We start from the raw sequence: 70,793 nt of genomic DNA on the forward strand, positions 1-70,793 counted from the left end.
CAGCTGTATGGGTGTTACCCAGCTGTTATGCCTCAGAGGTGGCTGAATCTGGGCCCTGCACGCGTCCTCCCCATGTACTGCTGCTATGTGGCTGTTCCCCAGCTGCCCCACCCCAGAGGTGGCTGCATCTCAGTGCTAGGTGGGTGCTCCCTGCAGAGTGCTTTAAGATCCTTCTTGCTGAAACACATTGTTCCAAAGCAGATTGGATCTTGAGTCCCAAGCCTGCAAAGGGGCAGAGGTCCCTCAGGAGGGGAGGGAGTGTGGGGGATGGTGGTTATGAGTTACCTATTATTTAAAAGAACAAAAAGATCCTGAGTTAATTCCTTTGCAGCCTCAATTATCATGAGCAAGGGAGCAAGAGAACCTGAGAGGACACAAATGCACCCCCCAGCTCCCCCCCAGCGACCAGATAACAATAGGAGCTGACACCACCCAACCCAGTCCTTGGGACCCAGCGACACCACAACCCGGATGTCCCTGCAGACACCAGCTGGGAGGCGTCGGGAGAGAGGGATGAATTGTCTAAAGACCAAAAAAATTACAAAGCTCTAGGAGGGGAGTAGGGTTTTGTAGTTAGAGCAGAGAGGGCTGGGAGCTGGGACTCCTGGGTTCTCTCCCAGCTCTGGAAGGGGAGTAGGGTCTAGTGGTTAGAGGAAGGGGAGCTGGGACTCCTGGGTTCTAGCTATGGATCTGGTGGTTCTAGTGCAGGGGCTAGGACTCAGAGTCATGATTCCCAGGATCTAGGGTAGGACAGGGAGGGGAGGTATGGTGGTTAAAGCAGGGGGGCTGGGAGCCAGAACTCCTGGGTTCTATCCCAGTGCTGGGAAAGGAGTGGTGGCTGGGGCTGGGACCCAGGACTCCTGGATTTTGGTGTTAGTTTTCTCTCTCTCAGGCCTTTTGCAATTCACTTCCCTTTTCCATGCCTCTGTTTTCCAGTCTATAAAATCACTTTTCTCCTTCACAAGGAAGCACTGATAACTGAGTCCTTATCTGAGTCCATGTCTAAGGGGCTGAATAGGAAGCATGTTGCCCCTGAGAAGCAGCTCTGTCTGGGGCAGAGCACTGCACCCAGCACAATGTAACAGGGCTGGAGAGTGGACAAAAATTGGCCAAGGACACATGGGAAATGCTGGGTCCAAGAAATAGATTGCTTCAGTGTGGAGATTAACTAGGATTTTAACTCCTCACCCCCACTATTCTACTTGGGGCACAGTCTATACTCCGTGGACAGGTCCAGTATTCTTGGGGATCAACGTTTTTGAAGACCAACAGGTGCAATGGTGGATTACTTGGCATTATAGCCTCCAGTCTGGGACCCCGGCTCCTTGAGTCATGAGAATCCAGCAGGCTCCCAGGTGCATTAAAAAATCTGGAGACTCTATTCCAGGTGGTTGTGACAAAAAAATGACTGATGCCTGTGTGAGTGTGCACCCATTTCTGAGAGAGTGGGGAGCTGCCCCATGTGTGACCAATGCAGTGATGCTGCCTGCATCTGCAGAGAGCCTGAGCCTGTTGCTCAGAGAGGGGGGAGCTGCTCTGATGTGGCTGATGCAGCAACGCTGTCTAAGCATGAGCGCATTGTTTTGAGGGGCAAAAGCTCCCTTGTGCATCCCAAAGGGGTGTCAATCTCTCACCCCACTGCCCTTGGGGTCAGGCCAGCCCTACCCCAGCAGGGAGCTGGGAGGGTGTAAAGGGGGTGGCCCAGCCTTGCGCCCAAGCACAAACATCCTAGCTCCAGGAGGACAGCAGTCCCTTGCTATTACTTTGGAGGGGAAGAAGGTGGCCACATGCTGCCAGGGGGAGGCATGGCACAGGGGATGGGACTGCAGGGGTCTCCGATTGATACCAGCCCCATAGGACAGAACTCCCCTGGTTGAGCTACAGGAGTCAGCAGTAGTAGTAGGTTATCTTGTATGGCCTCCAGGGAACGAGAGGACACACACACACAAAGCTAGGGATTCCAGTGCCCCTCCCCCTCCAGGACGGCACCCATGTCTTTGATTCCCAAATAAGGAGGAACTCTGGGAAAGGGAGAAGGTCCCGGGATATGAGCCTGGGTCTACCCTCATCAGCTACTGCCCTCGGATTGTATCCACCGGGGAAACTGAGCCTGGCGAGAAGCAGCAGCTTGGGTACAAGGTCACACACCGAGCTCAAAACAGAACCCAGGAGTCATAATGCCTAGCTCCACCACGAGACCCCCCTCCCCTCCCAGAGCTGGGGAGAGACCCCAGGAGTCCTGGCTCTCAGCCCCCCTGCTCTAACCATAGACCCCACTCCCTTCCCAGAGCTGGGGAGAGACCCCAGGCGTCCTGGCTCTCAGCCCCCCTGCTCTAACCACTAGACCCCACTCCCTTCCCAGAGCTGGGGAGAGACCCCAGGCGTCCTGACTCCCAGCCCCACCCCGCCCCCAGCACTGGACCCCCGCCCCCTCCGCACCAGAGGAGGAGCTGGGAGCAGTGGGGAGCTGGGGTGTGTGTGAGCGCTTCCCCCTGCACGACGGACCATGGGCCCAGGAGCGCAGTTCCAGGAGCGCCCAGCAGGGGGAGCCCTCCCGCCGGGGACCGCGGGCGAGAGGGCCCGGGGCTGGAGGCGGGGCCGCCCGGGGGGACTCGGGAGCGGCCCCGGGAAAACTCGCCGCGGAAGCCCGGCGGTCCGTGGGGGAGGGGCTGTAAGGCTCTGAGTCTGCACCCCAACATCTGCGCCATGAAACCAGCGTCGTCTGATCCCCCCCGAGACTGACCCCGCGTGTCTGACCTCTCCAGTGTGTGAACCCCCCAGACTGGCACCCTGTGTTTCACTGACCCCCCCAGACTGACCCTCGCCTGTCTGAACCCCCAGTGTGTGAACCCCCAGACTGACACCCATGTTTCACTGACCCCCCGAGACTGACCTCCGCCTGTTTGACCCCCCAGTATGTGAACCCCCAGACTGACACCCCTGTTTCACTGACCCCCGCCTGTCTGACACCCCAGTGTGTGAACCCCCCAGACTGGCACCCTGTGTTTCACTGACCCCCCCCAGACTGACCCTCGCCTGTCTGAACCCCCAGTGTGTGAACCCCCAGACTGACACCCATGTTTCACTGACCCCCCGAGACTGACCTCCATCTGTTTGACCCCCCAGTATGTGAACCCCCAGACTGACACCCCTGTTTCACTGACCCCCGCCTGTCTGACACCCCAGTGTGTGAACCCCCCAGACTGGCACCCTGTGTTTCACTGACCCCCCCAGACTGACCCTCGCCTGTCTGAACCCCCAGTGTGTGAACCCCCAGACTGACACCCATGTTTCACTGACCCCCCGAGACTGACCTCCACCTGTTTGACCCCCCAGTATGTGAACCCCCAGACTGACACCCCCTGTTTCACTGACCCCCGCCTGTCTGACACCCCAGTGTGTGAACCCCCCAGACTGGCACCCCGTGTTTCACTGACCCCCTCCGAGACTGACCCCCGTGTGTCTGACCCCCCAGTGTGTGAACCTCCCAGACTGGCACCCCCTGTTTTACTGACCCCCCTGAGAGTGACTCCGCATGTCTGACCCCCCAGTGTGTGAATCTGCGAGACTGACACCCCGTGTGTTACTGATCCCCCCGAGACTGACCCCCGCGTGTCTGACCCCCCCAGTGTGTGAATCCTCGAGACTGACACCCCGTGTTTCAGTGACCCCCAGAGACTGACCCCGCATGTCTGACCCCATGTGTCTGACCCCCCCTGAGACTGACCCCGCGTGTCTGATCCCCCCCAGTGTCTGAACCCCCGAGATTGATTCCTCCACTGTGTGACCCCCCCTCAGTGTCTGTGCCCCCGAGACTGACCCCGTGTGTCTGAGCCCTCCAGTGTCTGAATCCCTGAGACTTTGCCCAGCCTGGGTAACAGATACATAAAGTCAGGGTAGATACAATCCCCCGGCTCCTCCCTTGCTGCCCCAGCCCTGAGCTCCTGGTCCCACGGCTCTCCCCCTGCTGTCCCACCTCCGGGATCCTGGTCCCCCAGCCTCCGCCCCTGCGGTCCTAGCCCCGGGCTCCTGGTCCCCTGGCTCCTCCCCTGCCATCGCAGCCCCGGGCTCCTGGTCCCGCTGCTCTCCCCCTGCCGTCCCAGCCCTGGGCTCCTGGTCCCGCGGCTCCGCCCAATGAGAGTTCCATTTGTGAGCCAGCTGTAGGATCAGGCCCTCAATTAGCACTGATGAGCTCAGACATTGTAGAGCTAATCAAATCTCGGCTTGTGTTTTATTGGAGAGAGTTTGCATGTATTAAAATGATACATTTTTTCTCTGCTATTGCAGTTGGAAAGACCTTGAACCATACCATAATTCTGGCTCAGCTCTACACCCAGGGCCAATGCAAAGGGCTGCATGCCTTGATTGTACTCACACAGAAGCTGGGCACCCATGAGCCCTTGCCAGGTAAGAGTCTACATTTGGGTTTAGCACTGTTGGGAAACAAAGGGTCAACACATTGTCAGGCCATATAGCTTTGCAAGTATTGTTAACATACATGGCTTATCTTTCAGACTGAACTAGAGAGCAAGTGCAGTGCATACTTCAACACACGTGTGTGGATACGTCTTGTGTGGCTCTAGAACAGAGGTGGGAAAACTACGGCCGCAGGCCACTTCCTGCCCATGGGACCGTCCTGCCTGGCCCCTGAGCTCCTGGCCCAAGATGCTGTTCCCCCCCCCCCCAGCTATGCCGCCGCTCGACGCAATGCTCTAGGCGGCGGGGCTGCAGAGCCTGGCCTGACCCTGTGCTCTGTGCTGCGCGGCGTGGCTGCCTGTCCTGGTGCAGTCACACTGCCAGCCAATGGTGCTCCAGGCAGCGCAGTAAGGGGGCAGGGAACTGGGGGGGGGGTCGGATAGAGGGCTGGGGAGTTTGGGGGGTTGTCAGGGGCATGGATGGGGTCAGGGCAGTCAGAGGGTGGGGAATGGGGGGGTTGGATGGGGCGGCAGGGAGCAGTTAGGGGCGGGGGGGTCCGGGAGTGGTCAGGGGACCGAGAGCGGGCGGGGGGGTGGATGGGGCAGGAGTCCCGGGAGGGGCCATCAGGGGGCAAGAAGTGGGGAGGTCGGATAGGGGGCGGGGGCCGGGCCATGCCCTGGCTGTTTGGGGAGGCACAGCCCGCCCTAACCGGCCCTCCATACAATTTCAGAAACCCGATGCGGCTCTCAGGTCAAAAAGTTTGCCCACCCCTGCTCTAGGACCCTGAGGGCTCTTACCTTGAGACTTAAAATGACGTGGCCAATCTAGTGGTTTAGTGGGAACCCGACGTGGAGGTTAATTTGGGGTATGAACGTGTTGCTGGGAGTGCTGTGGAGGCAGCATGCTCCTCTCCCCAAGAGGGAAGGAATTCCTTGCACCGTTCTCTAGCCAGGAGTGGCACTGACACATTTGGAGAGCGTTCCCCTAGTCCCTGTATTATAGGGCTGGATGTGGAATATGAAGATCCTTGTGGGTTTCAATCCACACCCTTGCAGTAAGAGGACAGGATAATGTTAAGTCTGCTTATCAGCTGCCATTCAGTACAGAATGCCAAGAGCTCCCAGAAATCTAGACTGTCTGCTTATTGAAGGTGTGACATACTAGTACCTTGGGGGAGCGTCTTGTAACCCCCATATTCCTCAGCTGTATATAACTGTGATCTTGCATATAAAGCAGGCTTGGTAAGGTATCAGGGGAAAGGTTATGATCTGCTGAAAGTCATTTCTCTATCCATCCTATGAAGTTATGAGAATTGTGTTGTATGGTGGTCACTAAAACATCCTGTAAATTGGGGAATCAGCCAGATAGTAACTCCCCAGGGGCAACAGCAAGGAAAGTAACCAATCCCCTGGGCGGGGTGTCAATCAACCCATCAGCAACCATTTTCCAGCAAGGGACTCACCTGCAAGAGGCCACACGAGGGAAATTGCTCAGCCTTGCCTGGGGACTGAGCTATGTCCCCCAGACATGCTTGGACTTGTGCTCCCCAAGCACATGGGACTGACGGTGTAAAACTGAACACAGGGGGCCCATGCTGGGCCTTTCTCCTTCTTCACCCACCTACGTTTTAAGCTACAAGGGCACTCTGAAGACTCCAACTGAGGGGACTGGCCCAGATTTCAAGGGTGAAATCTGTGTACTATGAACTGCAATATCCAGTGGTGTGAGAAAAACTGCTTAATCTAGATGTTGCACAGTCTAATATGGTTGAGAGTTCAGACTGTGGGCTTATATTTTCTTTTCTTTTGGTAACTAACTCTGACTTTTTGCCTATCACTTAATATCACTTAAAATCTATCATTTGTAGTCAATAAACTTCTTTAACTGTTTATCTTTACCAGTGAGTTTGTATAAAGCGTGGGGCAAATCTGCTCAGGTTTTGCAAAGGCTGGTGTATGTGCACTTTCCATTGATGAAGTGGTGAACCAATTAATAAATCTGCATTGCTCGTCTTGAACTGAGCAAGAGGGTATATTCCTGAGGTACAAGGCTGGGAGCTGGGGGGATTTGGCAGATGCCTTTCTCTGTGTGATTCATGAGTGGCTCTGGGAGCATTCAGGCAAGCCAGCTGGTTGTGGGGTCTCCACGTGCAGTTGTGCTGAGTGATCACAGCACCTGGCAGGGTTTGCTGCTGGTCACTAGCAGGGCATTGTGAGAGACAGCCCGGGCTGGAGAGAGTTCAGGGGGCACAGCGGTCCCACAGTCCCAGGCTGCACCCCAGGGATCCCGTCACAGAAGGGTTAGGTCTTTCACCTGTCGTTAATCCTCCTTCCCATTGTTTGTTCTATGGCAGGTATTACTGTGGGTGACATTGGACCAAAATTTGGTTATGATGAAATGGATAATGGCTACTTAAAAATGGACAAGTTCCGCATTCCCCGGGAGAACATGCTGATGAAGTTTGCCAAGGTAAAGGAGTAAGCTCTGAAGCCAGTCATTAACGGCTCTTTTGTCGTGAGCTGGCACAGTGTTTTCAGCACACTTTAACTCTTCCCTCACTGGGTTAAGTCCGTCCCCATTTCTTACCAATGGTTCTCTGTGGGATCCTCTGACCATGAGGATCCCCTTATTTTTCATTCTCCACCCTGAAAATCCTACATCACAGCTATCGTCTTTGCTGTTTAGAGAAGCAAACTTGCCTCCTTTAGGAGCCTGTCAAATTCAACCCTGAACTGGCCAAAGGGGTTGCTACTGAGCTATGCGTGGAAGAAATGACACTTGTTACAAGAAAAAGAGCAGGTTGACCTAGAGGCAGATTGAGTAGATGGGATTCTTTATTGCGATACTTATTCCCTTCGAGCCAATTGTCAAGTAAGCACTGGAATAGTTACAGCACTCTTTTTATTTAAGTTAGTATGTAAATGCCTACATCCGTTGCAACACCCCAAAACCCCTTATGAAGTAATAGAAACACACATACTGTTAGTAGACCCACCCCTATCTATTGGTCACAGTATTACATATGTCATACAGGCATTTCTACCTTGAAAATACAGTTCTTTGCAACGAGTTGTTGCTACAAATTTCCCTAATCAGCAGTTCTCAGGGGAGGGAGGAAGGGGCCATAAGCCAGGGCTTGTTTATGTAGTTGGGAAAGGAAGGGAGCAGAGATAACCTTTCTTTTACCTTCTTTCACACCAAGGGCATTCATTCGACAACTACATTTCTCATGCAGCTGCATCCTTATCAATTCTTACAAGCAACAGGGAAGGGAAAAATATGGCAACTATTCGTTAAGCAAAGAACTGCTGCCTGCTTATGCCTTTTCCCCTAATGTCATGTCAGCGCATTAGCAGCTTCCCAGGTCTTTGACAGGGTTCACCCTGTCATATCCCAACAATACTATTGTCTTGTCCTAGAATCTCCACAGGCCTTGTATTATAAAGCTAGGAGCAAGAAGGGTTTGTTTCTTAATCTCCAGAACTTCCTCTAACTCTGACTGAATGGATCTTATTACTGACGTGTAACTGACAGTTGGTCCCTGTGCAACCCTGTCTGTTTCGAATAACCCCCTTCACTTCCCATCCCATGAGCAAGTTCAGTATATTTCGTTTCTGTAGTTGCTCTTAATCCTAAATCACTCTGTGAACTATACACAGTCACTCTGAACAACAGGAGTGGAAGTGGCAGCTGTTTAACACATACAACACCACCATATGATAAGCTCGGTTAGGAAGAATACTGCATCCATCAGGAACTATAGCACGAATGTAGAGACAGAATGGAATTACCCACATTGGAACATGACCAGCCATAGACGTTAACAGATCTACTGTTGGGAAGAGTGCCAAGAGATCTTTAATGACCATTTTAGGACTCATCCAAAAGGCAACACCTCAAGCAAATACCCTGTGACTGTAATTAATTACTGACTCAGAGGGAAGAGTGCCATCCTCTGAATTATTAGCACTTCCTGTGTCACCCTGGGTTTATCTTTAGGAGTTTCTCATGCAAGTACTGCTAAGGACTAGATGACCTCTTTAGGTCCCTTCAGCTCCACTTTTCTATGAGTCTAAGACCTGAGCCTCATTAAAGTGACTTAATGTGGTTAGAGTCCAAGCTGATATAGCTGAAGACCATAAAATTATTGCCTATATGGTCCTCTCTGGAACGCTAACTCTGCTCTCTACAGTGCACCTAGAAAAATGTCAAACCATTTAGAACAGTAGATGTAAGTTTTATCACTTTTACAAGGACGTCTGTTGATTTGCCTTTTTCTTGAATGTGCAAGGAACTTGAGCTAAATATGTCAAACTTTCTCTGGAGCCCTCATCCTTTTGCTTGCAGCTCCTACAGTGAGAGCCACTTCTAAAACTCTTCAGGTGAGGTAGCGGACATTAAGCTTTGACATGGTGTTCTTTGAGAGAGGCTTGTGAAGTCTAGATGCCACTTGGTAGGTGGGCTCTCACACATTCTGTTCCACAGCAAGGTGGCAGCTGCTGCTGGAACTTAGATGGCAGGAAAGCTCTTGGGTCTCCATCCTGTCTTTCTGTTAGGTTGAACCAGATGGCACATATGTGAAACTACTCAGTGACAAGCTGTCTTATGGGACCATGGTGTTCATCCAACCCCTCATTGTGGGGGATTCTGCTCACTTGACCTCATTTCCCCGGAAGGAGCGCAGGGGATGGGGTGGGGGGAGAAACTGCAGGTGGAATGGGTGGGGAGAGGCCCCCACTTGCTCTGGCCCAGAGCCCCACAAAACTGTAATCCGCCTCTGCTCGTAGGTCAGGTTTTCTAAACCTCTGGTTATTTTTGTTGCTTTCCCCTGATCTCTCTCCAATGAGTCCCCATCTTTCCTATAGTGCTGCACCCAGAACTGGACCCAGGACTCCAGCCAAGGCCTCCCCAATGATCTCCTGCCTCTTACCTATGACCTGAAGAAGAGCTCTGTGGTGATGGAAAGCTTCTTCCCCCAAGAGAAGTTGTTGGATAAAAGAGATCTTGTCTGTCTAGTATGACACTCCTGTTTCTACAGCTCTCACAGATACACCGCCCCAGCATGGAACCAGGACCTTGGGGGTAACCCCTTTAGTTTGCTGCCACATAGCTCCACAGGGGCAGCCTGTGGACTACATGACTCTGAGATGGGACCAGACACCTTTCCCCTTCTTTCTCCAGTTCACCCTATCTCTCTACATGGCTTCCAGCAGCGAATCCAGTGCAGCTAGACCCTGGAGCCATGCTGTGGTCATCTTTGCTTCCCCTCTCTGAGTCTTCTCCATCTTCCAGGTGAGAGGCCGTATATATCTGCCAGCTCAGCTCTTTCCGCAGGCGCCAGACACCTTTCCCCTTCTTTCTCCAGCTCAGGGCCTCTGGTCTGCTTCTCTGATGAGCAGTGCGTGTGTGGGGGAAATTTCCTGCCTCTTGGTTGTTACACATTTGGTGGGAATGTCCTGGCCACTGGCTTTCCACTGTCTCTTCCAGATCCTCCATTCCAAGGAGTAACGGTCTCAAGTTGCAGTGGGGGAGGTTTAGGTTGGATATATGGAAAAACTTTTTCACTAGGAGGGTGGTGAAACACTGGAATGCGTTACCTAGGGAGGTGGTGGAATCTCCTTCCTTAGATATTTTTAAGGTCAGGCTTGACAAAGCCCTGGCTGGGATGATTTAGTTGGGGATTGGTCCTGCTTTGAGCAGGGGGTTGGACTAGATGACCTCCTGAGGTCCCTTCCGACCCTGATATTCTATGTGTCTATGATTCATTCACAGGTGCTGGCTGTGTCCCATTTGTTGACTTTGGTTTCATGAGGCCAACGCCTCGGTCCTCTCCCTTCCCATTCAGTAAACAGCAGTACGAAGCACCGAGGGAAAGTGAGACACTCAGCAGCATGATAAAAACTTTACCCAAATTCCCATTTTCGTCAGATCTCTTCCTCCGTCAAGACTGCATTGAGCAGGGTCACTTGAACCAGGGTGAGCTCCAACCCTCTAGCTTGGCACTTATGAGTTCAGGTGCAACCATGGCTGTTATCCATAGATCTTAAAGCATCTTTCCCATCCCCTTTGCTGCTGTGGTACCTGGCACATTCAAGATCCTTACAGTCCTGTTTCAAGGCCAGGATAGCACCCAGATGCTGTGAATCCATGACACTGTGCTGGTGGATTACCAGGGATATTTTACTGGTGTGAATGGCGGTTGGTCTGGGAAGGTGCGTGGCACTCACATCTTTGGGCACACATAGCTTTCCCTAAAGATACAAGTAGGGACATGGCATAATCACATCAGGGTTCATAGATTCCAAGGCCAGAAGGGACCACTGTGATCATACAATCCCAGGTTGGAAGGGACCTCAGGAGGTCATCTAGTCCAATCCCCTGCTCAAAGCAGGGCCAATCCCCAATTTTTGCCCCAGATCCCTAAATGGCCCCCTCAAGGATTGAACTCACAACCCTGGGTTTAGCAGGCCAATGCTCAAACCACTGAGCTATCCCTGCCCCCCATCTAGTAGATCATCTAGTCTGATCTACATAGCATAGGCCAGAGAACTGCCCCAAATAATTCCTAGCGTAGATCCTGGAATTGAAATGCCAGTGGTGATTCTGGGGCACCTGGCCTACCCTTTGTTCCCTGGTTTATGGAACCCTTCACTGGACACCTGGAGAGCAGCAAGGAGAGGTTTAGCTGTTGTCTGGGCAGCTTCAGGATGGCTGTAGAATGTGGGTTTGGTAGACTGAAATGGGTGCTTGGTGATGCTTTCTGGGGCACAGCCAGGCAGCTGTTCTTGGTATTGCTGCATGGTGTGTATCACCTCATAGCTGTGAAGCAAAGTGGGGAATCATGGAAAGGTTGGTCTTGAAGGGACCGTGAGAGAACATCTAGTCCAGCCCTCTGCGCTGAGGCAAGACCAAGTAAACCTAGACCTTCCCTGACAGGTGTTTGTCTAACTGTCCTTAAAAACCTTCGATGACCGAGCTTCCACAGCCTCCTTTGGAAGCCTATCCCAGAGCTCAACTACCCTTAGAGTTCGAAAGGTTTTCCTAATATCTAACCTAAATCTCCCTTACTGCAGATTAAGCCCATTCCTGCTTGTCCTGCCTTCAGTGGACATGGAGGACACTTGATGCTCTTTATAATGGCCCATAACATATTCGGAGACTGTCATCAGACCCCCCTCAGCCGTCCCTTCTCTAGACCCTACAGGCCCAGTTCTTTCTACTGTTCCTTGTAGGTCAGGTTTTCTAAACCTCTGATCATTTTTGTTGCTCTCCTTAGGACTCTCTCCAATATGTCCTCCCTAAAGTGCCTCACCCAGAACTGGACCCAGGACTCCAGCCGCAGCCTCCCTAGTGTGAGCAAAGCGAGACAACGGCCCCCCATGCCTGGCCTATGACATGAAGAAGAGCTCTCTGGAGCTGGAAAGCTTGTCTCTTTCGCCAGCAGAAGTTTGTCCAATAGAAGATATTACCTTGCCCACCTTGTCTCTCCAATTCTACATTCCTGTCATGCTCCCGGACGGGTGGATGGGCAAAGTGGAAAGGCAGTCTACTGATTTAGAACAGCCAGATGCGAGGGGAGGAATCAAAGCCCATGGAGGAGTGGCAGGGCTGACGGTGGCCTTGAAAGATCACTTTACCTATGTGCCATAAATATCACTTGACCCACAGAGCACAGCACTGCTGTGTGCTTCTTTGTGTAGTGTACTTCATTGTGGGGTGCACGTGATTTCGTCCAGAGAAGAGAAGGCTGAGGGGGGACGTGATAACAATCTTCCAATGTGTCAATGGCTGTTATACAGAGCGTGGGGATCAATTGTTCTCCATGTCCATCAAGAGTAGGACAAGAAGGAATTGGCATAGCAAGTTAGATATTGGGAAAATCTTTCTAACTCTAAGGCATGGGTAATGGGTAATGGAGACTGGGGGAGGCTAAGGCTCCTCAAACCTCCACTAATACTCCTGGCTACAGCCTCCGGGCCGGGCTGCTGTGGGTGGCCCGGACTTAGGGCTTGGCCCTCCGGACTGCTCCAGGCACCAGAAGGCCGGCCGGGGTTCAGGGCTGCTCCGGGCACTGGCAGGGGTTTGGGGCTGCACCAGTGAGAAGCTGGCAAGAGCAGAGTGGGGGCGGGGGCTTGGGTGGAAGGGGAGGGGCAAGGGGCTAGCTTCCCCAAACCGGGGGTGCATGGGTCGTCCATGCTTTCAGGCTAGGTCAACACTGGGACAGGTGACCTAGGGAGGTTGTGGGATCCCCGTCCCTGGAGTTTTTAAGAACAGGTTAGACAAGCACCTGTCAGGGTGGTTCTGGTTTACTTTGTCTTGTTTTGGCGCTGGGGACTGGACTAGGTGACCTCTCGAGGCCCTTCCGGCTTGACATTTCAGTGATCCTATAAATGTCTGCTGTGAATGTGATAGTTGGCATGGTGGGGAAGGAAGGGCGGGGGACATGGGAGATTTGGTTTGGGACACGTCTGACACCCAATAAAACAAACAGTAATTTTCAAAAGCAAACTTTACTGAGTGCAAAAAAAATAGACTGCTTAAGAACAGCAAACACTGAGGGTATCACCAGCTGGAAAACCTCACATGCAGCCTTATTAAAAGGTAGACCCACTGACCGTGATACTTGGGGTCAGGAAGGAATGTTCCCCCAGGTCAGATTGGCAGAGACCTCGGGGTTTTTTCGCCTTCCCCTGCAGCATTGGGCATGGGTCACTTGCTGATTTAAATGAGTGTAAATGGTAGATTCGCTGGAACTTGAAATCTTTAAATCATGATTTGAGGACGTCAGTAACTCAGCCAGAGGCTAGAGGTCTCTTACAGGAGTGGGTGGGCAAGGTTCTGTGGCCGGCGATGCAGAGGAGGTCAGACTAGATGATCACGATGGTCTCTTCTAGCCGTAAAGTCTATGAGTCTATTACACACATCAGACTGAAACGCACTGGGAGCTCATTGCCTGACCTGGAATGATGCACAGCATGCGTTGTGGTAGTTCTCTACCCACCTCTCTTCCATCTACATGGAATGGGAGGCCAGCCATACAGGCGCCATGTGTGTGTGGCACCAATGGCTCTGTGTACATCGCGTCATCCATGGAGCACGGAGCATTGGGGGCGGTTTGCTCCATGGTGTTCTGCAGCGATTGTGTGTGCTGCCGGAGAAGAGTCATGGGGGACTTTCTGTAGCTCTCCAACCCCTGCCTCTCTCTGCTTTTCTTGGGGCACACACTTCTTTCATTCCTGGTCGTTCCACCTGCTCTGCAGCGTCCAGGTCCTCCAGTCATTGCCGTCCCAATCAGCAGCCTCTGAGGTCTGGGGAAGCGTAGCTAGGCCGGCACAACCCCCTTGTGTAGACTCCCAGAGATGGAACTTTTCTGGGGGGGTAGGAACGCCGTGACACCAATCGCCATTCGCAGTGTTGACAGAAGTGCTCTTCTGTCCATGTAGCTGGGTCCACACTGGGGTTTTTACCGGCACAGCTGTGCTGCAAGGGTTTTCTCACTCCTGACCAATCTAGCTAGGCCTGTATATGGTTTGAGCGAGACTAGGCCATCCTCATGTGTCCTTGTCCCCCAGTCCCAGCTTTCACATTCGCCAGCCCTGTGGACCAGGAATTCCCTCTAATACTTTATTTGCCAGCTTCATGTTGAAACTGCAACTTAACACGAGGAGAGAGCTTAGCAAACAGATGGGCCTTTCTCAGAATCCCAGCTCGGGGGACAGGGTAAATGTGGGCAGCAGCCGTGGGGAAAGGATTTGCAAGAATCGTAGAATATCAGGGTTGGAAGGGACCTCAGGAGGTCATCTAGTCCAATCGCCTGCTCAAAGAAGGACCAATCCCCAACTAAATCATCCCAGCCAGGGCTTTGTCAAGCCTGACCTTAAAAACTTCTAAGGAAGGAGATTCCACCACCTCCCTAGGTAACCCATTCGTGTGGGGCCCAAAACTGCTGCCGAGCCATTCGGTCCCTAGTCTGTAGCGGTGCATGGGATTCTTCTATCCTAAGTGCAGGACTCTGCACTTGTCCTTGTTGAACCTCCTCAGATTTCTTTTGGCCCTATCCTCTAATTTGTCTAGGGCCCTCTGTATCCTATCCCTACCCTCCCGCGTACATACCTCTCCTCCCAGTTTAGTGTCATCTGCAAACTTGCTGAGGGTGCAATCCATGCCATCCTCCAGATCATTAATGAAGATATTGAACGAAACCGGCCGCGGGACCGACCCTTGGGGCACCCCCCCTTGATACTGGCTGCCAGCTAGACATGGAGCCATTGATCACTACCCGTTGAGCCCGACAATCTAGCCAGCTTTCTATCCACCTTATAGTCCATTCATCCAGCCCAACTTCTTGAACTTGCTGGCAAGAATACTGTGGGAGACTGTGTCAAAAGCTTTGCTAAAGTCAAGGAAAAACATGCCCACTGCTTTCCACTCATCCACAGAGCCAGTTATCTCGTCATAGAAGGCAATTAGATTAGTCAGGCATGACTTGCCCTTGGTGAATCCATGCTGACTGTTCCTGATCACTTTCCTCTCCTCTAAGTGCTTCGGAATTGATTCCCTGAGGACCTGCTCCATGATTTTTCCAGGGACTGAGGTGAGGGAGATGTCTGATTTAATTCAGTGGGGCTTTTCCGTATCTGTGATTTTGAGGCATAAGGAAGACCTTGGTTTTAACTTGCGTGTGAGAATAACCTTGTAGCAGAAGGTTCCCAAGCAGCATACTGGGGAATGGTGTTGTAATCCTGGCTCTGGGAGAGGAGTGAGGGTCTAGTGCAAGGGTGGCCAACCTGAGCCTGAGAAGGAGCTAGAATTTGCTAATGTACATTGCCAAAGAGCCACAGTAACACGTCAGCAGCCTCCCATCAGCTCCCCCACCCTGCTCCCAGTGCCTCCCACCCACCGGCAGCCCCGCCGATCAGCACCTCCCTGTCCCTCTCTACGCCTCCCGATCAGCTGTTTCATGGCGTGGGGGAGGCTCTGGGAGGGAGTGGGGAGGAGCAAGGGCATGGCAGGCTCAGGGGAGGGCACGGGAAGGGGTGGAATCATAGAATATCAGGGTTGGAAGGGACCTCAGGAGGTCATCTAGTCCAACCCCCTGCTCAAAGCAGGACCGATCCCCAACTAAATCATCCCAGCCAGGGCTTTGTCAAGCCTGACCTTAAAAACCTCAAAGGAAGGAGATTCCACCACCTCCCTAGGTAACCCATTCCAGTGTTTCATCACCCTCCTAGTGAAAAAGTTTTTCCGAATATCCAACCTAAATCTATAGAATCATAGAATATCAGGAGTAGGAGTGGGGGCAGGGCCTGTGGCAGAGCCGGGGGTGGAGCAGTGAGCGCCCCCCCGGCACATTGGAAAGTTGGTGTCTGTAGCTCCAGGCCCGGAGTCGGTGCCTAGACAAGGAGCCGCATGTTAACGTCCGAAGAGCCGCATGGGGCTCCGGAGCCCCAGGTTGGCCACCCCGATCTAGTGGTTAGATTGGGGCTGGGAACCTGGACTCTTGGGTTCTATCCCAGCTGTGAGAGGGGGGTGGGGTCTAGTGGTTAGATCAGGGGGGCTGGGAGCCAGAGCTCCTGGGTTCTATCCCAGCTCTGGGAGGGGAGTGGGGCTGGTGGTTAGAGCAGGGGGGCTGAGACCCAGGACTCCTGGGTTCTATTCTGAGGTCTGCTTCTCAACCTGTGGCTGCATTACTCCTGTGATGTGTGAACCAGCTGCAGCCCTGGCTCTGTGCCCTGGGGTGTTGTACACTGTAACATGAGTAGGTAAAGTGCTGGGGGATTATCAGATTAGGGACAAAGCTGAGTCGTTCCAGGTCATCAGATAAATGCCTGAAATCTGGCAGCCATACCCCAACCATAGGGATGGAATAAAGCAGTGGGGCCAGATCCCAGCTGGGGTCAACTGGCTGCAGCTCCACTGAAATTAACGAACCCTTTCTGATTTACACCAGCTGGGGATTTGGCCTTGTCGATGGCAAGGTGACTGGTCCCTGAATAAACATTTGTATTGAGAACAAGGAGAAGTCGGACTTGTGGGTTCTGTTCCCATTTCTAGGAGGGGTCTAGTGGGGGTGGGGAGTGGGGGTCTAGTGTGTTTCGTGAGGGGGCTTGGGAGCCTGGGTTCTAGCCCCAACTCTGGGCAGGGAGGGGTGCTCTCTGTTTAGAATTTGCACTAGAGGCAGAGCTAACATCAGTGAGTGTTTTGCGAGTGTTTTGCACATGGAAGTATCATGCCTCTGAAGGTGCCATGAGGGGAAAAGTATCTGCAAACATTTGACTAACACCCTGGGCTAACAGGGGCTTAGTGTGTGCACAGGCCTGTGGGCTGATCACACACATGGAGCAGGAGGCCACACAGAGCCCTGGGGCTGAGTTCCGGAGCACGAGCATGACAACTCTCAGCATGGCTCTTCTATACCCCGCTGAATACAGCCCCTGAGGCGTTACACTGCAGGAAACAGGAATCACTGGCACCAATTCTCCCTCACTCAACCTGGTGTAACTCAGGAGTACTGCCACCGACGCCAATGGGGCTCATTCCCCCCTCACTCACCCTGGGCAAATCAGGAATAACTCCCCTGGGATCAAAGGGGCTCATTCGGATAAATGTAAAGTAATGCACATTGGAAAAAATAACCCCAACTATACATACAATATGTTGGGGGCTAATTTAGCTACAACTAATCAGGAGAAAGATCTTGGAGTCATCATGGATCGTTCTCTAAAGATGTCCACGCAGTGTGCAGTGGCAGTCAAAAAAGCAAACGGGATGTTAGGAATCATTAAAAAGGGAGTAGAGAATAAGACGGAGAATGTCTTATTGTCCTTATGTAAATCCATGGTACGCCCACATCTTGAATACTGTGTACAGATGTGGTCTCCTCATCTCAGAAAAGATATACTGGCATTAGAAAAGGTTCAGAAAAGGGCAATTAAAATGATTAGGGGTTTGGAACGGGTCCCATATGAGGAGAGATTAAAGAGGGTAGGACTTTTCAGCTTGGAAGAGAGGAGACTAAGGGGGGATAGGATAGAGGTCTATAAAATCATGAGTGGTGTGGAGAAAGTGAATAAGGAAAAATTATTTACTTGTTCCCATGATATAAGAACTAGGGGCCACCAAATGAAATTAATGGGCAGCAGGTTTCAAACAAATAAAAGGAAGTTCTTCTTCACACAGCGCACAGTCAACCTGTGGAACTCCTTGCCTGAGGAGGTTGTGAAGGCTAGGACTATAACAGGGTTTAAAAGTGAACTGGATAAATTCATGGCGGTTAAGTCCATTAATGGCTATTAGCCAGGATGGGTAAGGAATGGTGTCCCTAGCCTCTGTTTGTGAAAGGGTGGAGATGGATGGCAGGAGAGAGATCACTTGATCATTACCTGTTAGGTTCACTCCCTCTGGGGCACTTGCCATTGGCCACTGTCAGTAGACAGGATACTGGGCTGGATGGACCTTTGGTCTGACCCTGTATGGCCGTTCTTATGTTCTTATTCCCCTCTCACTCATCCTAGTGTAACTCAGGAGTAATTCCACTGGGATCAATGGGACCAATTCCCCTCTCACTCACCCTGGTGTAAATCAGGAGTAACCCCAATGGTGTCACAGGGGCTCATTGATTTTGGGATTAACTCTCTGGTAATCCCATTCAGTTAGCTAGTTCATCTCTGGACAGAAATCGAGGTCATGGAGATTAGCATCTGGTGCTACTGGTACTGGGGTGAAAGGGATGAGGCCAGATTGACACCAGCATAACAGACATCAGAATCTGGATTAAAATCCGTGGAGTTCCTCTGGGTTTCCTCCAGGCAAAGCAGGACCCCAGCACAGTCAGTGAGCTACACCAGATTTACCCTGTGTGATTGAGAGCAGATTCCGGTGCTGGCTCCATTGCTATCAGTGGGTGAGGGGTGACTCCGGAGTCACGCCAGGGAGCTGAGCCCAGGGCCTATCCGTCCTGTTGGCACACAGCAGCACTAACTGCACTGGGACAGCGATGCCTGGATGGGGTGCAGGCAGGCATCAGAAGTCGATAAACGGTAACTGGGCACTTGCTGCCCTCGCTTTGTGCCTGTGTGTATCTAGCTGGGGGAGAGAAGAGTTACTGGCCTTTATAGGAGGGTAAATAGAGAGTGGAGCAAGATGTAACACCGGCTCAGGAGTAACCCATGGGGGGTCACTGGGGCTCATTCCCCTCTTGCTCATCCTGGTGTAAATCAAGAGTAACTCATGGTGGTCAATGGGGCTGATTTGTCTATTGTCACTCCTGATTTACACTGGGGGGGGGAGCAAGAGGGGATTGGCCTCAGTGATGCCTGTGGAGTCACTCCGGATTTACCCCTGGGTGAGCGAGAGGGGAATCGGCCCCAGTGACCCCTGTAAATCTGGAGTGACTCCACTGGGCATGATTCCAGATTCACCCTGTGTGAGAGAATCCAGCTCCATAGCATCTCCATTACTCACTAAACATACTGAAACAGCTAAAAATAACCCTCAAACCTCCCCTAGCACTGACGGTGTCTGGCCTCCTCTGCCCCTGTGGGCTTTGGGCCCATTCCCCAGCTGCTGGCAGTCGGCCGTAGCGCCTCCGGAGTCACGGAAGCGGGGCCGGTTCACACCTGCAGGGGATCCGGCCTTGAGGCCACGGGAGCCTGGGGCACGCTAGCTGGGCGAGGGGGAACTCCCTGTGGCTGGGCTGTGAGCTGCATGGGAACGGGGGCTCTCCTCCTTCTCAAACACCACACCAGGCAGGGGTTAGCGCTGAGCATACAGCTGCTGGGCCTCGCCCACCTGCGCCTGCAGCCGCCTGCAGACAGGCAGGCGGGAGGTTGTGTAAGGGCAGAGCAGGGCGGGGGCTCAACAGGGGGCACCGTGCTGCAGGAAGGGGGGGGTGGGGGCTCAGCAGGAGGTGCCATGCTGCAGGGTGGGGGCAGGGGGCTCAGTAGAGGGCACTGTGCTGTAGGGAGCAGGGTGGGGGGCTCAGTATGGGGGGGTCGTGTTGAAGGGAGCAGGGTGGAGGACTTGGTAGGGGGCACCCTGCTGCAGGCAGTGGGGTGGAAGCTCCACAGGGGCGCTGTGCTGTGGGGAGCAGGGCAAGGGGCTCAGTAGGGGGGGCTGTGCTGCAGGGTGGGGGCAGGGGGCTCAGTAGGGGGCGCTGTGCTGTGGGGAGCAGGGCAAGGGGCTCAGTAGGGGGGGCTGTGCTGCAGGGTGGGGGCAGGGGGCTCAGTAGGGGGCGCTGTGCTGTGGGGAGCAGGGCAAGGGGCTCAGTGGGGCTCTGTGCTGCAGGGTGGGGGCAGGGAGCTCAGTAGAGGGCACTGTGCTGTAGGGAGCAGGGTGGGGGGCTCAGTATGGGGGGGTCGTGTTGAAGGGAGCAGGGTGGAGGACTTGGTAGGGGGCACCCTGCTGCAGGCAGTGGGGTGGAAGCTCCACAGGGGGCGCTGTGCTGTGGGGAGCAGGGCAAGGGGCTCAGTAGGGGGGGCTGTGCTGCAGGGTGGGGGCAGGGGGCTCAGTAGGGGGCGCTGTGCTGTGGGGAGCAGGGCAAGGGGCTCAGTAGGGGGGGCTGTGCTGCAGGGTGGGGGCAGGGGGCTCAGTAGGGGGTGCTGTGCTGTGGGGAGCAGGGCAAGGGGCTCAGTGGGGGGGGCTGTGCTGCAGGGTGGGGGCAGGGGGCTCAGTAGGGGGCGCTGTGCTGTGGGGAGCAGGGCAAGGGGCTCAGTAGGGGGCGCTGTGCTGTGGGGAGCAGGGCAAGGGGCTCAGTGGGGGGGGCTGTGCTGCAGAGTGGGGGCAGGGGGCTCAGTAGGGGGCGCTGTGCTGTGGGGAGCAGGGCAAGGGGCTCAGTAGGGGGGGCTGTGCTGCAGGGAGGGGGCAGGGGGCTCAGTAGGGGGCGCTGTGCTGTGGGGAGCAGGGCAAGGGGCTCAGTGGGGGGGGCTGTGCTGCAGAGTGGGGGCAGGGGGCTCAGTAGGGGGCGCTGTGCTGTGGGGAGCAGGGCAAGGGGCTCAGTAGGGGGCGCTGTGCTGTGGGGAGCAGGGCAAGGGGCTCAGTGGGGGGGGCTGTGCTGCAGAGTGGGGGCAGGGGGCTCAGTAGGGGGCGCTGTGCTGTGGGGAGCAGGGCAAGGGGCTCAGTAGGGCTCTGTGCTGCAGGCCAGGTGGCAGGAGGGGCTCAGCAGGGGGCGCCATGCTGCAGGCAGCGGGCTGGCGGCTCCACAGGGGGCTGTGCTGTGGGGGCTCCGTGGGGGTGCTCATTCCACCCCTCCTCTCATGGATGCTCACAGCCCTGGCTCCTCATGGCAGCTCCCCCAGGCTGGGGGCTGGGTATGGCCCCTGGCGCGCTCCCTGCAGTCAGGCAGAGAAGTTCCCGAAACAGAGGTGGTTGTGGGATACAGTGTCCATGTGCGGGATCCCCTGAACTGTGATGGGCTACAGTCCGCCTGGCATTCACTCAACCGTGGCCAGTTTTGGGGGAACCGGCCATGCCAGTGATGGACATGTGGAGCCTGCCGCACACACTGTGTGAAAGGGCAGGGTGCTGGGCTCCCAGCCCCACAGTGACACCAGGCAGGGATCCAGGCAGAGGGGAAGGTGGGCGGAGTGGGGAGTGCAGGCTGGGGGGAGGGGAATGGGGGGATCCTGGTCGGGGGGGGGGAGGTAGGTAGCATGGGGAGCACAGGCCGGGGGAGGGATGAGGGGGATCCTGGCAGAGGGGGAGGTGGGCAGTGTGGGAAGTGCATGCTGTTGGGGAGGGGATTGGGGGATCGCGGAAGCAGGGGAGGTGGGTGTCGTGGGGAATGCAGGCTGGGGGGGGAGGGGAATGGGGGGATCCTGGCAGTGGGGGGGACGTGGGCAGTGTGGGAAGTGCATGCTGTTGGGGAGGGGTTTTGGGGGATCGTGGAAGCAGGGGAGGTGGGTGGCGTGGGGAGCGGAGGCTGGGGGGAGGGTTGAGGGGGATCCTGGCAGTGGGGGAGGTGGGCAGTGTGGGAAGTGCATGCTGTTGGGGAGGGGTTTTGGGGGATCGTGGAAGCAGGGGAGGTGGGTGGTGCGGAGAGTGCAGGCTGGGGGGGGAGGGGAATGGGGGGATCCTGGTGGGGGGGACGTGGGCAGTGTGGGAAGTGCATGCTGTTGGGGAGGGGTTTTGGGGGATCATGGAAGCAGGGGAGGTGGGTGGTGCGGAGAGTGCAGGCTGGGGGGGGAGGGGAATGGGGGGATCCTGGCAGTGGGGGAGGTGGGCAGTGCGGGAAGTGCATGCTGTTGGGGAGGGGTTTTGGGGGATCATGGAAGCAGGGGAGGTGGGTGGTGTGGAGAGTGCAGGCTGGGGGGGGAGGGTAATGGGGGGATCCTGGCAGAGGGGGAGGTGGGCAGTGTGGGAAGTGCATGCTGTTGGGGAGGGGTTTTGGGGGATCATGGAAGCAGGGGAGGTGGGTGGTGTGGAGAGTGCAGGCTGGGGGGGGAGGGTAATGGGGGGATCCTGGCAGAGGGGGAGGTGGGCAGTGTGGGAAGTGCATGCTGTTGGGGAGGGGTTTTGGGGGATCATGGAAGTAGGGGAGGTGGGTGGTGTGGAGAGTGCAGGCTGGGGGGGGAGGGGAATGGGGGGATCCTGGTGGGGGGGACGTGGGCAGTGTGGGAAGTGCATGCTGTTGGGGAGGGGTTTTGGGGGATCGCGGAAGCAGGGGAGGTGGGTGGTGCGGAGAGTGCAGGCTGGGGGGGGAGGGGAATGGGGGGATCCTGGCAGTGGGGGAGGTGGGCAGTGTGGGAAGTGCATGCTGTTGGGGAGGGGGATTGGGGGATCGCGGAAGCAGGGGAGGTGGGTGGCGTGGGGAGCGCAGGCCGGGGGGACGGTTGAGGGGGATCTTGGCAGTGGGGGAGGTGGGCAGTGTGGGAAGTGCATGCTGTTGGGGAGGGGTTTTGGGGGATCGCGGAAGCAGGGGAGGTGGGTGGCGTGGGGAGTGCAGGCTGGGAGGGGTTGAGGGGGATCCGGGCAGTGCTGGAGGCGAGCGTCACGGGGCGTGCAGCCGGGGGCGAGAAGAGAAGGATCCTGGCAGAGGCGATGCCCGAGGAGCAGAGGAAGGGGGGAGAGAGGGCTCAGGGAGAGATCCTGACAGTGGAGCAGCCATGACAGTGCCTGCCCCGCCTCCACTGCTGTCAGCGCTGGGATGAGGAAGCTATTCCTGCAGTAGCCCTGACCTGACCGAGCCTGTGTGAAAACAGTCACAACCATTGACACTCATGCGGGAGTGCTGGGTCAAGGGGTGGGGCCACATTGGGGTTGGGGTAGGGAAAGGATGAGGATTCAGGGAGGCAGAGGGATTGTGGGGCTGGGAGCCAGGACTCCTAGGTTCTATCCCTGGATCTGGGAGGGGAATGGGGTCCAGTGGGTTAGAGAAGAGGGGGCTGGGAGTCCGGACTCCCAGGTTCATCCCTGGCTTTGGGAAGTGAGGGGGTCAAGTTGCTGGACAGGGCCCTGCAGCTGTGGTCCCTTTAATCGTGGGTGAATGGAGAGGAAATAAATTGGTGAAACACTTTCTCCCAGGAGAGGCATCCGACTCGCATCCCCCATCTCTGCCATGTCCACCCACTCACAGATGCTGCAGTATGCTGTCTCTGGCGGTCTTAGGGTTAGGGTTTGGCACAAGAAAGTAAAGAAACCAGCTAGTGGCATTTGGGGGTGGCGGGGCATTTCTCTTTAACTCGAGGCATTGTGGGTTTCTATCCCATAATACTTTGAGGCTCCCTCCTCAACTGCAGCAACTGCCTAAGAACCCTGCCCTTTTTGCAAGCCCTGCTGAGTCCTTGACCCCAGGGGCACCCTGTGGCGAGGAGTTCCACAGGCCTCTGTTGCATTGTCCCATCCCCTCATTCTTTGAATTATAGGGCAAGGGGACCTGACTTTGCCTTCTCTACCAGTCCGGAGATTGTAACCTCTGACACAGCCCCTCCTATCTGCCATCTCTCTACACCTCATTCTTTAGCTCCCTTTGCCCTGAGCCGACTCTATGTAGAATTGTCCTCCTCCAGGAAGCTGTGATGGAACCCAGCCCATTTGCCTCACCCATGGGTGTCACCACCCTCCTGGGAGAATCCCTTGCCATATAAGCCCCTCAGGCTCCGCTGCTGAGCTAGCCAGGTGCTCCCAGCAGGTAAGTCCAAATTCTTTCCTTTCTCTCTTGCCCCAGCCACTCACTCTGTACAGGGGTGGGGTGGGGGAACCAGAGGGGACATTTTGGGGGCAGGAGATTTAATGTTGCTTGGATTCAAATTCAGTGGGCGTCATATAGATAGATAGACAGATAGAGGGTGTGTATGGGGATAGAGAGAGGTGGGAGAGAGAGAGAGAGAGAGTTTGCATATCGGGATAGATAGAAGGTGTATATGTAGATAGAAAGATGATGGGTTCACATGGGGCTGGATGGGTGGCTAGCTAGCTAGATGGTGGGTGTGTATGGACATAGATAGATCAATAGACAGCCAGATGTGCATTGAGGCATAGTGAGAGAGACAAGGGGGAGCAGATACTCAGATAATGGAGGGTGACAGAGGAGAGCATGGGGTAGATGGAGAAGGAATAGGAGAAGGGGGTTGCCCTGGAGCAGGACCACAGAGATAAACGACAGACAGGGATGCTTCTGTGGATGCTGTTTTGGGGTGGGGAGCATATTGCAGGGCCCATATAAAGAATCATCTCCCTCTAGACCCAGGGGAACAGATCAGACCAATGGGTCCATCTACCCTGGTATCCCGTCGCCAATAGCGACCAGTTCCAGCTGCATTAGAGTAGGTGCAAGACACCACCTGATGGCCAATGAAGGAATGATGTGCCACAGGGGAAGTTGCTGATTGACCTCATGCCAGGAGGGATGGGTCTCGGGGGGATCTGTCCATATGGGACCACATGCCTAGGGGTCTCCAGCTCCTCCTCCCACCTCCATTACCACTTTGCTAAGGCGATATAGAGGTGGATGGTCCTATTTTAACCCTTTGTGGTTGGGACATTACTGGGGTGTGGGAGAGATTGGGGGAGGGCAAAATTCATCTGCATTAACCTGTAACAGACAGGAGGCCCTCCGAGAGCTGGGAATAGAACCCAGAAGTACTGGCTCCCAGCCCCGCTCTCTAACCCACTAAACCCCTCTCCCCTCCCAGAGCTGGGGGTAGAATCCAGGAGTCCTGGCTCTCTGTTGCCTTGGGAATCCCCATTGCCCATCAGTGCTGCCTTCCCCCATCCCCATACTCAGTGGGTCCCTGGTCTGCCCACTTCTGCTCCCCCCAGGCTCCCCAAATCCTGGGGCAAAGGTAATCCCAAGCCCCCCACTCCATCTCCCCTGACTAACCCCCTGATTAATCCCCTTGTGTTTCAGCCATGGCGACAAGGAGGATGCTGCTGCTCTGGGCCGGGCTGGCGCTGCTGGCAGGTGAGTGGGGATCCAACCCAGGGCTCGGGGAGCTCAGGGGGGAGGGTCCTGGGGGCAGAGCAGGGCATGGGGTTACTAGAGCTGGGAGTGGGGCAGTAAAGAGCATTCAGGGGCTGTGGCCAGCCCTGGGCAGGAAGGGATGGAAAATTCTCCAATCACCCTGGGTAAATCAGAAGTGGCTCCACTGGGATCGCTGATCCCTTTTTCACACACACTGGTGTAAATCAGGAGTGACTTCACTGGGGTAAATGAGGTTGATTCACCTCTTGTTCACCTCAGTGTAAGTCTGGAGTAACCCCACTGGAGTCGATGGGTCAGATTTTTCTCTCTGTGTAAACTCAAGCCAACTGCTGGGCCAACCCCCTGAGTTAACCTCCGCAGTGCCCAGCGTAGTCAGGGTCCAAGGTTGCTGCTCCAGATGGTCACAGTTCACGCAGCCTTGGGGCTGCTGTAATATTTGCAAATTGCTCCTGGTTCAGGGGGTGGGTGGCTGGGACCACGCCCCCTTGCCTTAGCCATGCCCCTATGTTGAATAAGGGGTGTGGCATAACTTCAGCTACTGCCACACTCTACTGGGGCATCAGCCCTCTGCCCACCCCAGCTGGGGCCATGCCAGGTGTGCAGAGCTCAAGTGGCTTCAGTTTGCACACTCAGAGGGCGCATCACACTCACTTTTCACAAACAACAGGGGGAGGGGGAGCTGCACAGAGCTCATCAGTGTGTGTGTGCTCGTGCATGTGTGAGCATGTACGCTATGGTGGATATGTGTGTCAGTGTGTGTAGATCTCCGTGTTTGTTTGCGTCAGCATGCGACTGTGTGTGTTTGTGTATGTCAGCGTGTCTCTGTGTGTGTCAGTGTGTGTGTACATCTGCGGGTTTGTGTGTGTACGTTAGTGTGTGTGTCTGTGTGAGTCAGCGTGTGAGTCAGCGTGTGTCTCTGTATGTCAGTGTGTCCCTGGATGTTTTAGGTATGTCAGTATGTGTCTGCATGTCAGCTTCTCCGTGTGTATGTCAGCATAAGTTTCTCTGTATGCAACAGCGTGTGTGTATGTGTACGTCAGTGTGTGTACATCAGCATGTATGTATGTGTGTCAGCATATGTCTGTGTGTCTCTATGTTTGTGTATGTCAGGGTGCGGGGCTGGTTTAGCTCTTCCCTCTGCCCTGCCCCTCCTGCAGCCCAGTTCCCTCCCAGCTGGGGAAAGGGGCTGCGAATACAGATGAGGATACAGATGAGGATGGGCGCAGAGCAAGAGTCTGCTGGCCACGCCCCACTTCAATTTGACCATACCCCCTTTCCCCTTTGGCCACCCCTTTCCTCTCTGAACTCACCCCTTTGCCTGCTGGTCACTCTTGCATTTCCTCTGACCACACCCCTTCTTCTGCTGATCATGCCGCTTGGCCATCTGACCACACCCCCTTTGTCCCCCCTTTTCCTCTCTGACCTCACCCGTTCTCCTGCTGACCACGCCACTGTCCATCTGATCTGACCACACCCATTTTCCCTTTCCTTCTCTGGCCATGCCTTTCCCTCCTGGACACACCCGCTGTTCGACCATGCCTGTTCCCTTCTGGCCATGCCTTTTCCCCTACGCTCAGCCTCACTTGCCCACAGCAGTGCTAGAGCCAGGGAGGGGCATGGTGGTCCCCGCAAGAGCCAGTTCCCCCAGGTTTAGGGGTGTTTCCTGCCAGGGTTGAGCTGGCCTTTGAGGCTTGCAAGAGTGGCGGGGGGCCTGGGAGCCAGGACTCCTGGGTTCTGTCCCTGACTCTGGGAGTGGGGTCTCGTAGTTAGAGCAAGGGGTTGGGAGCCAAGTCTCCTGGGTTCCATTCCCAGCTCAGGGAGATGTTTAGAGGTTAGAGACAGGAGTATCTGTGTAAGCGGGGGAATGGTCCCACCGTTGTGGGGAACTTTCCTTGCTTATACACGACCCTGGTGAAATGGGCTAGCGAAAGGATCTGGATCCTCGCTCCCACTCCCTTTACCCAGAGGCCTGCCTGACCTCGAGGGCTCCCCTTCCATCTCCTGTGTGGCAGAGTCCTCGTAACCCCAAGAAGGCTGGGCCCAGGATTCCAGGGGGGCTCAACCCCCAACCTTGTCATGGTCACTTAGGGCAGGGGCCAGGGTGTCCCCACTCTGGGTGCTCTCTCTTCACTGGACGCTTCCCTGACCCATTGATTGTTACAATCAGTTCAAAGCAAATACAATTTATTAAACAGCAACCAATTAAAAAAATAAGGAAAAAACGGGAAAGGTGAAAGGAAAACCCGTCGACCCGCTCTGTGGTACGGGGACGTCACAGCCAGCGTCTCTGGGATGTCAGGGCAGTTCAGTCTGTTTCTCACATGTCCCAGGCCCCTGCCCAGGCCCTGGTTGTGCTGCAGGGATGCTGCGGGTTGGACACTGGCTCTGGCGGTGGCCACATAGAATCATAGAATATCAGGGTTGGAAGGGACCTCAGGAGGTCATCTAGTCCAACCGCCTGCTCAAAGCAGGACTAATCCCCAATTTTTGCCCCAGATCCCAAATGGCCCCCTCAAGGATTGAACTCACAACCCTGGGTTTAGCAGGCCAATGCTCAAACCACTGAGCTATCCCTCCCCCCCCAATGACTCCAGGCTCTAGGTGGCAGGACCCTTCATCTCAGCGTCGCCCCTGCCCTGTCGGGGTTATGATCCCCCCCCCAAGTCTGGCCTGCCAGGCGTCTTGGCTGGGGGCGTCTCCCTGCACTGGGCCCACTGCCCAGGGTCCCCCTCACTCTCCCCAGCTGCTCCCTGCACCCTGCTCCAGACAGCTTCGGCCCCAGCTCCAGCCCCAGCTCCACCACTCTGCCTCACCACTGATGCTGCTGCTCTGCCTCCAGCCCCCTGGGCTGCTTCTCTGGCCCTTCTGGCCGGCGCGGCCCTGCTGCCCCGCTCCACTCGGGCACCCTGCTCTCTCCTGAGCTCAGCCCCTCTCTGTCTGACCCAGGCAATTCTAGCTCACCAGGCAGACGGGACCGACCCCCCCCTCCGGCCTCCTGACTCCCTCATTAGCCTGCCTACCCTGTCAATCAGGCTGACCTGGAGCGCTGGCCTCTCCCCATTGCCCCTGGGGACTGTCAGTCTCAGGGTCCTGATTTCCCATCGACCCTTCCCCTTCCTTTTGGTCCTGGGAGCTAGCCAACCAAACCACCCCCACTGAGTTTTAAAGTAAGGGGCCAACAGTCCCCTTACATTTGGAATCTGAAATCTGGTCTCCGGGCTCATTGCGGGTGAATCCACTGGCTTTAGAGATGAGCTGGCTCCAGACAGTAACAGCAGCACCGGCATTCCGCTTTCACACAGCCGACTGTAACGTCCTTGGGGTTACTCCCCATCACACTACCCCGAGTGAGAGGTGAATTGGCCCCACTGAGTGGCAAGCAGAGCTGTGTGAGGGGCTGCCCATGGCTGGGATGGCAGGGGTCTACAGGTCAGGACTGAGGGGCACTGGCAGAGCAGTGTATGGATTATTGAGAGCTTTAGCCATTGCTATTAGCTCTTTTCCATCACTAAGACACATAACAGCAGCGCCAAGACCCCCTAGAGCTGCCGGCTCGGTCACCCCTCTCTGTCCCTCTCCCCACAGGCCCCGGCACGGCCATCCCCATGGGCCGGGAGTTCATCACGGCCTTCCTGCAGAATTACCAGATTGGCTACTCCCAGGCTGACTTCCAGCTCTTCATCTCCGGCTACTCGCCCTCCACCACGGTCACCGTCGAGATGCGTAAGTCTCAGTTCCACCACACCTTCCAGCTTGGCCAGGGCCAGACGGTCTCCGTGAAGATCCCGGCCAATGCTGAGATGTCTGGCACCACCAAGTTCTGCGGCACTGTCCTGGTGCAGGCGGACAAGGATGTCTCAGTGATGTCGCTCAATGCCAAGAAGCTGACGGCCGACACCGGCATGGTGTACCCGGTCCAGAGCCTGGGCGTAGAGTACTATGTCCTCACGCCAGCTGGAGATGTCTCCGGGACCTACAAAGAGTTCTCCATCATGGCATGGCGGGAGCCCACCACTGTGGAAATTCACCTGAAGGGCAGTGTGAGGTTCCAAGAGCGGGTCTACCCGGCCGGCAGCAAGATCACTGTCTCCCTTGAGCCCTACGAGGCTGTCCAATTCCAGAGCAACCAGGACCTTTCTGGCACCCGGGTGGTGTCCCTGAAGCCGGTGGCAGTGCAGAGCGGGCACAGCTGTGCCCAGAAGAACACCAAGTGCAACCACGTGGCCGAGCAGCTGTTGCCCGTCTCCGGGTGGGGCACGGCTTTCTTTGTGCCACCGATGCCCTTCCAGGCCGGCTACGACCTGGTGTACATCGTCGCCTCCCAAGTCACATGGCTCACCTACCTCTCTGGCGGGGCCCGGAGGAGCCAGGGTCTGGTGTCTGGGCAGGTCCTGCAGTTGGAGGTGAGTCTGGCCAAATCACTGTACATCTCCGCCAGTGCCGGCATTCAAGTCTTCTTCTTCTGTACCGGCGGGACCCAGGGCACCATGCGCTACGACCCCTTCTTGGTCAGCATCCCGGACGTCTCCAGCTACTGCACCTCCTACTCCATTACTGGCCAGCAGGGGTTCACAAACTATGCCATTGTTGTGGCCAAGACCGCATCGGCTGCCGGCATCACCATGGATCGGCGACTCCCGAGCAGGGTGCTCTGGAAACCGATCCCCGGCACGGAGTATTCCTGGGGAGTGTTCAACCTGGGCATCAGGGCCAGTGCCCACTCAGTGGAGAATCCCAGTGCTGCCTTTGGGCTGCTGAGCGTTGGCATCGCTCAGCAGAACGGCTACGGCATGGCCACCCTTTGCCAGAGTGGTGAGTGGGGGGTATCTGAGGGAAAGGGGGGCTATGGGATGTATCTGGGTGCTTGTCCTGTTGTAATTGTGAAATCTTAGGGTGCTGAGCAGTGTGAATAGCCCCTACGGGGGACCCTATGCATGGATGAGGGTGGGGATGTCTCTATGGCAGGGGTGTTGCACAGGAAGCCTGGTATGATCCTGCTGTGGTCACCCCAATAGCATTCACAGCAAAATCCATCCATCCATCCATCCATCCATCCATCCATCCATCCATCCATCCATCTCTAATCAATCCCACCAACCATTCTTCCCTTCCATCCATCCCTCCATACTTCACCATGTTATAATGCTCTAAGCCACCAGGTCAACCCACTGGACCCCATGGGTCGACCTCGTGGCCAGTTTGTTTCCTGTTATAATGTCCTGTCTATCTCTCTGCTTGCCCTTTCCTTCCCATCCTGTCCTCAGCATCCCCGGTGCCTTCCTGCAGTTCCATGCAGTGCCAGAAGAAGGAGACCTGCCAGATGACCAGTGGCAGACCCGTGTGCATGGCCACCTCCGTGGCAACTTGCTGGGCGCTGGGTGATCCCCACTACCGTACCTTCGATGGCCGCAACTACGACTTCATGGGCACCTGCACCTACACCCTGGCCAAGACCTTCAGCTCAGATTCAGCTCTCCCAGCTTTCCACGTCACGGCTAAGAACGAGAACCGGGGCAACCAGAGAGTTGCCTACGTGGGCTTTGTGACCGTGCAGGTCTACGGCTACACCGTCTCCGTGGTCAGAAATGAATACGGGCTTGTGAGGGTAAGAGTGTGCCCATCCCCTTTCTAATCTATCCATCATACTTTTCTTTGCTTTTCCTTCTTCATTTCTTTATTTTTCTTCCTTCATTTCTCTTTCTCTCTTCTTTTCTTTCTTCATTTTTCTCTTTTCTTTTTCTTCCTTCATTAGTCCTTCTTTTCTTTGCTTTTCTCCTTTCATTTTTTCTTCTTTCTTCCTTCATATTTGATTTTCTTTTCTTTTCTTTTCTTTTCTAAAATAAAAAAATCATTTCTGGTCAAAACAAAAATAAATTAGAAATTTTTGGCAAATTGAAAAGATGACTTTTTTGTTTTGGGTTAAACAAAAGTTTCATTTTGATTTCAACATATTAAATTTTAAAAAATTAAAGGAACTTTCAAATTGAGAAGTTTTCTTGAATTGAAAGATCGAAACATTTTAATTTTTTCCAGAATTTTTTTTTGAGGATTTTTCTTTTTCACTGAATTGTTTTGGTGTCATCAAATCTGCTTTTTTTTGTCTGAAAAACTATTTGAGTTGAAAATTTCCTCCGGCTCTATTGCCAAGCAGGGCTGGGGGTCCGCCTATCAGGGTCCCACCTCTAGTGGCAGCAGATGTTTCAGGGGAAGGTGAAGGGAACCTGTGGGAGGTGGTGGCAGAGTTACCTGGCCTGGGAAATCTCTCTTGTAAACACCAGGTGGCTCAAGGTGAAGTGGGTTCTCTTGACTTAGCCTGGGTGGGCTTTGGACTTGCCTGGTTTTTAAGGGAGAGGTTGTTGGGAATAGGACATGGGCTGAAAGTGTCGCGTGAAACAATGACCACTGCTTGTGGTTGCCCTCCCAGGTGAATGCCCAGCACTCCCGCCTCCCCATCTCCCTGATGGAGGGGAAACTGAAGCTTTATCAGAGCGGGGGCTCTGTTGTCATCGAGACTGACTTCTCCCTGAGGGTCTCCTATGACTGGGGCAGCTCTCTGGTAGTGAAGATCTCCAGCAGCTTCTGGGAGAGTGTGCAAGGCCTGTGCGGCAACGGGGATGCTATTTACAACGGGGTTGCCATTTACAACGGGGATGCTAGGGACGACTTTGCCACCCCCACGGGGGTGCTGGCTGCCAGCCCCGTGGAGTTCGGGAAGAGCTGGAAGGTGGAGGATGGGGACAGGTTCTGCTGGGACGACTGCCACGGGGAGTGCAAGAACTGCTCCCCAGAGCTGGTTGGCAGGTACAAAGCTGAGCCCTTCTGTGGCTGGATCACCAAAGAGGCGGAGGGCCCCTTCAGCCTCTGCCACTCCATGATCGATCCCAAAATCTACCTGGACAACTGTGTCTATGACCTGTGTATGAATGACGGCCTCAAGGAGATGCTGTGCCAGGCGCTGACGAGCTACGCCGACGCTTGCCGGAGAGAGGGGGTGGCCATCTCCGAGTGGCGAAGTCTCGCAGGCTGCAGTGAGTGGGGTTAACCCCTGGTTTGATCATGGCAGCTGGTGCCAAAGAAATTCAGAGCACTGGCTGGCTCAGGGGTGGGGCATGGAGTCTTTCCCCTCTGGGGGGCACTGGCTCCCATCCGGCCCCGGGGTTGGGGACTGGCTGGCTCCGGGGGGGCTTGGAATGGGGCATGGGGTCTTTTCCCTCCAGGGGGTGTCATTGGGGGACGTGCTGTTTTAGGGAGGTGGGAACATGCTGGCCCATTTCTCGTGAGGAATTCTGGAAGATCCTTGTTACACATTGCCTGTAACGAGGGGCTGGAGAGAACGGATCCGTTTACTAGCGCACCTGGTCTGGGGAGGAGACCTGGAACCCACATCTGTTGCCTCTCAGAGCTGCAACAGTGGTTCTCAACCTATTTACCATTGTGGGCCTCATACCAATGTGTTATGTGGGCTGCATCCAATACGACCTGTATGGCCATGAGGATGTCACATGGGCCGCAGCTGTGTGCTGATTGGCTGCAGATTGAGAACCACTGCACGCGATAGTATCAGGAAGTTGCCCTTAATAAATAAGGCAACCACTCCCCCCCACCTCCTCCCCATTGTTCCAGTGAGACTGAAACCAGGCTGTACTTAAGGGGCTCTGCTTCCAGGCAACGGGGGGTGGGGGGATAGGCTTGGAAGATGGTTAATTTGGGGGGGCAGAGGAGGCAGCAGGGAGGAGACTAGGGAGCAGGCGAATATGGGAGGCAGGAGGGAGAGGGAAAGGGTCTGGGGGACAGAGGAATGTTGGGGGAGCAGTATGGGGGGCAAGGAGAGTTTGGGGGGGCAGAGGGGAGAATTGTGAGAGAGCAGATGAGTGATAAGCTGGATGTTTGGGGTCCAGAAGGGGCTGAGGTTGGGGGGCAGGGAGGAAAAGATGGGGTAGAAAGGGGGGCAGCAGGGACACACACACAGAGCAGTGCCCATCCCCTCCAGCAGGGGGCAGCATACACACACACACACACACACACACACACACAGAAGGACCCATCCCCTCCAACAGAGGACAGTGTTCACACACACTCAGAGGAGGGCCCATCCTCTCCAACAGAGGACAGTGTTCACTCACACACACACTCTCTCACTCTCTCTCTCTCTCTCAACCTGAGACTATCTTGCAATGCACCCTCCCCCTGTTCCCTCAGGACAGGGCTGTTTTCTGTGGACTCTGGCCTCTGCCGTGTTGCAGATGACTCCTAACAACAGTTGTTGGTGTTGGTGGGGAGCTGCAGGTTACAGAAGCTGGAAACGACCAACACCCACTTGGCACAGGATATTTATTTAATTTAACCTACAAAAGTTTCATGAGTTTTGACGAATCTCCCCATTTTTCGGTGGGCTGGCTGTGGGATTATTTTAAGTGTCGTGCTTGGCGAGAGCGCAGGCCTCTGGTGCTTGAGCTTAAGGAGAGCTCCCTCAGTGGGCAGCAGTAGTAGAGCTCTTATCCCGTCTCTGAGGCTGATGCAAGAAGCTGGTGGTTCAAGCTGCAGCATGTGCTGAATGCAGCGATATTCCCAGTGACCCATGTCCCATCCCTTTGACAGCTCTGCCCTGCCCGGAGAACAGCCAGTACCAGCTCTGCAGCTCCACGTGTCCTGCCACCTGCAATGACCGAGCAGCCCCTAACAACTGCTCCTTGCCCTGCGTGGAGACCTGCCAGTGCAATGAGGGCTTCGTGCTGGATGCTGGGAAATGCATCTCCAAGGCTGGCTGTGGGTGCGAATTTGAGGGACTCCTCTATGCCCCTGGAGAGCAATTCTGGGGGAATGGCGCCTGCACGAGACGCTGTGTCTGCAACCCGCAAACCAGGCAGGTGAGCTGCCAGGTCGCAGGGTGCAGGGCTGGGGAGCAGTGCCAGGTGGAGAAAGGCATCCAGAACTGCTACCCCACCAACTATGCCAGCTGCATGACCAGCGGGGGCTCCCACTACCACAGCTTTGACGGGCAGAGGTTCGACTTCCAGGGCACCTGCCAGTATCAGCTCTCTGGGCTGAGCAAGAAGAGCCAGGAGCTGGTGGATTTCCGGGTCCTGGTGCAGAACGCCCGCCGGGGCGGTCAATCGGTGTCCTTCAGGAAAGTAGTGCAGGTCCACGTATATGGAGTGGAGACCACCGTCAGCTGGGCCTATCGGGGCAAGATCATGGTGAGTGAGCCTAGACTGGGGAGACGCCAACCGGTCAAGGGCAAGGACCGTCTTCCTAGCTGGTCTGATTCTACGTCAGCCTGAGTTTCCTCACTTCCTGTCCTAAACTCTGCATCCAGCAGTAGCCTCCCCGCAGGGCCTATCAGAGAAGTCCAAAGCACAGACATTGATACAACCCCTTCTTGAGGCTGGGAAGTGCCCATTTCACAGCTGGGGAAACTGAGGCATTGACAGATTAAGGAATTGTCACACAATCACCCAGCAAGTCTGGACTAGAACCTATCATTACCCCGCAGGTGTAACCAGTAGACCCCACTCACCTCAGAGATGGGAACAGAACCCAGGAGTCCTGGCTCCCAGCCCCCCTCCCCCCCGCTCTAACCCACTAGACTCCGCTCCCCTCCCAGAGTCAGGGAGAGAACCCAGGAGTCTTGGCTCCCAGCTTCCCCTGCTCTAACCCACTTGACCCCACTCCTCTCCCAGAGCTGGGGAGAGAACCCAGAGCTCCCAATACTGTGCCTTAACCTTGAGACCATCTGTTCTCCTCAGTAACTTGTGTTCTGTGAATCAGCTTCCCTACCCCAGATGTAGCTGCATCTCAGAGCTGGGCAAGCCATCCCTATGTGGCATTATGTGTGCCTGTTCCCCAGCTGCCCACACCTTAGACACAGCACTGCGGCTCAGTGATCGCTGCACAGTCTTGTATCAAGGTGTCTGTCTCAATCCCTAGGTGAATGGTATTTTGACCAACCTGCCATACCAAGTGGGCACAGGGAAGATCTCCATGTACCAGAGAGGCTGGGATGCCGTGATCCAGACAGATTTTGGCCTCACTGTCACCTTCGACTGGCACAGCCGGGTCACCGTCACCATGCCCAGCACCTATGCCAGCACCCTGGGTGGTCTGTGCGGCAACTTCAATGGGGACAGGAGTGACAAGCCAGCTGGGAAGGCCGGTGCGGGTGCCGGGCGCAGCTGGAGGGTGGCCGAGCCCCTGGGCTGCGGCGAAGTCGATGTGGGGGCCTGCCCCGACCTGGAAGCCCTCGCCCATCGCCAGCGGGGCATCAACACCGAGTGCGGGATCATCCTGGAGAACACCGGCCCCTTCAGGGAGTGCCACAGCAGAATTGATCCCGAGGGCTTCTTCCTCGACTGCGTGTCCGACTACTGCGTGTCCAAGGGGCAGATGGCTGTGCTAGGGCAGGTGGTTGCCGGCTATGCCTCAGCCTGCCAGGCCGCTGGGGTAATTGTACATCCCTGGAGATACCACGTCTTCTGGAGTGAGTGTGCGCCCGTCACATGGCGCTGTCCGCTGGGCAGGGTTCCTGGGCTGGGCTACCACACAGGGCAGGCTGGGTGGTGTGAGGCGCCCTCCTGGTCTCCGATCCATGACCCTATGGATTGCTTTATCCCTAATGAGGGAGAATAGTTACAAACCTGGATAATCCAACCAGGTCCCAGCTGGGGTCTATCGGCTGTAGCTCCATTGAAGTTAATGTGGCTAGATCCCAGCTCGGGTCAATCAGCCATAGCCCCATTGGAGTCAATGGGGCCACATTTCCCAGCTGGTGAGAATCTGCACGATTGTATTCAAACCAATTGTGTTACACTGACAAACAGCAAGTGAGGGTTTGCTCTGTTTTTATCCCCTGAGCTGGCTGAGAGAATGGGCTTTTCCCCTCTAGGGGGCACTGTCTCCAATCCTGCCCCAGGGTGGGGGGCTGGTTGGCTCAGGGGCGCAGGGAATGGGGCACTGGGCCTTTCTCCTCCAGGAGGTGCTGGCTCCCATCCAGCCCCCGGGCGGGGACTGGCTGGCTCGGGCTCGGGTGGGGTGGGGGTGAGGAATGGGGCCTTTCCCCTCCAGGGGGCGCCAGCTCCGATCCTGCCCCAGGTTGTGGGGCTGGCTGGCTCAGGGGGGCAGGGAATGGGGCAAGGGCCTTTCCCCTCCAGGGAGCGCCAGCTGTGATCAGAAACTGCTGCTCTGACACCTCATTCTGTTCCCGTCGCAGAGCCAGCCTGTCCCCTGAACAGCCACTATGAGGTTTGCGCCCGGGGCTGCCAGCCGACCTGCAGCAGCCTCTATGCCCCAGTTCAGTGCTCGGCCCAGTGCTAGGAGGGCTGCGTCTGTGATGAGGGCTTTGTGCTGAGCGGTGACCGCTGTGTGCCCATGTCCCAGTGTGGCTGCGTCCACCAGGGCTTTTACTACCAGGCCGGGGAGACCTTCCATCCGACATGCCAGGAGCAGTGCGTCTGCCAGGCCGGCGGGGACGTGGCCTGCAAGGGCTTGTCCTGTGGCCCCAAGGAGGAGTGTAAGGTGGCGGGCAGCGTCCAGAGATGCCACCCTGTGGGATCCGCCACCTGCACCGTCTCTGGAAGCTCCCACTACATCACCTTCGACGGTGCTGCTGCCAACTTCCAGGGCACCTGCACCTATGCCCTGGCCACGACCTGCATTGACACCCAGAAGCTGATGCCCTTCACCATCCACCTGGAGAACAAGCCGTGGGGCACTAAGCAGGTCTCCGTGGCCAAGCTGGTGTCCATCCACCTCTATGGGACCACCCTTTCCCTGCTGCAGGGCATGAGGGGGTTGATCAGGGTAAGTCCTGCTCATGGGATGGGCCAAAGAGGAGCGGACTCTGTAGTGGGGTGGGCAGAACAGTAGGGCCAGTCCTGACATCTCAGAGACAGCAGAGTGCCTGTTGGCTAAGAGGGGTGCCCCCAGCTGAGCTCTGTCCCCCCATCTGCCTCTGGGACCGGCCCTTCCAGGGCCGTAGCATCAGATGCCCCCTACACAGGGTCAGAGACCTGGGGGGGAGGGGAAGAGTGACTCTGGAGTCATCCGTCTGAAATCTGTGAGCTGGCTCTGGATTTATCCTGGAGGAGCTGCAATCAGAATCCAGCCCTGACCCTACTGCAGTCAGGGGTGACTCTGGATTTACACTGAATCTGGCCCTGGCTCTTTTGGGATTTACGTGCGTAGAACAGAGTGGAATTCAGCTTGCGTGCTTTCCTGTTGCATCTCTCCCTGGCCCCAGTGTCCGCTCTCCCTGCTCACACGGGATGCTCTGTCTCTCCCAGCTGGACGGGGTGTCCCACAATCTGCCTGTGGTTGTGGCCGATGGACGGCTTTGGGCGTATCAGCATGGTGGGAACGTGCTGGTGCAAACCGACTTCGGCCTCACCGTGAGCTACAACCTCCTGTACAACGTGAGAGTCACCGTCCCGGGGAACTACCAGGGCCAGACATGCGGCCTGTGTGGGAACTACAACGGGCGTCAGGACGACGAGTTCCTGCTCCCCGATGGCAGGGCGGCCCCTGATGTGGCAGCGTTTGCCTCCGCCTGGAAAATCCCAGTCCCAGGGGTGGCCTGTGCAGATGGATGCGCCGGGAACAGCTGCCTGGTTTGTGAAGAGACCAAAAAGGACATCTTCAAACAGCGCCACTACTGCGGGCTGCTCACAGCCTCCGACGGCCCCTTCGCCGCCTGCCACGGCACGGTCAGCCCCAGCATGTATTTCAACAACTGCCTGTATGATGTGTGCTTGGGCAACGGGGACTCCCAGGTCCTGTGCCAGAGCATCCAGAGCTATGTGACGGCCTGCCAGGAGGCCGGGGCCCCCATCCAGCCCTGGAGGAGCGCCTCCTTCTGCCGTAAGTGCCGCGATGCTGATGGGGTGTGGGGAGCTGTCCCGCTCACCCTCCTTGATCTGGGGGGGCATCAGGTCTGGGCATCTCATACCAGACCCTTAGCTTATCTGTTTCTTCTCATCCAGTCTTTCCTCATCCTCCCAGTCTGGCTCCCTTTCCATCCATGCTGGTGCACAGAATAATCTGAGCCACATGTTCCTTAGTCCTAAAGTCCTGCACAGAGGGACACAGACCGTGGGTCAGATTCGCAGGCTGGGTGGGAGGGGCTGTACCCTGGAAAGCAGCGACTCTGGAAAGGACCCAGGTGTCCTGATGGAGCCAGCTGCCCATGAGCATGAGATGCTGTGGCCAAGAGGGTGAGCGTGACCCTGGGCTGGAGAAGCAGGAGATAGTGAGGAGAAGCCAGAAGGTGGGGTCCTCTTGAGATACGGCATTGGGGAGACCACGACTGGAGACTGTGCCCAGCTCTGGGGGGCTGCACGTCAGACAGGACATCGGAAAAGGGGGCGGGGTCAGAGCTACGGGAATGATCTGAGGGCTGAAAAACCTGCCTGAGAGCCAGGGACTGAAGGAGCTTGATCTAGTGTGTTTAACCCAGAGAAGGCTCAGAGGCTAGTCCTTGTCTATCAGCACCTCCCTGGAGAGGAGATTTCAGGGAGCAGAGGGCTTGTTAACCCAATAGACAGAGGCAGAGCGAGAGCTGACAGTTGGTGGGCTGGGGGATGGAGCCAGAGAAATCGAGACTGGGAATAAAGGGCAGATTTTCCCTAGGGTGGGGAACTAACCCTGGGAACAACTGCTACAGCTACAGGGCAGTTTCCTGCCCTCTGAGTCTTTCTAGGGAGATCTCTCTCTCAAAGCTGCGCTCTAGCTCGACCATCAGATCTGGGCTGGGGCAGACTGGTTGCTCATGATGGTTCCTACAAATCTATGACTCTGTGAACCAATAATTTCTCTCTTTATTTTAGCTCTGAGCTGCCCAGCCAACAGCCACTATGAGGTGTGTGCTGACCTCTGCACCGCGACCTGCGCCTGGATCACCGACTCCACCCCATGCCCGGAGACCTGTGCCGAAGGCTGCCAATGTGACGATGGCTTCTTCTTTGATGGCCAGGGCTGCGTGACTGTGGAGAGTTGTGGCTGCTTCGAACAGGGGAGATACCTCAAGGTACTGCCGCCTGCTGGTAGATGAGGGTCTGATCCTATTATCCCTAACTGGGAACCTAAGACGAGCTCCTCAGTTGGAGCGAAGCAGATCTACAGCCTAGGGGCGCGTATTCTGGATCAAAACATTGGTCCCCTGGGCTTGGCATCCAACCCATTGGCCATGCTTAATTCCCGATCTCCAGAGACAGGCAAACAACCCTAATGTGCTGCTTGTCACTACATTCTGTAGTCAACTCCTTGACCACACTTTGATGTGTTGTGAAAGATACCCAAGAGATCAATTAACCAACATCAGTTAGCTTAGAATCATAGAATCATAGAATAACAGGGTTGGAAGGGACCTCAAGAGGTCATCTAGTTCAACCCCCTGCTCAAAGCAGGACCAATCCCCAATTAAATCATCCCAGCCAGGGCTTTGTCAAGCCTGACCTTAAAAACTTCTAAGGAAGGAGATTCCACCACCTCCCTAGGTAACGCATTCCAGTGTTTCACCACCCTCCTAGTGAAAAAGTTTTTCCTAATATCCAACCTAAACCTCCCCCACTGCAACTTGAGACCATTACTCCTTGTCCTGTCATCTTCTACCACTGAGAATAGTCTAGAACCATCCTCTTTGGAACCACCTCTCAGGTAGTTGAAAGCAGTTATCAAATCCCCCCTCATTCTTCTCTTCTGCAGACTAAACAATCCCAGTTCCCTCAGCCTCTCCTCATAAGTCATGTGTTCCAGACCCCTAATCATTTTTGTTGCCCTTCGCTGGACTCTCTCCAATTTATCCACATCCTTCTTGTAGTGTGGGGCCCAAAACTGGACACGGTACTCCAGATGAGGCCTCACCAGTGTTGAATAGAGGGGAACGATCACGTTCCTCGATCTGCTGGCAATGCCCCTACTTATACGTCCCAAAATGCCATTGGCCTTGGCAACAAGGGCACACTGCTGACTCATATCCAGCTTCTCATCCACTGTCACCCCTAGGTCCTTTTCCGCAGAACTGCTGCCGAGCCATTCGGTCTGTTTCTTGGTAACAGTTAATAGAGTAGAGCCTGTGTCTGTCCCAGGATATTAGAGAGGGGATGAGTCTGTAGAGTTTCTCTTGGAGTTGCTTGGGGAAGGATTTGATAATGTCCTTCAATTCCTGGGTAAATTGTGGTGTGAGGTCTTCTTGGAATCCTTTATAGGAGTGTCGTCACCCCCTTGTCTCTCTACAGCTCAGCTTGGCAGAATTCAGTTTTTATGGTTTTATCATTTCAACCAATAATACTGATGTTTAAGCATTTTTTGTTTTTATCGATTTAAATTTTCACAATGTGCAGAATTGTGGGTTTTAAGCATATATTTTATTTTGGCTAATTTACAAGATTCAAAAAGTTACAACTTTATAACCATTAAAACACAAATTGTCAGCCGCACATCAAAACCCACAACGTGAACAGCCTGAAATCAAACTCTGATCAGCATTGCAGCATTCTTCTTACCTTGCCTACCTGTGAATTTCGACGATTATGGATGAAAATATTTTTGTCCTTGGTTTGTGTGTACAGTGAAATCAGTGTTTGCCGGTACAAATCTAATCCTCCCAAGCCTAAAAAATAGTACAGGAAAAAAGAGTTCAATACAATAGGAACTTCTGGGAAGCTGTCACATGCTGCGTTGTTGAATTCCCCCTAGAAAGAAGGTGTGTCTCCAAAAAGTTACCGCTCCTTTTTTACACCCATCCTGTTTACAGATAAAAAGCTACTGTAGCCATCATCCAGAGGCTAGATTTAACCAATCATCTTTGTATCTTGCTTTTCGGGTACTGTGGTGTACCTCTTATCCTTGTGTTTTGACACATGGGTGTGAAGACATCTCCTTGGCTTGTACCAGGGTAACACCCCTATCTTAATCCTGACAGTTTTTCTATCAGTTTCAGCCAAAGTTAATGTAGGGCATTATGGGATACTTAGCACAAGTAAACCAGTTTACAGGAAGATGTAGGCCAGTTCAGGCCCTGTAACTTCTATAATGTTATAGTGCTTTGTCTGCTTAATGCATAGTCATAGATTAATCGATTTGTATATTCCAAGGCCAGAAGGGACCACTGTGGCCATCTACTCAGACCTCCTGCCTAACAAAGGCCAGAGAGCTGTCCTCAGACCATTCCTAGAGCAGATCTGTTAGGAAAAAACATCCAATTGTGATTTAAAGATTGTCAGTGATGGACCTCACCCCGTGGGAAATAGTTCAAGTGGTTAATTGCTCTCATCATTAAAAATGTACGCCTTCGTTCCCGACGGAATTTGTCTAGCTTCAAGTTCCAGCCATTGGATCATGTTAGATCTTTCTCTGCTAGAGCGAAAAGCCCAATATTAACTAGTTGTTCCCTGGGTGGATGATTATAAACTGGGATCAAGTTACTCCTTAAGCTTCTCTTTGTTAAAGTAAAGAAACTGAGCTCCTTGAGTCTATCACTAGAAGCCATGTTTTCTAATGTTTTCATCATTCTCCTGGCTCCTCTCTGTCCCCGTTCCAATTTATCAACATCCTTCTCGACCTGCAGTCACCAAAACTGGACACAGGATTCCAGTTTCGGTCGCACCAGGGCCAGATACAGAGGACAAAACAATCTCTCTGCTCCTACTTGAGTTGCCTCTGTTTATGCCTCCCAGGATCACATTAGCTCAAACATTTTGGCCATGGCTCATGTTTAGCTGATTATCCATCCTGACCCCCACAGATTAATGTGCGTGGTGGGAATAATACATATCACTAATGTGATTTTTTAATATGCATTAGCCCCGCATATATGGGTCAACACTATGCCACAGGGCTGGAGTCATCTCCCTGATCAGCCTGTTCCCTGAAAGAGATTGGACCCTCCTGTCACTTGCTCTTTCTTCTCGTCGCCAGACAAATTCAAATTGGAAATAAGGCACAGTCGTTTAGCAGCATGGGTGATTAACCAGTGGGACAAATTCCCAAGTGAAGTGCTGGATTCTCCATCCCTTGGTGTCTTCCAACCCCATCTGGCTGCCTTTGTGGAAGATGCTTTAGCCAAACACGAGTGATTGGGCTCAACCCGGGAATAACTGGGGGAAGTTCCCTGGCCTATGTTCTACAGGAGATCAGATGAGATGATCCAGTAGAAATCTAAGCAAGCTCCTGCTGCAGCATCCTCTCTCTAACTTCCTGCAGCAGTGGGTTCCACAGGTTGATGAAGCAGAATGTCCTAAATTCTCTGGCCATCAATTTTAGGGGACAGGTTTATTCTTCAGGTATAAAGGAAGCAATGGATGGTTCCTTCTTAATCACCCAGGCCTCACTTCATGCCCCCCCATCTCTGCTTCTTTCCAGGCTGAATACACCATGAATTGTTCCTTACAATTGGGAAAGAAAAGGGGTAACTTTGGGGAAGGGAGTCGAGTGGGTTAGAGGAGGGGGGGCTGGGAGTCAGGACTCCTGGGTACAATCCCTTGCTCAGGGATGGGAGGGGAGTGGTGTCTCATGGTTAGAGCTGGGGGTGGGGTGGGCTTTGGAGCCAGGACTCCTGGGTTTTATCCCCAGCTCTGGGAGGAGAGCAGGGTCTAGTGGCTAGAGCAGGGGGGCTGACAGCCAGGATTCTATCCTTAGCTTTGGTTTACCTCCAACAGAAGTTCTCACCAGTGAAAGGAAAATTTGATGTTTCTGCTCTGTGACATGGGATTATTTCCCCTTTTCCATCCAGCCCAATGAGACGGTGCTGGTGAACGAGTGTCAGCAAAGATGCAGCTGTAGCCCAGCCCGAGGGGTGAGCTGCGAGTCCCACAGCTGTGCCAGCAATGAAACCTGTGAGACCAAAGATGGTGTCACGGGCTGCATCAACAAAGGTAAAGGACAGTGGCTGATGTAAACATGCCGTGAGGGGTTATCGGAGCCAGAGTATATAGATAACAAGGAGTCTGGTGGCACCTTAAAGACTAACAGATTTATTTGGGCATAAGCTTTCATGGGCTAGAACCCGAGTATATAGATGATTGTCCATGCTACCAGCTAAGAGTGGGGTCTAATGGTTAGAGCGGGGGGCAGGGCTGGGAGTCAGGACTCCTGGGTTCTATCCCAGCTCCAAGTGAGGAGTTGGGTCTAGTGGTTGGGGTGGGGGTCTGGGAGTCAGGACTCCTGGGTTGTATCCCAGCTCTGGGCAGGGAATTGGGCCTAGTGGCTTAGAGCAGGAATGGAGGCTAGGGGCCAGGACTCCTGGGTTCTTTCCCCAGTTCTGCTACTACCTTGCAGTTATTTAAAGTCTAGCCCTGACCTCTGCTTTGTTCTACTGAGCTAAGTTCTGCTGAACATTTTGGCTGGACACCTCCTTACGCTGATGGGGGAGGGCTCTGAGCATACCCCATGGCAGGTCCCCAACCAGCTCTCATCCCTCCGTCCTGCCCCGGCTGGGCTCTCTCCCTTCAGACCCATGCAAATCCCTGAGATGCCGGACCAAGGAGACATGTAAGGTCGAGAACGGCCGTGCAACGTGTGTCCCTGACTACAAGAAGACCTGCTGGGGCTGGGGGGACCCGCACTATCACACCTTCGATGGGCTGGACTTTGACTTCCAGGGCACCTGCACCTACACCCTGGCCAAGTACTGCGGGACTGACCCCACCCTGGAGCCCTTCACCATTGATGAGAAGAACGACAACCGGGGGGGTAACCAGGTTGTCTCCTATGTGCGCCTGACCAACATCTACGTCTATGGGTACAACATCTCCATCCACAAGAAAGAGGTCGGCAAAGTCCGGGTGAGTCTCCCGGGTCAGGTCGGGCTTCCAGCCAGCTCAAGGGCAACACACCACGCTTCACACCAACACAACACAGCATAGCACAACTGCAACACACAAAACCTCATGGCAACACAACACAGCTTTGCACAGCGCAACTGTGGCATGAGACAGCACACATAGCATCATGCCACCACAACACGCTTCACAGCAACACAACATATTCTTATACACCTGTACCCCCAACACAACACACAGTGCTGCCACTGTATTGTGTATAGTATCTTCCATAGCACCTGCAACACAATATACTGTAACACAGAACACTGACACAATATTCTATATAGCGTTTTCTGTAGCACTGGTACCCCCAATACACCACAACACCCAATGCTGCCATAGTATTGTATATAGTATCTTCCAATACACCGGTACCCCCAACACAACATAACACAGTACCACAACATTGCCGCTGTATTGTGTATAGCATCTTCCATAGCACCTGTACCTGCAACACAATACACCACCACTGTATTGTGTAGCATCTTCTGTAGCATCTGTACTCCCAACACAACACACAATGCTGCCACTGTGTGGTATATAGCATCTTCCAATACACCTGTACTTCCAGAACAACACGATTACTATATTGCTTATAGTATCCTCCATAGCACCCGTAACCCCAGCACACAAGGCTGCCACTGTATTTTGTATGGCATAGAATCATAGAAGATCAGGGTTGAAAGAGACCTCGGGAGGTCATCTAGTTCAACCCCCTGCTCAATGCAGGACCAATCCCCAACTAAATCATCCCAGCCAGGGCTTTGTCAAGCCGGGCCTTAAAAACCTCTAAGGATGGAGATTCCATCACCTCCCTAGGTAACCTATTCCAGAGCTTCACCACCCCCCTAGTGAAATAGTGTTTCCAAATATCCAACCTAGACCTCCCCCATCTTCCAATACACTGTCACCCGCAACACACAATGCTACCACTCTACTGTGTATTGCATCCTCCGTAGCACTTGTACCCCCAGCACACAAGGCTGCCAATGTATTGTGTATGGCATCTTCCAATACACCAATACTCCTAACAAAACACACCACAACACACAACACTGACCTATATTGTACAGCGCATCTTCCAGAGTACCCGTACCCTAACATGCCCCGCCCTGCCGCTGCGTTGTCATGCACGCCCTTTCCTGTCCCCGGCGTGGATGGCTGTGACCCTAATGCTCCTGCCCTTCCCCTTTGCAGCTGAATGATGTCATCACCAGCCTGCCGCTGACCCTGGCCGATGGCAAGCTGCGGCTTCTTCAGAGCGGCCTGAGCGCCATGCTGCAGACGGCCTTTGGCCTGGAGGTCTCCTTTGACTGGAACTGGCTGGTGGAGGTGACCCTGCCCAGCAGCTACTATGGCGCCACCTGTGGCCTGTGTGGGAATTACAACCAGGACCCAGCGGACGACATGGTGACGCCGGCTGGCGCCCAGCCCAGCTCGGTGGTGGAGTGGGCCGCCAGCTGGAAGGTGAGGGACCGCGACCCATTCTGCTGGCACATATGCCAGGGGAAATGCCCCACCTGCGAGGAGGAGCAGCGGCAGCGTTACCACCGGGACGAGGCCTGCGGGCTGATCGCCAAGGTGGACGGCCCCTTCCGCGAATGCCACCGCAAGCTCAGCCCGGAGAACTTCTTCGACAGCTGCGTCTACGACGTCTGCCTCAACGGGGGCGCCAAGACCATGCTGTGCCAGGCGCTGGGTGCCTACGCCGCCAGCTGCCGCACAGAGGGGGTCGTGGTCCGCGACTGGAGGACGCAATCCGGCTGCAGTGAGTGTGGGGCCAGTGGGGAGAGGGTTAGAGCAGGAGGGCTGGGCGCCAGGACTCCTGTGTTCTATCCCTGGCTCTGGCAGGGGAGTGGGGTCTGGTGGTTAGATCAGGGGGCTGGGAGCCAGGTCTCCTGGGTTCTAAGTCCCAGCTCTGGGAAGGGAGTGGGGTCTAGTGGGTTAGAGCAGGGGGGCTGAGAGCCAGGACTCATAGGTACTATCCTTGGCTCTGGGAGGGAAGTGGGGTTTGGTGGTTAGAGCAGAGGGGGACTCAGAGCCGGGACTCCTGGGTTCTATCCCATCTGTGGGACGGGAGTGGGGTCTAGTGGGTCAGAGCAGGGTGGGCTGGGAGTCGGGATTCCTGGGTTCTATCCTCAGCTCTACATCTCCCATGATGCACCAGTGCTATTGACTCCCATGATGCACCGCTTCCCCTTTCCAAGAGGGTAGAGCATGGTGCATCATGGGTGATGTAGTCCAAACACAGAGTTTGGTTTATACATGAGAATGAGGCGCCTGAACTGGGGCCCCCAGGAGGCACTAGGACAACATTTCTGAATAGAACTTTTTAGATTCCTTTTTGTTTGTTGTCAGCTGAAATTTTCACCCAAAATAGACATTTTCCATGGGGGAAAATCCCTCATTTTTCAGTCAACACTCATGTTTCAGGGTATGACTGACTGCAGAGTCAGGAAAGGATTTTTCTCCAGTCTGCAGCTAGCTGCTGCGGGTGTAACACTTGAGTGTGTAGCATCCTCAGAGAGAAGTGGGATACAGGATTGGCTGGACCACGGTCTTATGCACTGGGACAGGTGTTTTGTCAGTTTTGCTGTTGTTAATTCTCCCCCAAGTCTGATCCCAGCTCTGCCCTGCCCTGCGAACAGCCACTACAAGGCCTGTGGGAACGCCTGCCCGGCCAGCTGCTCTGACCAAACTTCCCCCTCCTCCTGCCGGGAGCCCTGCGTGGAGACCTGCCAGTGTGACAATGGTTACGTCCTCAGCGCCGGCCAGTGCGTCCCCATGGGGAGCTGCGGATGCGACTATAATGGCCGATACTACAAACCCAGCGAGGAGTTCTGGGCCGATGAGAACTGCCGCTTTTGGTGCAGGTGTGACCCCAGCCTGGGCATGGTGGTTTGCCAGGAGACCAGCTGCAAGGCCAGCGAGAGATGCGCCGTGGTCAATGGGATCCGTGGCTGCCATGCAATCAGCTACTCCACCTGCATGGCCTCCGGGGACCATCACTACACCACCTTCACTGGGCGAAGATATGACTTCCAGGGCACATGCATCTACAAGCTGTCTGGGCTCTGCTCCAAGGACCCCACACTAACCCCCTTCAACGTCACAATCCAGAACAACCGTAGCAGCAGGGCCTTGTCCTTTGCTGAGGTGGTGACCGTGGAGGTATACGGCAGAACCATTGCAGTCAGCCAGCAGCACCCTCTCAGGATCCAGGTAAGGACGCAGCCATGGCCCTCTGAAGAGTGGGGCTCTTGGGGCCAGATCCCCAGTGGGTGGGAATGGGCCATCACTGAAGTGGAGTCAATGGGGCCAGATCCCACCTGGTGGAAATCCACAGAGGATGTGGGCTCTGGTGTCTGTGTAAACCAAGGAGCCCACAGTTAAGCAGATAGTTGGTATGTTGGAAAATTTCAGTGCCATGTTGTGTATATGATCCACAGCTACATAATGGGGGTGGGGGTTCAGTAGGGGGCGCTCTCCCTCAATGTCAGTGCTCAGCCCAGCTGCTCAGCGCAGAGCTGCGGTGCAGGAAATGGGGAGGAGATTATTGTTACAAAGGTCAAAGATTCTACTCAGCTGTTCCTTGGTGATTTTCAGGCACAGGTCTTTCTGTAGAAAGAATATGTACCGCTCCTGTTTAATTAACAGGGAAACTGAGGCACACAGCAGGACAAAGACGTGCCCAAAATTACATAGACAGTCAGTGGAAGAGCTGGGAGTAGAACCCAGGAGTTCTGGCTCCCAGCCCTAACCACTAGACACCACTCCCACCCGGAGCCATGGATACATCATGGATTCATAGGACTTGTGCTTTCTCTCTGCTCCGTACGATACCTGTGGGGAAGCCCCTTCAGTGCGATAGCCCTTCTCGGGGGTCAAGCCGTAGCCCCTCCTCCTCCTGAAACCACACCCCTCTGAGCCCTCAACACATCTCTCACTCTGGGCCCCCTCAGGGAGTCCACTTGCTCTGCACCCCTGGGGCCTCCACTCCAGAGGGAGTAATGCCCCCTGTTCTCCAGACCGGAGTGACTCTCAGCCAGCTTAACACAGGAGAGTTTATTGAGCATCTGAACCCAGCAGAGGAAACTCTCTGGGCCTCAGGCCTGGCTTCCCTCAGCACAGCTCATCTAAGTCTCCCCTGCATCCAGGTGAGCTCTGGCTGCTCTCTCTCTCTCTCCAGTCCAGCAGCCCCCTCCTTCCAGCTGAACATCCTGTACCCCTTCCCCAACAGCTCCTCCCCTGTCCTTTTTCCATCCCAGTAAACAGGGTGCTGGGGCCCCTTTCTTCTGTCCTTTATTCCCCTCCAGCTGGAACTGGTTGGTCAGGTCACCGGGGTCCTCTCTTCTCAGCCCATTGTCCTCCCACAGGCCAGAACCAGCTGACTGCCAAGCTGGGGTGGGCCTGTTAGTCAGCAGGTCACCAGTTGTTAGGGTTCCTCATCGCCAGGCCATTGTCCGGGGGTCCCAGCTGCTAGGTGTGGTCACGCTTGGTCCTCTGCAACAACAAACCCTCTCTCACCACCTTGTTAAACAGGCAACACAGGGAAACTGAGGCACACACACACTATTCATGTAAAACACTACAAAAATCCTTAACTTCATCACAAGATAGAACTTTGGAGTCCTGGGTCCCTGTCCCCTGCCCCCTCCTTGCAGTGTTCATTCAAAATTAAGCCCTGGCCATGCCATGTCTGTTCCAGGTTGATGGAGTCTTTGTGGATCTGCCTTACTACCACGAGGAGACGCTCCAGGCCTACATCAGCGGAGCCCAAGTCCTCATCAAGACCGCCTTCGACCTGAGGGTGACCTTTGATGGGAGCAGCCTGGTCCAGGTCACCGTGCCCAACACCTACGCCAATGCCCTCTGCGGTCTATGTGGCAATGACAACCAGAGCCCCGGCCAAGATCTGATCATGAGGGATGGGAGCCGGGCCACCAATGCCGTCCAGTTCGCAGAGAGCTGGAAGGTGGGGGAGGTCCCAGGGTGCTCGGACAGCTGCACCGGGGACTGCCCAGTCTGCAGTGAGGCTCAGAGACAACCCTATAAGGGAGACCAGTACTGCGGGGTCCTCACCACAGGGGATGGGCCATTCAGACAGTGCCACGGAGCCATCGACCCAGCCCCCTTCTTCAATGATTGTCTCTCCGACACCTGCCAGTACAAGGGGCATCACTCGGCTCTGTGCGGCGCGATCGGCGCCTACGTGACGGCCTGCCAGGCTGGGGGCATCCAGATAGGGCCTTGGAGAACAGCCTCATTCTGCAGTGAGTGTCGCCTGTGGGATGCTACTTTAGGGACTGGCGTGTGCGCACCAGCCCCTGCTGCTGGGGACACGGGGAGTGGATGTCAGAATTTCTCACCCACATGCCACGCACATTTGTGGCTTACTGCTATCTAAGGGAGATTGGCGTGAGGCTCACGCAGCTTGGGGAGGGATAGAACCCAGCAATCCTGGCTCCAGCCCCCCCTCCAACCACTAGACACCACTCCCCTCCCAAAGCTGGGGATAGAACCCAGGAGTCCTGACTCCCAGTTTCACACCCACCCCAGTTCTGTCCACTGTGCCTTAATGGGCCTTTTGTCTCACCCCCATCTGCACGTTCCCTCTGATCTTCTCCTGCAGGCCCCACCTGCCCCCGTAACTCCCACTACGAGCTCTGTGGGAGCGGCTGCCCTGCCACCTGCCACGGGCTCTCGGCGCCGGACGGCTGTGACGCTCCCTGTGCCGAAGGGTGTTTCTGCGACGCCGGGTTCCTCCTGAGCGGAGACCGGTGCGTCCCCGTCGCGCAGTGCGGCTGTGTGCACCAGGGCACGTATTACAGGAAGGGAGAGGAGTTCCACGCCAGCACCTCCTGCCGGGAGCGGTGCCGGTGCCAAGACAACGGGGTGGTCGAGTGCCAGGAGGCCTCCTGTGGAGCCAGCGAGCAGTGCAGGGTGGAGAACGGAGTCCTGGGCTGCCACGCCACAGGCTGCGGCAAATGCACCGTGGCCGGCAATTCCCACTACCTGACCTTGGACGGACGGGCCTTCGACTTCCAGGGCTCCTGTGCTTACACCTTAGCCGAGCTCTGCAGCAGCAGTGCCCGGCTGGCGAACTTCTCTGTGGTGGTGGAGAAGGAGAGCCCTGGCGATGGTCGCGTGGCTCGGACAAGGATGCTGGTAGTTTCTGTCCATGGCTACGCCATCACCGTGGAGAGGGGGAGGAAATGGAGTGTTGTGGTAAGGTCCCCGTGTGCTTTGAGCCCCGTTGCTGGCCAACTCCATATTTGCTGGTTATTCCGCAGCCTGATCCGGGTGCCCTGACGTCCAGATGTAGCATGGCTGGAGTGGAGGGGAGGGATGGCCCCCATGGTGAGGGTGCTTGGGAGATTTGGGTGCCAGTCCCTGCTCCATCAGAGGCTGACTGTGTGACCTTGAGCAAGTCCCTGTACATGTAACCTGGGTGTTAGCCCAAACCCTTCCACTGTCCACATGGAAAAACCTCTGACCTGGGGCTTTAAACCCTGGCTAGCTGACCCAGCTCCTAGTGGGTTAGAACTTCAACGTGGGCTGGCAGCTGACGCAGGCTCAGTCATTCGAGTGTGGATGGTCCTCCAGTGCCTTCCCACAATTCCTGCCTAAGGACAGGCAAGTTCTCTCACAGTTGACTGGGAAAGGATCCCAGAGTGTCTCATCACTCAGGCTATGCCCCGAGGCAGAACGGGCGAGCTTGGAGACGGGAATGCGAGGAGGGCTCTGCAGTGGGGAGGCACACACCCAAGCTCGGCTAAGCTCAGACTCGAGTACCAATCACTTGGGTTAGCTGTGCAGTGAAGACAGATTCTTTGTCCATCTATGCCTCAGTTTCCCCAGTTGTACAATGGGGATAATGGCACTGCCCTGCCTCCCAGGCAGATTGTCACAATAAATATGCTAAAGGGCTGCTCAGATACCAAATTAATGCAGACCAGATAAGGACCTAGAATAGAGCCAGGGCACCTGGGCTCTATTCCCAGCTGCTCTGCTGGTTGACCATGGACAGGTCCCTTCCCCTTTATGTGCCTTATTTTCCCCGACTGTATAACAAACTCCCCTGCGGCACCACGGTGCCATTTCAGAAATATTTTGGTGTTTTGCTGAAAAAAGTTGAAATTTTCCTTGGGGCTGGGGTGGGAAAATGCCAATGAAGTGAGCTGTAGCTCATGAAAGCTTCTGCTCAAATAAATTTGTTAGTCTCTAAGGTGCCACAAGTCCTCCTTTTCCATTTTCAGAGTAGTTCTACTAAGTCAGAAATGCCGGTGGTCTCATATGCTGAGTCTAGAAGTAGTCTAGCCCCAAGAGTGGGGCAAAAAATGGTGGTAGTATGGGTTATATCTTCACAAACGTCGGGGCAGCCTCTCCCCAAAATCCACCCAACCTCTCCCAACTGCATTTAAATCAAGATCCTGCATTAAGCTAAGACGAGATAAATAAAGAAATAGACGGCAAAGAGAGAGGCCTTGGCAATTTGTCTAGTCCAGGTATGTGTCCTGGAGGACTAGCTAGAGGAGAGACAGAACTTGGCCTTGCCTAGGAAGAAGAGCCAATATGGGCCCGAGTCCCAGGAAGCCCCAGTAGATCAGCCTATGGAAGTTACATGACAAAACTCAAGTCAGTTTTTCCGGAATCTAATGCAGTGATGGGCAAACGTCCCTTTCCTTGGCACAGGTCAACGGGGAGCTCTACGCTCTGCCGCTGGCCCTAGACAGCGGGAGAATCCGCGTGAACCAGGAGGGGAAGAATGTTGTCGTCCAGACTGATTTTGGCCTCAAATTCCTTTACGATGCTTCGTACTACGCCTTGGTGTCCGTCCCCAGCTCTTACAAGGGACACGTGTGCGGCTTGTGCGGCAACTTCAATGGTGACAAGAACGACAACTTCCTGCTGCCCGGTGGGAAGAGCGCCCAGAACGCGGATGAGTTTGGGGCCTCCTGGAAGGTGCCCGTTGATGGTGCCACGTGCGCCGATGGCTGTGGTGAGAGGTGCCCGGTCTGCGATGCAGCCAAGACAGCGCCGTACCAGGTCGAGAGCTCCTGTGGGCTGATCAGAGCCACCTCAGGTCCCTTCAGAGACTGTCACTCGCTGGTCAGCCCTGCCGAGTACTTCAACCATTGTCTCTATGACATGTGTGCTGCCAATGGGGCGGGAGAGACCCTCTGCCAGAGCCTCCAGGCCTACGTGGCCGCGTGCCAGGCAGCTGGGGCCAAAATCAGAGCCTGGAGAACGGCCTCCTTCTGCTGTAAGTTTATAGAGCAACCTACAGCCCTGGGCTGAGATAACTTCCCAGACCTCATCCCTCCTCTGTCTGCTCCCCCTCCCGCATCATCCCCACTCCCTGGGACCCCAGATCTCTTGATCCCAGCCCTCTCCTCACCCTACCACTGCCCCACCCCCCAAAAAACCTGATCAGTAGCAGCAGCTTGGTCTTTAAAAAACCAAACAAACTAGAAAACATCCAGAAAAATAACTTGACTTGCTCAGACCAAGGAGTCCCTGGTGGAGCTGGGAATTGAACCCAGAACACTGGTGTCTTAAAGGTGCGTCTCCATGGCAACACAAGCAACCAACCAACCCAGCCAAAAAACCAGAGCTTGGTCTGTGAATAGGATTGGGGGGTGGGTCTCAGAGCCCTGATGGGAACATCTGCACTGTTATTGAGCCACGTAGCTATGTTGCTATAGGCATATGGGCATACGCTAAATAAGCTGTAGGTGTGGCTGAAGGCAGTAGCAGAAAAGCCTGCAGGCCCCTGTAACAGTAGCATAGCCAAACTAGCTAAGGTTCAAGGCCTAAAGACTTGATACAAGCAACTAATCAATAGGTGCCATCTTGTGACAGACGGTCACAAGACAAGAGTGCTGTTATAAGCCAAAGTGCCGACAGGTAATCACAGGACACCTGTTTGTACCAGCTTTACCGTGTAGGCGACCTAGCTTTGTCAGTGTACGCACTACAGCCATGTCCCTCTGATGTAAGTGCCCTAATACACCGACATCATAACTCCACCCCCGTGAGAGGCGTAGGGCTTTTGTCAGGGTAGTTAGGGCAAGGCAGTGTCCGTGTAGACACTGTGCTCCTTACAACAGCTGTTGGCTGCTTTTTCAGTTTAAAGCTGGGCAGTTGACTGCCCCTGGCTCCCTGCTCTGAGCCAGGCTGTGCCTGCCCGGCTCCCTGCTCAGGGAAGTGTGAAGCCCAAGTGGCTGCCCCCCGCTCCTGGTTGGGAATGGGGAGGCGTGAAGCCCGAGTGGCTGCCCCCTGGTCCTGGCTGGGGTTGGGGAGGCGAGAAGCCCAGGTGACTGCCCCCTGATCCTGGTGGGGATTGGGGAGGCGAGAAGCCCAGGTGGCTGTCTCCCCAATCCCAGCAGGGAGCCAAGAAGCCCAGGCGACTGGCCCCTGCTCCCAGTTGGGGGTTGGGAGCCTGGGGAGCTGGCTCCCAGCAGGGAGCTGAGAGCCTTGGCTCTCAGCCCCTCTGCAGTCGGTGGAAGTGCTCCTGGTGAGGACATGCATCACTGACAGAAGGAGGGTAGTGTGGACATCAGCCACTGCAGTAATTACATAGGTCGGCTTAAGTCTGTAGTGTAGACATGCCCTTATTCACCTGGTGTACATGTGATGGATCTAAAACACATGGGTTTGCTGCTAGTGTTGCTTGGGCATTTACTCTTTGTTTTATTCCTCTCTCTCTTTCTCATTTGTTTCTCTCTCCAGCTCTGGCCTGCCCGGCCAACAGCCACTATGAGCTGTGCACTAGATCCTGCGATTTCACCTGCGCTGGCTTGTCCACCCCTGCCCAGTGCACCGGGAAGTGTTTTGAAGGCTGCCAGTGTGACGTGGGCTACGTGGCTGACGGGGAGGGGTGCGTGTCCGTGGATGGGTGCGGCTGTGTGCACGATGGACACTACATCAGGGTGGGTGCTGGTGTATCGGGGTGTGAAGTTTCTCAGGCCGGCTGCTGCCCTTGCTACCTGCTGACCTGACTGAAACAGGAGGAGGAGGGAGAGGAGCTGAGTTGAGGACACAAGGGGTCCCACTGAAAAAACAAAGAGGGTGTGGTACTTCCCTAAGCTCCACCCACAGAATAAGCTCCACCCACGAGTCACTACTTGGGTTGTACAGACCTTCAAAGTATGAGCTGGTTCCTTGCAGCAGCTGGGGGCAGGAACTGGGAAAAGCACACAGACCTCTGAAATTCCTACTATGGAACTAATTGCATCTGGCTATTTCTAGCTCTGACCTAATGAATTGACAGCTTCTTTCAACATCAGAGGGTTGCAATCCACCAACAGTATGGCTGAATTTTGTCCTTTACATCTGGAAATTTGTGGAGCACTAGTGGTCTTGCAACTAGAGCTGGGTGAATTTTTGCCCCAGACCTTTTGCCCCCCCCCCACACCAGAGAAAAATGCAGATTCAGTGACACCAAATTGTTTTGCGAATTTGTGTTGGTTTAGTTGAATTATTTCAGCCAAAAAACAACCTGACAAAAAATTCAGAAAAAATCCAAGTGTTTCGTTTCAACATTTTTTAAATGGAACATTTTGATTTTTCGGTTTGGTTTTCTCTTTTAAAATAAAATTAAAGGAAATTTTGAAACCAAGTTCATTTGAACCAAAAAAAAAAAGGGGAAAGTTTTGTTTCAGTGTTGAGCATTCTCAAACACTTGTGGTTGTTTTTGTTAATAAAATTAAAGGAAATCTTGAAACCAGTGGCTTGCGACGCCTTTTGTAGTGAGGAATGCAGGAACTTTTTAATTGAATAAATTCGGCACTAAACTTTCCATCCTGATGAAGAATTCCTGCCACTGGCTCTGTCCTATCGTGGGTAATTCAATTCTATGCTTCATGCTGTTGGTCGTCCAACCTTTCTAGTGATGTCCCCCAAAAGTGCCTCCTCCATATGGAATCACCTCGCACGGGTGGTGCGTGTGAGGTCACACTGTGCAGAGATTAGACGCTGCTTTGCTGTAGAATGTGTGGTTGTGGGCTGGACGGAACAGTCCCCTGTAGGCTGGATCCATCCCATGGGCTGTCTGTTGGACCAGGTTTTTTGTGAATTCTGGGCCATGCTACTGTTTGAACCAACCGCAAATGTTTTAAAAGGGTCAGCTGTGAAAGAAAACAATTTGGGTTTTTTTTTGGTTCAAATCAGCTTTTCTGTTTCAAAATTTCCTTCAATTGTATGAATAGAGCCAGTCTCGAGGGTGTAAAAATGATGGACCTTGAAACAAAACATTTTGATTTTGTTGAAACAAAATAGTGGGTTTGACCCAAAACTATCTTTTTTGGACTTTGAAATGCGCTGAAAGTTTTGACAAACTTCATTTTCAGTTTGACCTGAAACAATTTCTTTTGGAGTTGCCAGCAAGGCAAAAAAATTGCTGTTCACACAGTTTACTCGTGTCTTTGCTGCTGTTTTCTAGTTGCTTGCTGGTCACTCTGGGGGTGTTTGGATACCACTGGTTCCAGGGATGTTGAGACTTGACTCCCTTAAGCTGAAAGATGAAGGGAGAGACAAGAAGCTGCTTGAGAGGCTGGAAGTGGGCACCTGAAATCAGGCCTCTCCCGGCCGATCTGGGCAGTCTGTCTTGGCATTATCAGTGCTTCTGCATCTGTTCTTAGCAGGGTTCCCTCAGCTGCCCGCGTCAGGGGTTTTGGGGAGGGAGATATGGCTGCTTCCCGCCACTGATATGGAAACTTGATTCTCTCTCCAGTGAAAATTTAACGGAGTTGTTTGGGAATTTCCCTGCAGGCTGGGGAGAGCGTCATCTCCGGTGACTGCTCTGAGACGTGCACCTGCCATGCCACAGCTGGGCTCGTCTGCGAGCCACACAGCTGCCCTGCTGGAGAGGCCTGTGCGCTCCAGGATGGGGTGCGCGGCTGCGTGAAGCGGGAAGGCCGGTGCACGCTGCTCCCCGGAGCCCGGCTCACCTCCTTCGACGGCACCTCAGGGAAGGTCCTTGACAGTGGGGCCTATGAGGTGGCTTCACTCTGCAACGGCAGCGCCCCCTCCTGGTTCAGGGTGGTGGTAGAGGTCCAGCAGTGCAGCAACGGGGGAGTGGTGGCTGGTGCAGCCATCTACGTCTTCTTCCAGGAGGCTTTTGTCGTTGTCAAGAGGAACAAGGAGACGTGGGTAAGAGGGGACTGGGTCAGAACTGGGGCTGAGACACAGGGGAGAGATTCCTTCTATTAGAGCCATGCTCTAACTAAATAATAAAATCCAGGAGTCCTGGCTTCCAGCCCCTCCCCACCTGCTGCTCTAACCCACTAGACCCCACTCCCCTCCCCGAGCTGGGGACAGAACCCAGAACCTTGGCTCTCAGCCCCCCCTGCTCTAACCCACTAGACCCCACTCCCCTCCAAGAGCAGGGGACAGAACCCAGGAGTCCTGGCTGTCAAACCCTCCTCACCCCACTCCTCTAACCTACTAGAACCCACTCTGCACAGACCCAAGATGTCCATTGCCCCTCCTGTTGTGCATGGACATAACAGTTTTTTACAGTTATTGTAGACAGAGCTGCTGGGAATTAAAATCGTGGGAATATTGAACATCCACTTGAAGCCATTTTTGTGCTGCCTGTTTTGGAAATGGGCCAGGTTTTTACTGACATTTTTCACCGATTTATCAAATTGTTTCTATGCCAAAACGGGTCATTTTCCGAATGGGAAGGGAGAGGAATTCCACACACCGATGGAGCCAGCTGATTCTGTTGCCCTGCGACGTGGCCCATGGACTCCAGGCCCCGCTGCCCTGCGATGTTGTCACTCAGTCTCACTCACCCCCATGTCTTCCTGTCCTCCCTGTCTGTGTGTTCCAGGTGAACGGGCACCCGGTGCCGCTCCCGGTGAAGATCTCCAATGTGTCTGTGAGCGAATCTCAGGGTGGCGTGGCCGTGGTCCAGGCCTTGGGACTGCAGGTTCTGTTCAGTCCCAGTGGGGAGGTGTTGCTGAGAGTCGGCGAGAGTCTGGCTAACAAGCTGTGCGCACCCTGTGGGAACTTCAACGGCGACGTCTCTGATGACCTGCGGCTGCCCAGCGGGGCAGTTACAGGGAACCTCGCGGAGGTCGTTGCTGCCTGGAAGGCCAGAGACTTCTCCGGGTGGTGAGTGGCTCTGCAGACAGCCTGTTCTGGCATCCTCAACACCCCATTCTGCGTGTCCAGAGGATGCCCAGATCCCATTGATTTTCAGACCCACACCCGACTTGGTCCCAACCTCTCTCTCAAGCCATCTAGCCAGCATGGCTTCCCACTACATCTCAGCTCTAGTTATCGGTACTCTGGTAGTGGTGGCCCACTGCAGAGCTCACTTCCGGGATCCCTAGCAGTGTTGCCCCCAATCCCGCTGGGTGGGGTTTGCGTTTCATTTTGGCTTTCTCTTTGTCACCGGGTCAGGCACCTCCTGCGATTGCAGGAGTTGCAGGTGCCTCCCGCTGCCAGCAACACAGACCTCCTGCCACATAGCAAGAGAGGCTCCCTGCCCCAGTGTCTCTAACTAGACAAAGGGAAGGATGATCATGCCTGTTTCACAGGTGGGGAAATAGAGGTCCAGAAATCGTGATTTACAACATAGCCCAGAACAGGAGCGGAGACACTGCTGTAGCATTTCAGAACCTAGGAAGCCTGTTTCCCAGCTGGGAACTGAAACAAGATCTCCCATATCAGAATGCTTTAATTACAAGGCCACTGTGTGTGGATGGGATGAGCCTTGTGTAAAAATTAGGATAGGTTGAAAAATTTCCACCAAAACTTATTTGAAAAATTGGGGTTGTGTTGAAACTATTTAATCACACACACACACACACACACACACACACACACACACACATACATACACACACACACATGCATTCTCTCTCTCTCTCTCTCTCTCTCTCTCTTTCTCGAAGTGTCCGTTTGCCAACATGTCACCCTACTAGCCCCCATCTCCTACCATAGCGGAGGACGGTGATGCTACTATGGGGCAGCTCATCTCTGTGGGGAAAGGAGGCCCCTTTGAGATGGAGGTTCTCTCTGGGTGGTGGTGGTGTAGACAGGGCTGCAGGTTGCCTGGAACTCCTGGACAGCTTGGCTCTACGTCTTACTGGTAGAGCAATCGATATTCTACATGGGGTAGTATGCTAGCCCTAGCCCAAGCCCTCCAGGGATAGATAGAGCAGCTGTCGCAGGAGCCACAGATGTCCAAGTATTTTGATGTCCTCAGCAAAGGGTCCCCCGCATAGGGGCAGAGTTTATTCTAGTCTTGTGAAGGCCAAAAGTATAATTGGGTTCAAAAAGAACTAGAGAAGGTCATGGTGGATAGCCATTGATGGACCTATTAGCCAAGATGGCCAGGAACATAAGCCTTAAGCCTCCAAATGCCAGAACCTGGGACTGGACAACAGGGATGGATCACTCAAAAATGCCCCATTCTTTTCATTCCCTCTGGTGCATTAGCCCATCAGAGGTAGGCTGCTGGGCTGGCTGGACCATTGGTCTGATGCAGTGTGGCCACTTTTATCTTCTACAGCTGGGTGAAGCTTTTTGCTTGAAATTTTTGGCACCAAAAAAATGCAGATTGAGCAACACTGAAAGTTTTGACTTTGCTGAATTGTTTGTGTATGTAAAAACCTTTTACAATTCTGCTGAATCAAAACATTGTTTTGACAGTTTTTGAAACAAAAAGGTTTTATTTTACTTCCAAAGGGACTTTTCCCGGTCTCCTTTACTTGCATTACATTTAAAATGTGGCCACAGACTGTTCTGATTCGGTCAAAACACGTTGCGTTCCAGCTGACACCAATTTTGAGTTTTCAGTTTGCTGAGAGCTTGAACATTTTTGCTCAGACCCAAAATGAATTTTTGGCCTGCGAACCCCCCCACAATCCAGCAGTGGCCCAGCTCTAGTTCACATGTGTTTTTGATCAATGTGAATGCTAATTACTGTTGTCTCTTTTAGCAAAGAATAGCTCCACCTGAAACAGTCCAAGATCAGCGCTGCACCTACACTGGACTCTGCGCATTGTCTAAACAATTGCTAACCACCCCAAGGTACTTGTGATACCTCAGGGCCAGTTGTAAGACACTGTGATATCAGTCTGTCTCTAGAGCAATAAACCCTTGCAATCCTTTCAATGCCGTCTTCCAGCTTCATTGTCTCACCCTGTGTTCGTGTTACCTTGTTTTTAGCAAGGTAGAGCATTTCAGAGCCAAAGGGGGGTTAGCAAATTGTGATTTCATAGGCAAGGCCAGATGATTGTAGTCATCTACACACACTGGCCTCCTGCATAAAACAGGACTTCACTGAATTTAATTCCTGCATGAATTAATAGAACGAGAGCAGATCTCTTTGAAAGAGCATCCAATCTTGATTTAAAAGTGATTGGAGAATTCCCCTTGACCCCTGGTAAGATGTTCCCCTGGTTAGTTACCCTCCCATTAAACATTTTGTGCCTTACTTCTGAACTTGTCAGCTTCTATCCATTGGACTTGTTAGGCCTCGATTTGTGAGATTGAAGAACCTTTACCAAGCTTCTACTCCAGCACACAATAGAGTCCTAGACAGATCAGAACCCAGCTATGTCTGAATAGGGCCAGCCACACTGGTACCTATCCTACTGAGCCCACGGTATAAATAAGTGATCATTTCACCTATGGGAAACCAAGACAGAGTTCCTGATTCTCAGATAAGCAGCAGCATGAAGTCACCTTGACTGAAGGAAGCCCCAGGGTAGATCTGGGATTCAAACCAGCATATCCCACTGCCTTTCAGTCCAAAGCCATCTCGAGGCACTGCTAGGACAACTGTCACTAGCTGTCCAGGCTACAGTGCTTGCAGGAAGAAACTGATGGATGTTTTTAGAAGGTAATCGTTGGGTTTTTGTACCAGGCCCTGTTTTTCCATTGACCAAGCATAGTAAGGCCCAACTTGATCACTTTAGATAAGCTATTACCAGCAGGACAGTGGGGTGGGAGGAGGTATTGTTTCATGGTCTCTGTGTGTATATAATGTCTTCTGCAGTTTCCACAGTATGCATCCGATGAAGTGAGCTGTAGCTCACGAAAGCTCATGCTCAAATAAATTGGTTAGTCTCTAAGGTGCCACAAGTACTCCTTTTCTTTTAGCAAACAACTTTTAGACACCATAGTAGATCAAATCTTAGCATCAGGAAGGGTTCTGGTGGCCCTAGCCATTTTGGTTCAAAATTGATGGGGGGGGGGCGGGGAAGAAGAGGACAAGAGAAAAGGACACAGCTGGTGATCAAACAGTTGCAACCAGGTCTATTACTTGCCACTAAACAGGCTCATAGATCAGGGTTGGAAGAGACCTCAGGAGCTCATTTAGTCCAATCGCCTGCTCAAAGCAGGACCAACACCAACTAAATCATCCCAGCCAGGGCTTTGTCAAGCCGGGCCTTAAAAACCTCTAAGGATGGAGGTTCCACCACCTCCCTAGGTAACCCATTCCAGTGCTTCACCACCCTCCTAGTGAAATAGTGTTTCCGAATATCCAACCTAGACCTTCCCCACTGGAACTTGAGACCATTGCTCGTTGTTCTCTCAGCACCCTTCCATCTCAGCCCATCCTCCCACTGGATTTTAACAGGCTGAAAACCTGAATAACCTCACAGAAAGGAGGGGAAAATGGGTGTCTACAGAGACCCTGGCATGGGGAAGAATGGAGATAAGTGTGGGGGGCACTCACCTGCTGCTGTGGTGGAGAAGGAAGACAGAGGGGGATGGGAGAAGGAGCAGCATGCTGAGCTTAGCCTACATCTTCTGGAAGTTGAGATTCTCATTTTGTGAGTGTTTGACAATGGAGGGTCCTCCCTTTGCTCCCATTGGAAAGATCCCTGACTCATGCCCTAGAGCAGTGGTTTTCAACGTTTTTTCATTTGCAGCCCCCTTTGGAAATCTGAGACAGTTTGCAGCCCACAAAGGGTTTGCAGAGCCCATGTTGAAAACCACTGCCCTAGAGAGAAAAGTCTTACAAGTGGGGAGGAAATAGCCACTGAACTCAAAAACACCAAGCCCTGAAGTGTAGCTTGTTCCTTAGTTTCTTCCCACCTCCCTGGGAAAGGGTAAGGGGGAGGGGGAAGAGAAGAGGCTGAATCAGTTAAAAAGGGCAGGGGGAAATCACCAGCTCTAGTCTGCCCTCCTGTAGGTATGGCAGGAGCCACCAGCACCACCCACACTCAAAATCAGACCAATCTCTTACAATGTGCCTTCCTCCCCAACCCAGCCAACCCAGGGAATGGAAGAAGAGAAGCCAAGCATGGCCCATGACTGCAAAACTTTAGTTTTGAAAAATAGCCACAAGAAGAGTTCCCCCCTCCCCCTGCTTTTCTTTTGAAAAGTTGCCAAAACCCCCTAGATGTGTTTGACAAAGGCTCGTTGCTAGTTTGAAAGGCTGGAAAACTTCCACCGGCTGTATGGACAGTAGAGGAGGGCATTGAAGTTTAGAAACTCACCTTTCCATGAGGGTCTCATCTCTGGGCCACACAGCAGAGATCACCCTTTGCATGGTACATGGACACCGCAGTTCTCTGGTGTAAATCCAAAGAGTGACTCCCATTAGAGTTAGGGGACTCATCCAGCTTTACACTAAGATCTAGTTCACAGTATGTGCAAGGCTTGGCGAGTACTAGATAAGGACCTGAACTTGCCTCAAAGTCAGGGTTGCCCCCAGTGAGATGGATACTGTGCTGGGTGGCATCTGTTATTGAATGATTCACGGCAGGGGAGCATGGATAATTTTCTTGTGTTAAGTCCTTATTGACAACACTGCCCTGGCACTTGAAGGTGACACCAGAGGAATACGCAAGGGACCAGACTGTTCCAAGAGATTTCAGCTTTATTTTGTTACATTTGAACACTGAAGACTTAGTTTGCAGCTCTGAGCCTCTGATCTGGACTGGACCCTCCATTTAGGATTCCTCCATTGCTGGGGGAAAAAAAGCAGAAGGGAAATATAGATCAGTGGGGAGTGGTAGGTCTGACATGGCTGGAACAAGTGACCTCTCAGGAGATGCCATAGCAGGTCAGTGGAGTCCCCCTGTAAGTGGAAGCTCTTCTTATGCCCCGATTTAGAGTATGGCTCTAGTCCCAGTGCAATTTAGCTGCAGTCAGGATTATACCCTGTGTAGCCAGATTTCAAGAGAGCTCCACACCTAGCAGCTCCCCCACCATGAGCATTAAATAGAACCCAGGAATTCTGCCGCCCAGTGCCCCCCACCCATCCCCCTGGCTCCAACCCACTCCCCTCCCAGAACAGGGGATAGAACCCTGGAGTCCTGGCTCCCAGATCCTTGGCTCCCCCTGTGCCCTACCCACTAGACTCTTCTCCCAAGAGAAGGGTTAGGAACTAGTGGTAATGCCCTTTCAAGGCTGGTGTGGAGGGCATTACAAATCAAGTTAAGCAGGCACCAGTTGGTACTGGGTTAGGGTTGCATGTCTTTCTCAACTCCAGCTGTAGACACATGGAGCCTGGGTCAGGGAGGAAGCCAGCTGCTTTGCATTTATATAGTAGAGGGCAACACCCTTGTTTCATGGCTGGTCCACGGAGCCAGCTGGAGAAGTCACTTCATAGATTTAAGGCCAGGAGGGACTGTGATGGCCCATCCAGTCTGAGCACCTGCATTGCAGAGGCCAGATATCAGGCAGGGATCCTGTGCGCAGCCCATAGCTTCTTAGGAAGGAGAAAGCCCAATGCACAGCTACAAACTGGGTTAGTTACTGCGAGGTGGGTGCACTGCTGACAAGAAGCTGGGTGTACTACATCACAAATTGAATCTGGCCCAGTGTGATGCAGTTGCAAACAAGGCTAATATCATTTTGGGGTGTATTCAACAGGAGGGTTGTATGTAAGACACAGAAGGTCACTGTCCGGCTCTGCTCAGCCCTGGTGAGGCCTCAGCTGGAGTACTGTGTCCAGTTCTGGGCCACATGCTTCAGGAAAGAGGGAGCCAAACTGGACAGAGGCCAGAGGAGAGCAACAAAGAGGATCAAAGGATTAGAAAACCTGACCTATGAGGAAAGGTTAAAAACTGCACATGTTTAGTCTTGAGACAAGACTGAGTGGGGACCTGAGAACATAGTTGAAGGCTAAGGGCTGTTAGAGGACAGTGATCAATTGGTCTCCATGTCCACGGAAAGTAGGACAAGCAATAAAGGGATTTTGTTTCCTTAAGGCAAGTTGGAAGCCTATTCCAGAGCCTAAGGGAGGCTGTGGGATCCCTGTCATTGGAGGTTTAAGAACAGGTTAGACCAGGGGAGGGCAAACCGTGCCCCTTGGGCCAGATCCAGCCCATCAGAGCTTTAAATCCAGCCCATGGGATAGCCAGTCCTGGGGCACCGCAGGGCTAAGGCAGGGTCCCCGCCCTCGCCTGCAGGTTCCCTGCCCTCCTCAATTCCCATTAGCTGGGAACGGGGAACCGTGGCCAATGGGAGCTTCGGGGGTGGTACCCACAGGCGAGGGCAGTGCGCAGCAGAGCTACCTGCCACACCCTACCCCCAGGTGCCACTGCTGGACATGCTGGCCACTTCCGGGAGCAGCGCAGGGCCAGCTGCTGCCACCCCAGAGCTGCTTGAGATAAGTGGCACTGGCCTGGAGCCTGCAACCCAAACCCCTGCCCTGGGCCCTCCCACCCCGTGCCACACCCCAACCTCTTGCCATGAGCCCCTTCCTGCACACTGCACCCCCTGCCCCAGCCCTACATTCAATTTTCCCCACCCAGATGTGGCTCTTCTGCCAAAAAAAATTGCCCATCCCTGGGTTACACAAACCTGCCAGGGATGGTCTAGGGTTACTTGGTCCTACCTCAGTGCAGGGGCTGCACAGGATGACAGGATCTCTTCCTGCCCAATATTTCTATAATGTTGTTATTACCCCATCTTCACAGGGGTGGGAGGATAGCGGTGTCCCATCTGTACCATGGGGCACCAACAGAGAAGCTAAGGGACTTGCCCAAAGTCACATAGAGCTTGTGGTAGAGCTGGGGAATTGAACCTGGGTCTCAGTCCCTAAAAAACAGACATCCTGCCTCTATAAGTAGCTTGTATAGCAGCCCTTTGCCATCCCCTCCCCAGAGGGCAGGTGTCCCCCTTCTAGCTTGGAGTTACCATGAAGAGGAGAAGTCCTCAGCTACCCAGGAAGCCAGGACCTCCTGGGTGTTGGAGGCTGGTCTCCCTCCACATGCCATCAAGTCATCCATGCTATCACCTTGAAGTTCCCGCAAGCGCCACAGAGCTGAGCAGCATAGGACCCATTTTTGCAGTCACCTCCAGCACCCCAGTGGCATTGAGATGGGCCTCCACTTTCTCCATCCACTGGACCACCATGCCCTGCTGGGACCTGGTTAGAGACAGCTCAGCGTTGATGCTGGTGGGTAGCAAGACCTCCTGGCCATTGACCTAATGGGGTGAGGAGAAGGACCAGATTAGAAGGCAGTTGCTCAGCTCTGGCCTCTAGAGCTTGGTATGATGCCTTAGAACAGGAGGTTGGATTTGGGGCCATTTGGGGTCCCCTTCAGTGCTTCACTTCCGATTCTCTAGAAATTGGCTGCTGTTGGGTTGCTTGCACCTTTGGAGACCAGATACCACCCTAAATGGGCCCCTGGCCAGGCCTACCTCCCCACCCCAGTGCCCTTGGTTCTCATGTATGAGACATCTGCCCTCACCATTCAGGCGAGCAGCCCACGCGGTAGTTTTTGTGTGGCTAGAGATGTCCTGCTAGTGTATTATTGCCATCCACTGGCTGGAAAAAGCTGTCTAGCCATGTTTCATAATCCCTATACTTCAGAGAGCCAGGTGATTTTCCTGATAAACCTGTGCATTTGTGATAAAGGTAATCCTAAATTACATCCCAATGGATCAAAGAGATCATCTAACCTGCCCTGCTGGGGCAGTTCTTACCCAGGCTGTGCCCTCTTTGTCAGTGGCAATGAAGACTGCACTGAGGAACATGTACACCATGGCCACATGTCTGGCATTGCCAGCTCTCTAGCACAATCCTGAACCAGCCGGTGGTGTTCTGCTCGCAGACCCTGCTCACATCATGGGCCCCACTGGTCGGGGCTGCTCCGGACAAGCCATCGAAGGTGGGGAGGAGCTGCCTGGGGGCCACCAGGCACGGGTGCTCCTTGGCATAGCGCCCTCGCATACTGTTCCTCAGCCCGCAGGGCCTTCTGCTTGGGCACCAGTGAGGGGTGCAGGTCAGACTCCCTGAGGGGAGGCAGACAGGAGCGATTCCCCCAGCTGGAGAGAAGGAGAGAGTGGTAGAGAAGGGAACTGAAGCCAGGCTAGTGCCATCTACCTGCTGAGAGACCTAGTGCCAACCCAGGCAGAGCTAGCATAGCCTGTTTGGGTTAAAGGTGACCCTTTAGCCCCATCCAGCAGGGCTGGCTTTTGCCTAGAGCTAGTCTGGGATCCTGAGGCCAGAAGGCAGCATCAGTTTCATGCAGATGCCCTAGTCTTGGGCCCAACAACTGCAGTTAGAGCAAAGCGAATCAGTCCTCAGGAGGAGTGTGTGCTCACATGCCACATGCAGAAGGCACCTCAGGGTCTCCTGTTGCCAGTGCCCAGGAGATCTCGGTGATCTGCACTCCTGGGGGCAGAGCAGGCTGCTAGAGGTGCACTGAGCTGTTGAAGAGATACCATTGGAAGCCTCTGGCATCTACAGTGGAGTCTGGACCCAAGTCCCATTCTTCACACAGGCCTGCTCAAAACCTACCTGAGAGGCTGACTACTGGGTTGGGTTGGGTTGGGTTGGGTTGGGTTGAGGGGGGGTGGAGGGAAAGAGAAGAGGGTGTTGCTGGGAGCAAGGACTCCTGGGTTCTATCCCCAGGTCTTGCGCTGACAAAAAATTCTTCACAGCCTTCTTGGGCAAGATGCTTCCCTTCCATCCCCCATCTATAAAGTGGGGAAGCTTGACTACTTAATGGGGCTGTTGAGGCTAGTGTCTCACTAGATAAAATCCTCTAGCCTGTCAGCTTAGCCCAGGCTCTCAAGAGCCTTTTCCTTCATGAAAGGCTGGGTAGGATTCCTGTTGTGGAACTAGACTAATGTAAGGGGCAGTTTATATAGATGTTAAATTGAGGCACAGGGGAAGCCACTGAGCAAGTTGGCAGTGGGGGAGGGAAGAGAACCTGGCTTCTGGTTGCCCCTGCTCTAACCATTAGACCCCCCATCCCAGAGCTAGGGACAGAACCCAGGAGTTCTGGCTACAAGCTCTAACTACTGTTGGGAGGGGTCCCCCTCAGATGGCATTCTCACCTGCAGATATTGCCCTTCATATGTGGTGCAGCCACAGGCATCCAGGGACACACATGCTTCTCTGTCTGAGGCCAAGCCCCGCTCACACTGGCAGCCCTCAAAACATCTGGCCAGGCCAGCGATGGTGATGCACTTCATGTCACATGTGTGCGTGCAGAGCTTGTAGTGGCTGCGTGCTGGGCAGGAGAGGGCTAAGGAGGGAAAAGAGCCCAGAACTGAGACCTGGCTGAGCACAGCAGTGCTAGAGGACAACCTCTAGATTGCCCCCCATTGAGACCAACTCTTCACTCTGCCAGACCTGCTCCAGGCAGGGCCTGGGCTGAGCCATGGCAGATGCCAACAAGGAGGGTGGGTGCTAGTCAGTCAAACTCAGATGGGCAGACCCCATCCCCACTAGTATCTTTGCCCCTGCTCCCAGCCAGGCCAACATCTGGTCCCACCTGCTGCTGTTACCAGCGGCTCCCAAGGAAGGGTGCCAGGAGTACAGAATAGCCCCCAGCCCGGGAAGTTTGCCAGCCCCCTCCCCCTTGCAATATGTTGAGGTTGCCATCTGGCCAGCAACAAGTGATCTCTTTGCAGGTCACCACCTCACGTGGCCAAGGACCTTTATTACAACCCTAGGGGGTCTGCCTACATTGCCCACTAAGCTGGGGCAGTGACTCAGGTTTGAGCACAAGCCCCTGCCTTCTGTCCAAACACAAAACTAGTCTGATTCAGGTCAGGCCCAAGGTCCTGGACCCTGCCAGAGGATGGGTCAGAGCCAGAGAGTCCTGCTGTGAGTTGGTCCAAGCCCTGTCATTTTGATGTGTGGACAACTCAAGGGGCAGGCCAGAGTCAGGTCTGTGCAGTGCAGTATGGAGGTGTTAGCATGGCTGGGAGACCCCCCATCCATGCATTGTAAACTGAGGTTCACAATGCACTGGGGATGCTCGCATGGGGGCTTAGAAACACTGAGTCCAGAAGCCGGACTGCCACTGACCCAGTTTTCCAGTGCAGTGCAGACATACTGCGCTGGGGGCCTCGTGCAGGTTAGTGGCCCGTTGTGCCTAGGTCCTGCACAGAGTGGAGACAAGGCAGCGGGTGGGAGAAGAGACTCGTCTGGGAATCGCACGGCCAGCCCGTGCTAGAGCTGTGACTAGAACCCAGGAGTCCCATTTCTCAGCCCCACGTCCTGATACACTGATTACGCCATTGAGTGGCTAAGGCCTCCAGAAAGTCTAAGGGTGCAGCACCATCTGGGACAGAGGGTTTGGGGTGAGTCCCACCCCTTTCCTCATCGGCAGCCAACAAGATGGTGGGATGGAGTCATGTGCAAAGACTGTGGGATGTGTGGCTCTGTAGCCCACACATTCCAGGCCATTCTGCATGCGGTCTCTGCTCCAGGCCATGCTACACCACAGAACCCCTTGCCATGCAGAGGGGCTTATGGGAGGCAGACACCCCCACCCCTTGAGCATGCACATTGTCACACCCCTGCAGATAGCCACCCGCTGGTGGTTCCAGGCAGGGCCACTTACGGCAGAAGGAGTTGTTCCTCCAGGGCTCCAACTGGGCACCGGCTTCTTGGCATGCTGCAGCATAGGTCTCAAGGCTCTGGCACAGTAAAGCTGGGTCCCATCCTGCCATGCAAAGCTGGGAGATGCAGGCGTCGACGTGCATTACGGGGCTGACCAAGGCATGGCATCTCTTGAAGGGTCCATCAGCAGCAGAGAGCCTGCCACATGAATCATAGAATCATAGAATATCAGGGTTGGAAGGGACCTCAGGAGGTCATCTAGTCCAACCCCCTGCTCAAAGCAGGACCCATCCCCAATTAAATCATCCCAGCCAGGGCTTTGTCAAGCCTGACCTTAAAAACTTCTAAGGAAGGAGATTCCACCACCTCCCTAGGCAACGCATTCCAGTGTTTCACCACCCTCCTAGTGAAGAAGTTTTTCCTAATATCCAACCTAAACCTCCCCCACTGCAACATGAGACCATTACTCCTTGTCCTGTCCTCTTCTACCACTGAGAATAATCTAGAACCATCCTCTCTGGAACCACCTCTCAGGTAGTTGAAAGCAGCTATCAAATCCCCCCTCATTCTTCTCTTCTGCAGACTAAACAATCCCAGCTCCCTCAGCCTCTCCTCATAAGTCATGTGTTCCAGACCCCTAATCATTTTTGTTGCCCTTCGCTGGACTCTCCCCAATTTATCCACATCCTTCTTGTAGTGTGGGGCCCAAAACTGGACACAGTACTCCAGATGAGGCCTCACCAATGTCGAATAGAGGGGGACGATCACGTCCCTCGATCTGCTCGCTATGCCCCTACCTATACATCAAAATGCCATTGGCCTTCTTGGCAACAAGGGCACACTGCTGACTCATATCCAGCTTCTCGTCCACTGTAACCCCTAGGTCCTTTTCCGCAGAACTGCTGCTGAGCCATTCGGTCCCTAGTCTGTAGCTGTGCATTGGGTTCTTCCGTCCTAAGTGCAGGACCCTGCACTTATCCTTATTGAACCTCATCAGATTTCTTTTGGCCCAATCCTCCAATTTGTCTAGGTCCCTCTGTATCCTATCCCTGCCCTCCAGCGTATCTACCACTCCTCCCAGTTTAGTATCATCCGCAAATTTGCTGAGAGTGCAATCCACACCATCCTCCAGATCATTTATGAAGATATTGAACAAAACCGGCCCCAGGACCGACCCTTGGGGCACTCCACTTGACACCGGCTGCCAACTAGACTTGGAGCCATTGATCACTACCCGTTGAGCCCGACAATCTAGCCAACTTTCTACCCAGCTTATAGTGCATTCATCCAGCCCGTACTTCTTTAACTTGCTGACAAGAATACTGTGGGAGACTGTGTCAAAAGCTTTGCTAAAGTCAAGAAACAATACATCCACTGCTTTCCCTTCATCCACAGAACCAGTAATCTCATCATAGAAGGCGATTAGATTAGTCAGGCATGACCTTCCCTTGGTGAATCCATGCTGACTGTTCCTGATCACTTTCCTCTCATGTAAGTGCTTCAGGATTGATTCTTTGAGGACCTGCTCCATGATTTTTCCGGGGACTGAAGTGAGGCTGACTGGCCTGTAGTTCCCAGGATCCTCCTTCTTCCCTTTTTTAAAGATGGGCACTACATTAGCCTTTTTCCAGTCATCCGGGACTTCCCCCGTTCGCCACGAGTTTTCAAAGATAATGGCCAATAGCTCTGCAATCACATCCGCCAATTCCTTTAGCACTCTCGGATGCAACTCGTCCGGCCCCTTGGACTTGTGCACATCCAGCTTTTCTAAATAGTCCCTAACCACCTCTTTCTCCACAGAGGGCTGGCCATCTATTCCCCATGTTGTGATGCCCAGCGCAGCAGTCTGGGAGCTGACCTTGTTCGTGAAGACAGAGGCAAAAAAAGCATTGAATACATTAGCTTTTTCCACATCCTCTGTCACTAGGTTGCCTCCCTCATTCATTAAGGGGCCCACACTTTCCTTGGCTTTCTTCTTGACAAATCCATGCTAACTATTACTCATCACCTTATTATCTTCTAGGTGTTTTCAAATTGATTGCTTAATTATTTGCTCCACTATCTTTCCAGATGCTGAAGTTAAGCTGACTGGTCTGTGATTCCCCAGTTGTTTTTATTTCCCTTTTATAGATTGGCAGGATATTTGCCCTTTTCCAGTCCTCTGATATCTCTTTCATCTTCCATGAGTTTTCAGATAATCATTAATGGCTGAGATATCCCCTTAGTCAGTTCCTTGAGTATTCTAGGATGTATTTCATCAGGCCCTGGTGAGTTGAAGACATCTAACTTGTCTAAATAATTTTGTACTTGTTTTTTCCCTATTTTGGCCTCTGATTACCTCATTTCCACTGGAATTAGACGTCCATGTGCAACTAACCTTATTGGTGAAAACTGAAACAATAAAGTTGTTTAACACTTCCGCCATTTCCACATTTTCTGTTACTGTTTCTCCTCCGCCCCCATTGAGTAACAGGCCTACCCTGTTCTTGGTCTTCCTCTTGCTTCTAATGTATTTGTAGAATGTTTTCTTGTTACCCTTTATGTCTCTAGCCAGCTTAATCTCACTTTGTGCCTTGGCCTTCCTAATTTTGTCCCTACATATTGATGTTGTTTGTCATTAATGCTAAATAAAAACTTTGCAAGGGATAGTAACCCTCATGCTTCAGGGTTTAAGCCAATCTCTGACTGTTAATGGTCAGGATGAGAGCTAATGTAGGGGGCAGATTACCCCACAGCTGTTCCTATGGGGTTCTTCCACCTTCCTCTGGATCACTGGTGCCTGTGTGATGCTGGAGCCAGGATACTGTTCTACCTGGACCTCGGTTCTGATCCAGTCTGGCCATTCCGCTGTTTCTTGGGCCCTCCGTTTCCCTTTCTCTCTCAGTGACCTCTCACTCCTTGCATTTCGCTTTCCCCCTTCTTGTTATTTTGGGGGCAGTAGCCCAGAAGCAGCAGCTGGGTAAGCTAAAGCAACTGCCTCGCCTGAGATCTGCCTCGCCTGAGATCTGGACAGCACACGGGCACTGAGCCAGCAAAAAGAAGGAAAGGTTTCTTTGTCACTCAGCGCCCAATGCCCCGTATTTCCTTTCATCAGTTTGCATTTGCCACCTCTTGGTTTCATTGACCCTCCCTGGTTCTGGAGCGATGGGACAGGACGAACGTCTGAGCCCATTTGTTATTTTATAGAGCACGTCCCCTCTGACCCATTTCCTTTTCTATGTGCACAATCCCAATCTCCTCACTCTTGCTCCCCAGGGGAGTTTTTCCAGGCCCTGCATCGTTCTCATTCACTGTCTCTGAAGCCCCGGTGTGACGAAGTGGGACTGTTCTTAATGTTTCCTCTGAATACTGTAGGGGT

The 70,793-nt window shown here is 53.9% G+C and overlaps 1 protein-coding gene across 1 annotated transcript; it reads left to right on the forward strand.

Moving 5' to 3' along the window:
* Nucleotides 1-2,506: 2,506 nt before the first annotated feature.
* On the forward strand, nt 2,507-56,776 carry LOC144279943 (IgGFc-binding protein-like). The gene is given in 24 exon segments (XM_077841647.1): nt 2,507-2,657; nt 4,288-4,407; nt 6,770-6,885; nt 9,282-9,403; nt 10,262-10,392; nt 24,761-24,814; nt 28,421-29,647; nt 30,100-30,440; nt 31,260-31,863; nt 33,434-34,032; nt 34,763-35,312; nt 36,042-36,631; nt 37,114-37,687; nt 38,653-38,852; nt 42,558-42,699; nt 43,277-43,608; nt 44,845-45,415; nt 46,274-46,869; nt 48,356-48,920; nt 49,280-49,869; nt 51,343-51,913; nt 53,383-53,582; nt 55,423-55,803; nt 56,489-56,776. Coding segments are annotated over 24 exon segments (9,615 nt in total).
* Nucleotides 56,777-70,793: the final 14,017 nt, after the last annotated feature.

This window comes from Eretmochelys imbricata, chromosome 24 (genome assembly GCF_965152235.1).
Source record: "Eretmochelys imbricata isolate rEreImb1 chromosome 24, rEreImb1.hap1, whole genome shotgun sequence".
In the NCBI taxonomy this organism is placed as follows: domain Eukaryota; kingdom Metazoa; phylum Chordata; order Testudines; family Cheloniidae; genus Eretmochelys; species Eretmochelys imbricata.